The 72,089-nt window shown below is 36.3% G+C and overlaps 2 protein-coding genes, 1 long non-coding RNA gene and 3 pseudogenes across 3 annotated transcripts in view; 1 reads left to right on the top strand and 5 right to left on the bottom strand.

The window, feature by feature from the left end:
- Positions 1 to 20,936: 20,936 nt before the first annotated feature.
- On the bottom strand, positions 20,937 to 25,970 carry LOC145113832 (dehydrodolichyl diphosphate synthase 2-like; annotated as a pseudogene).
- Positions 25,971 to 34,695: 8,725 nt separating this feature from the next.
- LOC145113826 (uncharacterized) lies at positions 34,696 to 35,765 on the bottom strand (annotated as a pseudogene).
- Positions 35,766 to 36,298: 533 nt separating this feature from the next.
- LOC145113818 (cytochrome P450 736A117 pseudogene) lies at positions 36,299 to 37,534 on the top strand (annotated as a pseudogene).
- Positions 37,535 to 38,722: 1,188 nt separating this feature from the next.
- LOC145104672 (uncharacterized) lies at positions 38,723 to 40,010 on the bottom strand. Its single transcript, XR_013707142.1, has 2 exons — positions 39,198 to 40,010; positions 38,723 to 39,082 (listed from the first exon to the last, which is right to left on the bottom strand). It is a non-coding gene; the product is annotated as an uncharacterized LOC145104672 (long non-coding RNA).
- A 4,202-nt stretch (positions 40,011 to 44,212) lies between these two features.
- On the bottom strand, positions 44,213 to 47,635 carry LOC145126805 (cytochrome P450 Tp4149-like). Its single transcript, XM_079062116.1, has 2 exons — positions 46,681 to 47,635; positions 44,213 to 45,000 (listed from the first exon to the last, which is right to left on the bottom strand). The coding sequence occupies exons 1-2, from the start codon at positions 47,578 to 47,580 to the stop codon at positions 44,392 to 44,394; spliced, it is 1,509 nt and encodes a 502-aa protein (XP_078918242.1). The 5' UTR covers positions 47,581 to 47,635; the 3' UTR covers positions 44,213 to 44,391.
- Positions 47,636 to 70,938: 23,303 nt separating this feature from the next.
- Positions 70,939 to 72,089, bottom strand: part of LOC145113812 (uncharacterized) — a 2,403-nt gene continuing 1,252 nt past the window's right edge. The window contains exons 3-8 of the mRNA XM_079049865.1: positions 71,931 to 72,089; positions 71,650 to 71,849; positions 71,451 to 71,599; positions 71,304 to 71,354; positions 71,114 to 71,192; positions 70,939 to 71,027 (exon numbers count right to left, since the gene is read on the bottom strand). The exon at positions 71,931 to 72,089 is cut by the window's right edge and continues 222 nt beyond it. Of these exons, the coding sequence (XP_078905991.1) occupies positions 70,939 to 71,027; positions 71,114 to 71,192; positions 71,304 to 71,354; positions 71,451 to 71,599; positions 71,650 to 71,849; positions 71,931 to 72,089 (727 nt within the window). The remainder of the gene's footprint in view (positions 71,028 to 71,113; positions 71,193 to 71,303; positions 71,355 to 71,450; positions 71,600 to 71,649; positions 71,850 to 71,930) is intronic.

Genomic DNA, 72,089 nt, shown 5'->3' with positions numbered 1-72,089 from the left:
CGCTCTGCCCGTCTGTCTGTGGGTGGTAGGCGGTACTGAAATGCAACCTCGTACCCAACTGGAGATCGACTCAACCCCGACCTCTATCATCTGATACTCATCGTTGGACCCTTCGGTCTGGTCTATATCGTTGGACCCTTCGGTCCGGTCTGTACAACACATCACCAGGACTCAACTCAACTCAAGAGTTTGGTCCGCCCGTAGTTGGAATCGCTCGTTCCAATGACTCATTCAACTCATAGCTTGGGGACCCGCAACCCATGCGTACTTTACTTATCCAATCCCTTCGGATTGGATGTCCACACTTACTCAGAATGTAATGATTCCCAATCATTGAGGAGACCCCGGTCTCACCCCTGGTTCGACCACCAGGTTCCCAAAACTCATGCGTAGGGCTTTTCAAGCCTAAAACCCTCCTGTGTCATGCTCAGATCAAGAAGGCTTCCTCATAACAACCTCTCGCTAATTAGTGCGTATTACGGCTCCCCATAACATCACCACAACCTCCTACTGACTAGTGAGTACTACGGCTCCCCATAGTATCACAACAACCTCTCTCTGACTAGTGAGTACTACGGCTCCCCATAGTATTACAACAACCTCTCTCTGACTAGTGAGTACTACGGCTCCCCATAGTATCACAACAACCTCTCTCTGACTAGTGAGTACTACGGCTCCCCATAGTATCATAACAACCTCTCTCTGACTAGTGAGTACTACGGCTCCCCGTAGTATCACAACAACCTCTCTCTGACTAGTGAGTACTACGGCTCCCCATAGTATCACAACAACCTCTCTCTGACTAGTGAGTACTACAGCTCCCCATAGTATCACAACAACCTCTCTCTGACTAGTGAGTACTACGGCTCCCCATAGTATCACAAAAACCTCTCTCTGACTAGTGAGTACTACGGCTTCCCATAACATCACAACACCCTTCCCTAGTAGCTCCTGAAGCTGCGAGGATAACTACTGCGTCTCTGGCGGCGCAAGGCGATAAGGCGCCTTGGCGATAGGCGCTGCCCCCGGAACCAACTCGATGCGAAACTCTACTTGCCTCTCGGGAGGCACACCCGGCAACTCCTCGGGAAAAACATCCGGGGACTCTCGCACTATCGGAACGTCATCCATCGAACTTGGCCTCCCAGCGGCCTCTCGTGTGTCCATCACATAGGACACATACCCGCTGCAGCCTTGCTGAAAACTCTGTCTCGCTCTGGCGGTTGAACAAAACGCCGACCCACATCGGTTACCCTCGTTGTACACCGTAAGTACTCCCCCACTGGGGTCTCGTATCGTCACCAACTGTCGCTCGCAGTCTATGACAGCCCCAAATCGGCTTAACCCAACCATGCCCACTATGACACTCACGTCCCCCATCGATATCGGGACCAGATCTATCGGGGACTCAACACCGAAGATCTCGAGTACACATCCTCGACTCACATTCATAACATACTCCGCTCGCTCGTCCGCTATGGAACCTCGTAGAGGTCGACTCACGCCTCTCGTCGGCTACTGAGGTGCCGACCAAACGTTATTGACACAAATGATCGACTCGCTCCCGAGTCAATTATCACCAAAACAGGTACGGAACCCACAAAAAGTACCAGCCACAACATCGGGCGATGCGCGGAACTCCTTCGCTGTCAACTGTAAAACTCTCCCGCGAGCCTTCGGTGCCTCGACCTTCGCTGGCCGAACCTCGGTAACTCTAGCAGCAGGTGCGGATTCCTCAATTCAAATACTCGGTTCTTCCCCGCTTAGGGTTCGAACCACCACCAATTGGTGCACCAACACTCTATCCCTCATGCTGTCTCCACCAGTAACATCGCACCTAATTCCGCAAGGTGTTATGCAACGCTTGATGATTTCTCTGACAAGGATCAAACAACTCCAGATACCAAGGTCTCGTATGCAACCTTCAGAACTTACCATCGTGACTACCTCTAGTCATTCAGGACCTCACACTATACTCTCACCGGACCTCCCAACTGTCCCGTGTTAACACTAACTCTGGATCTGGAAATAATGAACCATCATACTCCTCATCCTTGACTCCTTGCCCAACGTTCCAACATGCTCCTTATCACAAGAGCCGAAACCACATTTCCACCCCTTATACCTCTCAGAAATAATAGGAGTCACTGCCCTGATATACCCTTCTTGATCGCCCAATACCGCACCTATCACCTGCCCTATTATACTCAATTAGGGTGCATCCTGATCCTTGACCATTTCAGTCTCCACTGTCAACCTGCTCAAACTATATCACTCCCTCACGGAAGACCTACTGTCGGATACTCTGATTGAAAAGTCACCATCAGTGCGATCCCACAGGGTTCACTCCAACTCAGAAACCGAAATCTCAACACCTCTTACGCCCCCCACAAGAAACGGAAATAGCACCACTCGGGTCACGGGAAGTGACATATCTACTATCGGCCGGCTCTCCAGCTCAGACTGTATCCCTCCATAACGCACCGTCCCTACTCTACTCTGATTCTTGCGACTCGAATGGCATATCACCAACAATCCCTTGGAGCTAACTCGGTTTCCCTATCATGGGATGCTCCACTAAAACTCGTTCTTCCTGGCCTTCTGGGCCCATACTCCTTCACATCCGACCTTGGTCTAGATAATCGCTGCGGAATAACCGGCAAAACCAGAAGCACTCACCGCCACATTTCATGGTACTCGAACCATGTCCTCTCTTCTCAACCCGCCTCAATTCATGGTACTCGAACCACAAAATCACCCCTCGATCTGTCACCAATCATAGTACTCGAACCATGACGTCACCTCTTGATCTGCTACCAATCATGGTACCCGAACCATGACATCACTTCTCGACCTGTCACCAATCATGGTACTCGAACCATGACAACACCTCTCGATCTGCTACTAATCATGGTACTCCAACCATGACATCACCTCTCGATCTGTCACCAATCATGGTACTCGAACCATGACATCACCTCTCGATCTGCTACTAATCATGGTACTCGAACCATGACATCACCTCTGATTTTGCCACCAATCATGGTACTCGAACCATGACATCACCTCTCAATCTGCTACTAATCATGGTACTCGAACCATGACATCACCCCTCGATCCGCTACTCACAATCCTCCGGATCGCCACGGTCATTTCGTCAAAATCATACTGTGAATCTCTTCATCGCTAATACCGCTGCCCTCCGGCGTGTGCGGTGTTCCAACCATGATGTCTCTGAAACACAATATGAAGATACCAGAGACTCGATCGAGTATACTCGCACTCGATAACTCAACCCTACTTGTTCCTGAGTACCCAATGGATTCTTACTTAGGGTGCGCGCTGCTCCGGTGTCTTCAGTAGTACGGGCCCTATACTACCGTCCACTCCGCATCAGTATTCACTCTAAGTCCTCCTCCTTGGATCCCAAGTCCCAAGTACTCTACTCTCTTTAACCATATGCTACTCACTAGCAGTTCTCTCATAACTCCTCGCTGCTATCTAAACACTCTCAAGTATCCCTAGCAGCAAAACTCCTAGACTAAGGCATCACATATCAGGCCACTCTAGTCCTAATAAGAATACCTAGTCTACTCTAGCATGCATAGCATAACTCATCGCATATCATAACATAATATATCTCATAACACTAATTGCAAGGGTATTTTGGGAATTCACCGTTCGGGCGCTGGCTGATCGTACACACGGCTCTGCTCTGTTTGTCTCAAAACTCTTTTTACTCTTTTTAAAAAAAATTTAGTCATCAAAATTTCTCTCAAATCCTCAGTTTGAGTTCAGATACGCCCGAAGATGAATCCGAATCCCTCAAACCTGGGCTCTGATACCAACTTCTAACACCCAAATTTTCATAACAATTTTTCACTTTTTAAAACCATATAAATTCATCCACAATTGCTTTCAAAAACAATGTATCAATTTTATCTCACTACAAATCCCAAGATCAAATCATAATAAGCTCTGCGGGTGTGTGTACAGATCATGCCGGCGCCTTCCCGCGATCACCACTGGTACCTGAAACACATAACACATAACACCGTAAGCATAAAGCTTAGTGATTTCCCCAAAATACCACTCTAACACATATTAGCCACTCGAGGCTATGACTCTGCTGACCCTCTGGTCAGTGTGTCTCAGTGGGACCCTCCAGTCCCAACTCTCTGTGGGCTCTCTAGCCCTAACTCTATGGACCCAAAGGTCCTAACTCTGATAACTCTGGATCATGCATATCACTTATCACAATAAATCTCAACACATAAATAGCATACAAATACACTGGCACATAACTATAAAACATAACACACATTAGCCACTCGAGGCTATAACTCTATGGGCCCTTGGGCCCTAACTCTGTGGACCCTCTGGTCCTAGCTCTTTGGACCTTCCGGTCCTAACTCTGGTATACACATAACATAAATCGCATAGAAATAATGCCGTGCCACAAATCACATAGATAGCATACAATAACTCTGTCACATAACTCTGTTACCACTCTAGGTAAAGTATAGTGAGAAGACTCACCTCGGGTAACTCGGTAAAGCTCGAACTCTGTAAAATCAGGTCTAGCCTCCGCCTAATCATGTAAAATAAATACTCTCAATCAATACATCTCTCAAGGCTAGACTATTCCTCCTCTTAGTACTCTCAGAAGGGTAAAAGACCATTTTACCCCTCCCATGGCTCAAAGGCCCTAAAGTTGACCAAACCCTAAAAGTCAACAAAAGTCAACCCTCCGGGTTACGCTGCGCGTACCAAACACGTACGCTGGGCGTACCCGGCGTCCTCACAGAAACGGGGTGCGCGACCCCTTACGCTGCGCGTACTGAGATTACGCCCCGCGTAACTCTCAGTTTCAGTCCCTTAGCTCTTGAGGTCTTAATCAGTTAAGACTCTCGTCCAACTTTTAGATCTGACCGTTTCTAAGCCTCTTAATCCATAAAGTCGATAACTTTAAGCCTTTGCATGGCTGAACAAGTCACTAACACCCAAAATATACCACTTCTAGCCCTAGAAAGCTCAAAACTCTAGCATGTCCTCATATCAACGACCAAGATAGAAACTTTATGGATCTAAAACATAAATATCACTGAAAGGGGACAGATCTTGGACCATGGAGCACCTTACACTCATAAAGTCTCCACCTTTGGGACTTTTAACCCTAGAAATGGCCCATGCAACAACAAACCAAAAGAAGAGGAAAGCTTTGAACTTTATACCTCTAAAAGCAGCTCCTTCCTCTGTAGATCTCAGATCCAAACTTGCACTTCAAGCTCTAGCCTCCACAAGCTCCTCTCCTTCTTCTTCACTAACACCCCAAGGCACTTTTAGCTCCAAAATCACACATACTCACTAAGGACGATGGGAAGTTCTCTCTTAGGGTTTTACTCACTGCTAGGGAGGCTGAGAAATGAGCCTTAGCATCCAATATATAGGGCACAAGTCTGAAATTAGGGTTTGCACCTGGACATATTACGCCCAGCGTAATCCTGAGTACGCCCAGCGTACTCAGGCGAGTCCGCGTCCAAAATAAGCGCATGAGTACGCGCATCGTACTCTTGAGTACGCCCAGCGTACTCATTTGCTACCAATTCCTCTTAAGGGCTTAACTTGACACTTTGAATAAAAGAAGGCCTAAATAGTTGTACCTGAATTTCGGGATGTTACAACATAGCAGCAAAATCATTCCTAGGCTAAGGCATCACAAATCAGGCCACTCTAGTCCTAATATGATTACCTAGCCTACTCTAGCATGTATATCATATCACATCATATCTCATAACACATAATGTAAGGGTATTTTGGGAAATCGCCGTTCGGGCGCTGGCTGATCGTACACACTGCTTCCTTCTGCCTTTCTCAAAATCTTTTATTCTTTTAGAAAAATTGTTTATTTTATGAAAACTTTCTCATCTCCTCAGTTTAAGTTCGGATTCATCCGAAGATGCACCCGAATCCCTCAAACCAAGGCTCTGATACCAACTTGTAACACCCAATTTTTCAAAACAATTTTTCATTTCAAAACATACTTTTCACCACATAAAAATCACAAAATCATAATAAATCTCTGTATCATCACAAAACATGTCGCAAGATCTCGTATAAATAAATCCTCTGTGTGTGTGTACGAATCATGTCGGCGCCTTCCCGCGATCCTCACTAGTACCTGAAACACATCACACAACAACTGTAAGCATAAAAGCTTAGTGAGTTCCCAAATGTACCACATACAACACATACGCCACTCGAGGTTACAATACGACCCTCCGGTCCGATGTGTCTCCGCGGGACCCTCCAGTCCCGTAGCTCGTTGGACCCTCTGGTCCGGTCATAGCTCGTTGGACCCTTCGGTCCGGTCTGTATCGTTGGACCCTTCGGTCCGGTCTGTATCGTTGGACCCTTCGGTCCGGTCTATATCGTTGGACCCTTCGGTCCGGTCTGTATCGTTGGACCCTTCGGTCCGATGTGTCTCCGCGGGACCCTCCAGTCCCGTAGCTCGTTGGACCCTCTGGTCCGGTCATAGCTCGTTGGACCCTTCGGTCCGGTCTGTATCGTTGGACCCTTCGGTCCGGTCTATACAATGCACATAATCTCATACATACACATAGCATACAAGACCCTCTGGTCTACACATAAATACCACTCTAGGTAATGTATAGTGAGAAGACTCACCTCGGGTATCTCGGATGATCTCGCACACGAATCTACTAATATAGCCCCCACCTAATCACATACGAAATATCCTCAATAAGTAATGGCTCTCAAAGGCTAGATTAAACCCCCTTCTACGATCTCTCAAAAGGGTAAAAGACCATTTTACCCCTCCTTGACTCAAAAGTCCAACTGTTGACCGAAACCCTAAAAGTCAACGGAAGTCAATGGTCACAGTTGACCCTACTCGCCGAGTGCACTAAGGTGACTCGGCGAGTACACGCATGCCCTCTTCGCCCCTGGTCCTCTCTTGACTCACTGAGTCAACCCTATACTCCACGGGTCGTCACAGATCGCGAGTCGCGGGGCAACCCGACTCAACTCGTCGAGTCCTCTCATGGACTCGGCGAGTACATTCCATGCTCACACTCAAACGACTTTCTGAGGTCAGATCTGTTCCTCTAATCCATAGATCTGGCCTTTCCAACCACTATAATCACGTAAAGTCTCAATCTTGATGCACATACAACATCCATATGACCATATATGATGATTTGGCCCCAAATACCTTAACCCAAGGTCATGACCTCCATTGTTCTTCATAAAGCTTGATGAGTAAGGCTCTCTGGACCTCTATGGATCCAGATCCAAAGCCTCATCACCAGAAGGGACTATTTGGACATTAAATCAACCTAGCAAAGGGCACAAGAAACCCTAAATCCATATATTCTTCATAAACCAGAAGAAGAGCCGAAGTAATACCTCAAATGCAATGATCTAAGCTTCAAATCCTCAGAATAGCAACCTCCTTTGCTTTCTCTTGGCTAGGACCTCCTTCTTCTTGCTAAACAACACCACAAAGGTCAAGAATGGCTTCCCTTCTCTCTCAAAACGCTCAAGCACTCTAGGGTTTCTCTCTATGGACTGATAGCCGCAATTGGATGCCATAAGGGCCTTTAAATAGGTCACAAACCCGAGAAATTAGGGTTTCATTAAACAGCGTGGACTCGCCGAGTCCACGTATGGACTCGCCGAGTCCCTCCTTAGTCAGGGCACTCGTATCGCGATCCAACTCGGCGAGTCGGGGTTCCTACTCGCCGAGTCCCTCTCTAAAATTCAATATAATGAATAATATCATATACCTGGGAATCCGGATGTTACAACTTTTTTGGTTTAAAATATTCAAATACCACTTTCACAACAAAAAAGCTTTATATTATAGTTTTAACCTATAAAAATAGAAAAAAAAACATAGAATAGTAGAAATTAAGTTTTTAAAAGTCTTAAATCTGATCTGTAAAAATTCAAAAAGAAAAACAAATTTTGAATGTTTCTTGTTAAAAATCTTCAAAGAACAATTAGAGCATCTCAAATGGTAAAACTATACTGCCACTTAGGGCCTGTTTGGTTGGTAGGAATAGAATGGAATTCGAGGGAAAATGATTTCAATTCCCTCGAATTCCTGCATTTGGTTCAACTTTAAAGAGGGAAAAGGATTCCAATTCCCTCGAATTCATGCGTTTGGTTCAACTTTAAAGAGGGAAAAGGAATCCTAAATGGGAAAACATTCCTTCAAAGGAGGGAAAATACTTTCCTTCAACTAAACGATGAAATGGATTCCTTACTGTCAAGGAAACTTTACAATTACCATTATACACACGTATACAACCCTATCTCACATATACAACCTGTTCGTCAAAATCAGTCGACAAACCTCGTTTCGTCAAAATCAGCCTCTTCTCTGATTCTTCCGCCAGGTAAGTGAATTGTTGTTGCCTCGATCTCCATCTCGCCATCTCTCACGCTTGTAATTTACTGTCAAAATCGATGGTTTATTAAAACTGATTTATCTTCCTGTTTATCGATTTTTTTCCTGTTTATCTCAACCTCATCTCCTGAAAATCGATTTCTCTTCCTGTTTGTCAATCTCTATTAGTTGAATGCTTGTTAAAATCTTTGTTGCTGTATACATTCTGTTAAAATCGATGAAAATCTCAACTTCCTTTTTGTTATAAGTTAACTATTGAATTTAGAAAGATTGGTAACAAAATTATGCTCTTGTTTATTGACATGAAAAGATGAAAGAAATAGCCTGTAGAAGAATCTTGAACATCAAATGGAAGTTGCTAAAGATTTTGTTTCATATTATGGTTTCAATTGTTGAAGAAATATGAAAAATAAGTTTAATGGTATAGTAAAGTAGAGTTTTTTTTATTACTATTTTTATAATTTATATAATATATATTTACATATAACTTAGAAAACAAAGCAAATTAAAGCAAAATAGACAAAAGGGCAATTCTGTCATTTTACATGAACTCCAATTCCATTTCCTACGAACCAAACAAAATTAGAAATTGATTCCAGTTCAATTTCTTGCTAACCAAACAACACATGGAATTAGATTCAAATTCATAACAGATTCATTTTCCAATTCCAATTCAAATTCCTTAGCAACATTCTGCAAACCAAACAACACCTTAATATTTTTTCCATCTTATTATTCTAATAAATTCGACCTCTAATTAAATGATCTTTCTAATGGTTAAGCATTTTTAATAGTTTTTTTTTTCTTCATAAATTTAACTTATTGATCATTATCTATCTAAAATGTTCCATAAAACCTTCTCATTTAGTTAGTTGTTTTTAAACATATTATACTTTAATATGAATTATTTTAAACTAGATGAAGGCCACCCGAATTTGAATGGTTAGGAGTTTAAAAAAAAGTTTTCTTACAGCAAAAATTGGAGAAACTCCATGCAATACCAGTAGAAAGTTACAAAAAAATATAGTTATTACAGCAGAATTTGAAGAAAATCTAGCTAATAGCACAACAAACTTAGCAAGTTGAATGAATCTTAATCCAAACATACACATAGGTTTTCCTTTAGATGAAGGATCCTGATTTTCTTTCACATCAGCTAACCTCCATACACACCTCTCACATTCCTCTTCAATGGCTTCCAAAAAGAACACCCTTCCTTTCCCTTACACCTATGATCATCATGTTCTACATACTTCACTCTCATAGCCATGTCTTTAAATCTTTCAAAATCATCCGATATCCTCAGTAGCATATATGAACTTGGAGATGACACCTTTCAACAAAAAAAACACATAAATATGACTATATGACTATCATATCAAAGATAGAAAATAATACAAGGGTTGGTTAATGGTTACCTCAAGAGCTAAATCATTGTGTATATCTCCAATTTCTCCTGCTTTGTCTACTCTTTTCTTATATTCATGGCTGTAACTTTTAATATCCTGTATGCAAGGGCACCCATATCTGATTCACAAATCAAGATGAAATTGAGAAAAGTATTGTAACATCCCGAGAATTCAGGTATTTCTAAATTCGTCCATTGGTTTTTAATGTATGTTATTTTGGCCCTTGGTTTGGATGGAAGTAGTCATGGGAAGCCCTAGTGGCAAGTTTGTAATTTTGGGGCCAGGAGGAGTACGCTAAGCGTACATGTGGGTACGCTAGGTGTACACGTATGTACGGTGGGCGTACTCATGTCTGAAGGAAACCCTAAGTTTTAGGGTTTGTGGGGTATTTAAGCATCCTTAAGGATCATATATCCCCACCTTTTCAGCCTCTAAAGTCTTAGAGTCGTTCTTGCAAAACCCTAGCCTCCTAGAGTGAGATTGAGAGCCCTAAAGTGTGTTCTTGGTGTTTTAGAGGAAGGAGAAGTGCATCACGAAGCTTGGAAGCTTGAAGCAAGGATTGGATCTGGAAGTTTAGCTCTCTTCTCCACTATCTAAAGGTATAAAGTTCATACATTTATGGTTTATTTGATAGATCTCATGTTTGGGTCTTTTTATGTTTCTTTTTGGTCCCAAATGCTCCATCTTGAGCATGACATGCCCTAGATGTTTTGAGTCGTACTTTCAGACCCTTGGAGGGGTCCTTAGTCATAAAAATGAGGTCCCAATGGCTAGAAGTGTCCCATGCATTTGGAGAAGGGGTCTTAATTGATTAAGACTTTGTACTAAGAACTTTTGGACGTGTAAAGTCATAAAGTTGGAGACTTTATGACTCTGGGGTGTATTTGGACCACAGATCTGTAGTTTGGGTTTAAGTGCTTACGCCATTAAGCACATAATGAGACTTTTGGATCTGTGAGGGTACACCTTGCGTAAGGGGGAGTACACCCAGCGTACTCGGTCAGCCACCCCGATGTGGGTCAATGCGAGGCTCGGTGTACGCCTCGCGTACGACCGTTTGTTGGATTTTGGAATTTGGGCTTCAAGTTTTGGGCTGCCTTTTGGGCTTGAATGCTTGGGCCTTTTGTAACATCCCGTTTAAAATAGAATAAATAAATAATAAACCCGGAACCCCGAGAAGTAATTTTTATTATTATTTTATATTATTATAGTCCAAAAATCAAATAATAATTAGCGGGGTGTTGGTTTCGGGAAGCCAAATGGCGATATTTGAATCTCCGGGGGTTAAAGTATAAATTCAGGATTTATTTTTAAAAGGATTTCAGGAGTTGGGGTGTGTTTGGTATCTTTCAGACTTATATTGAATAGACTGTTGGGGGCGGGGGCTGAAAGGTAAATTTTGGACCTAAATTGAAAAGGGTTTTGTATAGCAAGGGCTGTTTGGTAACAATTGGATTAAATTTGAAAGAAAAGAAGAGGGAGGGACTGATATTGTTATTATGGCTTAATGTCTTGAGGGACCGGGTATTTAGTCGTTACCCATCCGGTAACCTAACCCTAGTCACGACAATTGCAGCCGACACCTTCACTTCCTCCATCGCCCAGCCGCCACCCTCACCTCACCCACTTCCGGCGCCGCACCACCACTCCGTCCCTCTCCTGTTTCTGACTAGCTGGAGACGAAGAGACACCGGAGCCAACTACCTCGTGCCAGAAGACGACCTTGCGGGTGCTACCATCTTGCTGTCGGACGTCGTGAACGGCCGAGACAGAATCACCGAAGACTGGTTTGGAGCTGCGAACGCCGACGCCGGACGCCACGGCTGCCATTTCCAACCGACGTCTTGGTTTCCATAGTGAGCCATCAACCAATCGCCGACGTAGATTGTTCCTTTACCGTCAACGAGACCGAACGACCCTTTTCCGTCGTGGTTGCTCTTCCGGTGGGAGTCGCCCACCTTTTTTCTTCTGTTTCGTTGTGGTCTGCCGCACGCCGTCATTGATGCAGTCAGGGGAGGCTTCTGTTGCTTGCGTGGGAGCACGACTTTTCTCCACCCTCACAGTTTCAGCGCCGCCTTTAAGCACCGCTGCTGCCGTCGCCGCCCACCACAGGTGGGTGTTGGGTTTATTCTTCCGAGCAAAAGGATGTGTGTGTGATGTAGTGTGTGTAATGTAGGATATGTATGTGGGCAACCCTTGGCCGAAATCTGATATGAAACCACCACCACCACCGTGAGGTGGTGGCTAGCACCTCCGACCACCACCTGCCGCCAGAGTGCGGCTGTGTATGTGTGTGTTTTTATTAGATTAGTGTGTGCGTGTGTTATTCGGATTGGGCTGTAAATTGTAATCGATATAAGAATAATAATAGAAAAATCCATAACCACCACCGTGAGGTGGTGGCTGTCGCCTCCTGCCGCCACCAACCGCTGTGTTGGGTGGCGGTGTGCCTCGTTTGCGTTTTGACTCGTTTGGGATGCTTGGACAAAGTGGGCCCAATGAAACCCTAATGGGCCCAATGAAACCCTAATGGGCCCAATGAAGCCCTAATTGACCTAAAAGTCCAACCATTTGATTAATGGGCTAGTATTTGGGTTGGAAACTCTAATTAGGGTTTGGAAAACCCTAATGGCATAAAACCTTAATTTTAGGAAATTATCGGGACCCGCACTTGAATTAATTACTAAACTGAAAATGTTAATTAATAATCATTGTCAAATTAACCTAAGACAATTTTGGACTTAATGGATTAAGTCCTTAATGGGTTAAGTAGGAACACTTAACCCTAATCGTCATTTCATGTGAAAACCCTAATTTCACTTGGGCCTTGAGTTGGGCCTTCCTATTGGGCTTTGGTGATTGGACTATTGATGGGCTATCCAAGAACAAGTAAATGGACCAAAATAATTAGATGGGCTTTAGGATAAGGCCCATGTGAAGGACTTGGGCCCAATTTGGAAAATTAGGCCATAGGTGGGCCATAACTGGGCCTTGATTATTACGTGATATTGGACCATGGGAATACCAAGAGTTTGGACTAGAATAATTGGATGGGCCTTAAGGAAAGACCATGTAGAGGTCTGGGCCCAATTTGGAAAATTGGGCCATATATTGGGCTTTGGCCCATTACTTGACTTTTGGGTCTTTGGAGTGTGAGTTGGAGTTTGGGCTTGGAACCTAACTATTAATTGGGTATTGTTTGATGTTGACAGTTCGGGAATCTGTCAACCAGCAGCTGGAGTTTTATCTGCGGGACTTCAGCAGTGCTAGGTGAGTTCTCCTCACTATATCAACAGGGTCTACGGCACCAAGGCCGACCCTTTATGATTTACATCCTGGTTTAGGATGGTTGCTATGTTAGATTACATCCTGGTTTAGGATGGTTGCTATGTTAGATTTCATCCTGGTTTTAGGATGGTTTCTATGTTAGATTACATCCTGGTTTAGGATGGTTGCTATGAGAGTAATCTGTTAGATTGATATCCTGGTTGTAGGATGGTTGCTATGTTAGAGATCAGTTAGATCTGTATGACTATCTGTTATTGTATGCTAGTGTATGATATTTATGTGCACATGTTTATTGGTTTGGGGAAAGGGTTGAGGCAGGTCCTGTTGTGTGCAGTAGGCCAAGACACCCTGGGCGGACCGGGTAGACTGCAGGCCCGGGCCGGGCAAATCTAGTCAGGCCGAAGGCCCAGCGAGCGGTCCGGATAGGCTGAAGGCCCCGAGGAGGGCGGTCCAGACGTGCTGAGGGCTCAAAGAGCGGTCCAGATAGACTGAGTACCGGGATTCGGTCCAGTCAGACTGATGGCTCATTATGCATGTTGTTTGCTTATACGTTTATAGGATATGGTTATATCTGTATGGCGTTGGTATTTTGGGGGTAACCCACTAAGCCTTCGAGCTTACATTTATCGATTATTGTTTCAGGTATTCTGATGATTGCGGGAAGGCGAAGGTATGATCGTGCACCTCCTTACATTTTCATGAATGATTCTGGGGATACTCTGATGTTTAAATTGTTTTGAAAATAAACTGTAATAACTAAATGGTTTTAAATGTTTTAAAAAGTTTTAAATTGGCTTAAATTTTATGGGTGTTACACCCTTATTGGACTATCTGAGTATGAGTGTTTTGAGGCCAAGTGAAGGGTTGTACCTTAGGATAAGGCCCAAAAAGGAGTTGGGCCTAATTTGTAAAATTGGGCCAATTATGGTCATGAATAATTTTGGGCTTGTTGGATCAAGAATTGGGCCTGGGTCTTGGTCCAATTAGGGAAAGGGTAAACTGGCCATTTACCCTAAGTATGGGTTATTAGTCAAGGATGGTAATCCAATTATTAACTGGATGTTTACTTGTTGTGATAGTTCGGGGATTTTAGTAAGCCTGCAGCCGGAGGTTCTTAGTGCGATTCATTAGTGTGAGGTGAGTCGTTCTCACTATACTCTCGGGTCGAAGGCATCAATGCCGACCCTTTGGATTGTTATCCTGGTTGGGGGCAGTGGTTTTTGCCCTCAAGATTTGGACGCATTATCTTTATGGGGCCCGTTGTACTATCTGCACGGATCATAAGAGTTAGAAGCACATTATGGATCAGCCGAACCTGAACATGAAGCAACGCAGGTGGCTGGACGTAGTCAAGGATTGTTGACCTGTTGTGGTCGGGTATGGGTTCCTATGTCTGGTGGGGTCAGACAGATTGTGTTGGAGGAGGCTCATAAGTCTTGCTTTTCTATCAATCCAGGGGCCACCAAGATGTATCTAGATCTTAGATTGAGCTATTGGTGGCCGTGTATGAAGAGGGAGATCGCCCGGTACGTGGAGAGGTGCATGACCTGCAGGATGGTCAAGGATGAGCATCAGAGGCCGCATGGCAAGCTGTAGCCTCTAGAGGTTCCAATGTGGAAATGGGAGCAGATTTCGATGGATTTCATCACCAAGTTGCCGAAGACGACAAAGGGTTTCGATGCTATTTGGGTCATTGTGGATCAATTGACCTAGAGTGCCCACTTCCTGGCGATTCGGGAGAGTTCTTTGGCCGAGAAGTTGGCCGATGTGTATATTCACAAGATCGTTGCTCGCCATAGGGTTCCGGTCTCTATTTTTTCAAACCGTGATGTTCAGTTCACCTCCCGTTTTTGGCAGAAGTTCCATGAGGAACTGGGCACGAGGTTGCACTTTAGTACAACTTATCATCCGCAGAACGAAGGCCAGAGTGAGCAGACGATACAGACCCTTGAGGTTATGTTGCGGGCGTGTGTCATTGATTTTGGTGGGAGCTGGGACTCCTACCTACCTCTTGCGGAGTTCTCCTACAACAACCATTATCACTCTAGCATTGGTGCTCCGCCTTTTGAGCTATTGTATGGGCGGAGATGTCGTACCCCGGTTTGCTAGGGAGAGGTTGGTCACAGGGTTATGGGACAGACCGAGGTAGTCCTTTAGACGACGAAGATGATTCAGCAGATCAGGTAGAGATTACAGACTGCTTAGAGTCGGCAGAAGAGCGATGCCGACCGACGCCGGTCTGAGTTGGAGTTTGAGGTTGGCGACATGGTATTGCTGAAGGTCTCACCTTGTAAAGGTGTGATTTGCTTCAGTAAGAGAGGGAAATTGGGTCCCCGATATATTGTTCCCTTTCGGGTTATTTCCAGGGTTGGCAAGGTTGCTTACAGATTGGATCTTCCTGAGGAGCTCAGTCAGATTCATAACACTTTTCATGTTTCGCAGCTGCGAAAGTGTGTATTAGATGAGGATGCGGTAGTCTCCTTCGTTGATATTCAGGTTGATGAGCGTCTGAAGCAAGGAAGTAGTCTTTGGTAAAGGTGAAGGTTTTGCGTAGCAAGGAAGTATCTTTGGTAAAGGTATGATGACAGCATCGGAGGGGCTCCGAGTGGACCTAGGAGCTAGAGGCTGAGATGTGGGAACATTATCCGAAGTTTTTCACTGCATCAGACTTCGAGGACGAAGTCTAGTTCAAGTGGGGGAGAGTTGTAACATCCTGAGAATTCAGGTATTTCTAAATTCGTCCCTGGGTATTTAATGTATGTTATTTTGGCCCTTGGTTTGGACGGAAGTAGTCATGGGAAGCCCTAATGGTAGGTTTGTAATTTTGGGGCCAGGAGGAGTATGCTAAGTGTGTTGGATTAGGTGTCTAAGCCTATAACTGTAATTGGTATGTACTTGACCCGATACACGCATGATCCATTTGGGTTGTAACACTCTGGAACAATTTGATTGGATGGATATTTGAGAAAGAGGTTAATGTGCTTTATTAATATATTATAAGTATAATATATTAATTGAGAAATCATATTATTTAATTAATATTGGTCAAGAATTAATTTGGAATTAGTTTAGTGATCAAAAGAGAATAATTAAATTAACGGGGACTAATTGTGTAAATCAGTGATATATATAGTTTGGGCTAATGATCCATATTGATTAGTAATGGACTAAGTTCATGATGAGTTAGTCCAAAGGACTTATCATATGGATTATTGGATTAAGGCCCAAGGAAGTGGATTAGGGTTTAACTCTTGGATTCTATACTATATAAATGTAACCCCTAAGCCAAAAATCGTGCACTAGTGATTCTAAGAAGCTCTAGACGATTTTTATGTCTCCAAACCTCTCTCTCAAGTTCCTCCTCTTATTCTTGGTTTGTTATAAGACATTTGAGGCATCACACTTAAGGTGCTAGGCTCTTGAAAGGCCAATTCCTACAAGCTACAATTAAGAGGTATTCTTCTAACTTACTTTTATGTTTCAATTGCCAATATTGTATGCTAGTTGTAGGTTTCAAGCTTTGGAAATTTTATTGCATGTATAACTAGAGAAAACTTAGATCCAAAGCTATTAGGGTTGTATGTGCACCATAGGAGTATTATAGTACACAAAACCCAACAGTGGTATCAGAGCCATGGGTAGTTTTCTGTTATATTCATGCATAGCTAATTGTTCAAAGTTGAAGGAAAATAAAAAAAATGAAAAAACTGTTTCTGTCAGCATGAACTCGACGAGTCCACTATTGGACTCGACGAGTTGGATGATTTTGGTCATGAAATCGACGATTCCACAAACTGTTTTGGTTCATAAAATTTGATTTTGTTGATATGGTAAAGATTATCCCCATCCAATAACATGATGATTGCAAAATTTTAATATAATCACTTGATTTTATGAAAAACTAATTATTTGTAAAATTTGAATCATTTTGTTACAATAGTTGAATTTGATCAATTTAGTAAAAGATAAAATGATATGATTGTTTTATTAGTTTAAAGTTTGATCTAAATGTTTTAAGGAGTTACAAATTTTGTCATTAAATTTGGAACTCAAAAGTTTTTTAAGGAGTTACAAATAAATATTAGTTAAATTGATCTTAATGTTTTTGAAGAGTTCCATAAGTTATGGAACATGAAAAGTCTCATCTTCATAAAACAAATTAACTCCTTAAGTTATGGAGTTCAAAAGTTTTTCCAAGAATTACAAAACTTGCCCTCAAGTTTTAAAAGTTGAAAAGTCTTAATTAAGAAACATTGAATTCATAAAAATCATAGTAATTTGAAAAGTTTTCAAAAATGTAACTCATGGGTTCATAACTTAAAATTAATTAAATAGTTTTAATTTGATTTAGCATCTTGATGTTTTTGTTGAATAGCTCAAATTAACTCTTATGGACTTATTAATAGTTAATTAAATGTTCAATTAAAAGAGTATTATTAAATTTATAATCATATGGTTTAAGTTTAATTAAATTAAGAGTATAATTTATTAATAGATTAAACTTTCAAGTATTTTAAATGTTTAAAATACACCCTTATACTATATAAAATTAAAAGTCTAATATATTATATATGTATAAGTTAAAAGTCAGTCTTACCGTTAGTAGGCCTCATTCACGAAGCTGGTCTATAAGGGGTATTTAAGGAAGCGACCTATAAAATGACCACCATTGGGTATACACTCTTACCCACCGCACTCTTGACCATTGGAGGGTCGTTAGCCGAACGGGTTTGACATGACATTTAATTCCTCATTAAAAGTATAATGAAATACTAAGTAACTAAATACTTTACAAATTCTCAATCTTAGTTACTTAGGAAAAATGTGAAAATGGTGCTATTCCATGAAATTGCACTTTGCACCTTGTTAAGTAGTTAGTGGAGCGTGTGTGGTTAACCGGCACACTAATTTGGGACTGACAATGTGTGACAAAGGGTAGCTTGATGTTAATCATGGATCAATGGAGCGTGTGTGGTTAACCGACACATTGATTAGGTGATTTGTAACATTAAGTGTACCAAGCTAATTTGCATGGTTATTCACACATTGTTTGTGATCCTCGGCATCCCAGTCACAAACTTGATGGGCATAATCGAGATTAAACATGCCATTGAAAAGTTCAATGAATCTAAAAGAATCTAGGAATTTCTATTCATTTAAAACCAAAAAATTCATTTTCGTTTTTCATGATGGAAATTGGTAAATCGTCATTTACCTACCTTCAAATATTTTACAATTGGATTACGGCATCCCTCTTCCAAATTGTAAATTATTGTGTTGGGTCCTAGCCTTAATATTTCATTTTGGGTGTTATATTAAGGACATAAATCAACTCCCTATAGATGTCTAGTTCTGACAACTATGGTCTTCCCGAATCTTTTGGAAAAAGCTTTCCACATGAAGATGATATTCCTCAATATCATACTTCACTTCCTCTACCTCCATGTATTATTCTCCCCGACCCACAATTTCGTCGACTTGAAAAGTTCAAGGTCACTCAAACCCTATTGTCTAGCAAACACGAAGATGGAAAGTCTGTGTGTGCACACGTCCTGGAGATGAAGTCACACATTGACAAGCTGAGAATGTTAGGTGTCGTTGTCTCAAGGAAGTTGGCTGTTGATTTGGTTCTTCAATCACTTCCTAAGTCGTATAGTGAGATCGTTAGAGATTACTATATGATAGACCGCGACGTGACCCTTATTGATCTTACCTATTTGCTAACTTCTACTGAATCAGAAATGATTTGGTGCACTGGTAAAGCAAATTTGATTGGAAGATCAATTTCTCAAATTTCCATGGACATTGACAATGGATTCATTGGAAGTCCAGAAAAGCTTTCTCTTCCCAATGGAAAGGCCAATGTCAAACCGTTTGACCAAGAGAAAGGCTAAGTCTGTGATTGTCCCGTGTACCATTCCGAGAGAGTCTATTTGTTTCTATTGCCAAGAGAAGGGGCATTGGTTGCGAAACTGTTCTATTTACCTGAAAGACTACAAGGATGGTAAAGTCAAAATGTTTGACTCTGCTTCAGGTAAGTCCACTATCTAACTCTATTTAGTTCCTATTTGAAGATTCTTAATACATGATGTGATGAAATCACATTTTGATATTTTGTAGGATCGAAGAAAAGAAAGGAAGCTTAAAGGAAAAGCATGTTGAGTCTGATCGTGAAGAGATGGATTTCGATCGCATGATTCGATGATCAGAATTGTGAGCTACTACTTAGGAGTTATGATAGATTGCTTAGAAATATGTTGTAACATAGTTTTCATTTGTAATTGCATTGTAAGGACAAATTTTTCCGCAATTTTATAAATAAAGAAAAATTTGATTTTATCTTCTTTTATATTTCCTTACAATGACATTTGTGAAAATTGATGTTTTTATGTATCTATTTTTAGCAATATGGATTTGATTCTTTCGTTTGTGGTAGTGTTTAAATTTACCAAATAAGGAAAGATTCTCATCACCAAGTTTCAATTGGATAGAAACTTGGAATCATGCAACTTGTATTGTGTGATGAATGAGAACCTTCGTCTTTGGGAAATTAAGACTAATTCATTGTTCACATGTGTATGTGAGTCAAGTGAAGGACTAGGGGATCGAATACACTTGGTTGTGCACTGGTCAAGTCCACCACAAAGAACAATAAGATTATTCGTCATGATTTACTAAAAGATTAGTGAATATGATTATGCTTACAAGATTGAGTATAATTCTGAATCATTGGAAAAGTTTCAATGTATAGCAGAACGAATAAGAAGAATCAAATAGAAGCAAGGAAGAAGGAGCGCACAGAGAGACAAGACATAGAGGATATGATGTTCTTGATGGAAAACACCGACCATCTCTCGGGACCGGCTCTCGAGCTCGTGATGAAGAAGAGAGAAAAAAATTAAGAAAAAATATTTTCCATAGGTTGTTGTTGGTTTGTTTGATTTTTTGTTTGTGTTTTTTTTTTAATTTTCTATTTTTTTAAATCTTAGGTTTATTGTAATTTTTTATTTTAATTAATGAAATGCATTTTCTTTTTAATTAATTTTTTTTGTTGTTATTAATTTAAAAATTATAAATCATAAAAATCAATTAATTTTATTAAAAAAAAAAGTAGTGAGAGAAGCTTCCCACCCATTCCTTGAGTTTAGGTGAGGGAAAGAAAAGTGAGGGAAAAGATGATGTGACGCACAAAAAGTGAGGAAAATTTCCCACCCACACCCTCCTGTCTAAAAAGGAACTTCTATATTAATGTTTTACTTAGGGTATCACTACTAGAAAATTGGAAAGGGTATCAAGTTTAAAAGAAAAACAATTCTAGTCCTTAGCTGTCTTAGAGCCTGCAACCAAGTTATTTAAAGACAAAACTTCAAAAATGGTCCATGTGGTTTTCGAAAATATCAAGTTTAGTCCCTAAGTTCAAAAAACCTCACAGATGGTCCCTGTGGTTTCAAAACTTTTAACAAATGGTCATTTTCGTTAACTCCATTAGCTTTTAGCCGTTAAGTGAAGAGCAATTCTTTCATTTCACTGCCACAGGGACCATTTATGAAGATTTGCCTTATTTTTGTTAAAAAAAAGAAAAAAAAATAATTATTTAATATTAAAAGGTCCCACCCCCTCTCACACACACACACACACACACACACACACTCTACATCGTTGTGATGGAAAAGCGAGAGAAGAAGCTCACCAACTGCCATCTCCGGCCACCAAACGCCACCGTCAATCCACCCTTCGGCCACAGAACACCACCACAAATACCCACCAACCTTTATCCTTTACCCTTGGATCGTGACTAGCAGCCATCAAGAACCACCCATCGCGACTCGTAAGTTACCAAGAATAGGGTTCTCACAATGTGTAATGTAATTTCGTAATGATTGTGGAAGTGTAGATACGTCTCCAATGACAGAAACTCAGATTTCGTCCCTGTCATCGGAATTCCATTTTGAAAGTGGATTGAAATTGAACGAAAACTTATTCAAAGCGGTGGAAATTAGTCAATTACCTCGACATAGAAGCAACTTCATCTTTTAATGTGTTTTCAAGCAGTCTCATTAAGAAATCGACTTCGACCTACATAAACACAACCAATCAATCGACTGAACCCACAAAGTTCTGATGAAATTGGAATCCAATTTCGATATTACACATACTTTGGGTCTTAACCAGTTGTCAGATGAGAAGGCGAAGACTGTAAGAACTTGGATTCCCCACTTACGACACATATCTACCACGACCTTCAATGTTCTGGCACCGGTCAAGTAGCCCACCTGAGGCATCAATCGTCTTGACCGATCCCATCTTCTGTTTCCGCCAATGATGACTGCAACATGCTTCGACATTAACTCGCGATGGAGTCCCACCGGAGTAACAATCGGTTCCTCCGGCGAAGTGATTCTAGCTCCGGCATATTGGTCGTTGGTGATTACATGATGACGGGGGGTGTTGGTTGATAGAGAAAAGGGGTTTGAAAGGCAAGAGCGAGGAAAGGGAAATAGATAGAATTATGAAAGAGGGTTTTCAGTTTCAGGGATGCAGATTGGGGAGAGAGAGAGAGAGAGAGAGAGAGAGAGAGAGAGAGAGAGAGTGAGTGTGTATGAAAGATGGGGTGGGACCCATATTAAATTTTATTTATTTATTTATTTATTTTTAAAAAAGTAATAGAAAACCTCATAAATGGTCCCTGGGTAGTGAAATAACAAAATTGCCCCTTACTTAACGGCTAGATGGTAACGGAGTGAGACGGAAGGACCAAATGTAAAAAGTTTTGAAACCACAGGGACCATCTGTGAGGTTTTTTGAACTTAGGGACTAAACTTGATATTTTCAAAAACCACAGGGACCATTTTTGAAGTTTTGTCTTATTTAAATTTTTTAGAAGCTTGAATTATTAGCTTTTAAAATAAAATAAAGTCAAATCTATTAAAAAGTTTTGTTTGTGAATACGTGGTTAAAGTTTTTAATTTAAAATAAAACTCTCACAATCCTCACCTATTATAACAAAATTATAAACTGCTTTTAAAAAATCACGTATAAAGCTATCATTTATGTTTTTCAAAAGTTTAGAACTATACGACTTAATCTATATCTATATGGAATAAAACCTACTCTTCAAACTACCAATTATATATATATATATATATATATATATATATATATATATATATATATATATATATATATATAAATTGGTAGTTTGAAGAGTAGGTTTTATTCCATATAGATATACATTAAGTCGTGTGTATATATATATATATATATATATATATATATATATATATATATATATATATATATATATATATATATATATATATATATATATATATATATATATATATATATATATATATATAGAGGAGAGTTCAATTGAGAAATAAAAGGTTGAGAATGGGGGAATCATTCTCAGCCAATCATTTAATTACCATCTTAACATAAAATACACGGTGACAAAATTGTAAATATGATATGATATCCTTCAATCACAGATACATAATTGTGGATAATTTGATAAGAATTCAAATTAATTACTACTCGATCGTTCATCATCCAAATTTCTTCTCCAACCTTCAACGATCATCCAAATTTCTTCAATTAAATCCTCGATCAACATCATCCAGTGTTAATCAATCATCCATCTTCGTCAAAAAACACGTTCATCAACATCATTCAACAGTAGACAAAAAAAAAAATCGTTTTTGGTTCTTTCAATCCAACCTTCAATTATGCTTGAATTCGAGCATATCTTCAACATCTACGATTAATTATACTCCCAGTTTCATTAGATCAACATCATCGATAATCAACAACAATTTCACTTCATATCATTCATTCAACATCGATCATCAAACAAAACTTCTAAATTAAGGTTAGAAAAACGTCAAATCAATTTTTTTTTTGAAAAATTTCATATAATTCTCTATCAATCTACTATTTTGTAAGTTTTAAATAGTCAAAGTATCATGTTTTTAGCATTTTTAAAAAAACTTACTTGTATGCGCTCCAACTGTTTGATGAAATGCATAAACTAAATTACCACGTTATATTCACATATGAATATGTTTTCGCACCTTAATCAGTATATGATTATTAAAACACAAAACAAATATACAATTTTATATGTTATTCATATGTGAATAACATATAAAAATTATATATATTTGTGAATATACCTTGTAATATTCATATGTTAATATCCTGTGTAATATTCATATGTGAATAAACTGTGTAATATTCATATGTTCACATGCGGATATAATTCTTATATGTTATTCACATATGAATTACAAACTTGCTTAGGACCGCAAAACAATGTTTTTTTTTTCCGAAAAAAATACATTATCACTTATGAATAAAAAGTATGATTAATTTTTTTATAATTTAAATATCATTCATATATGAATATAGCATATAATAAACATAGTATATTCATATTTAAATATTAGACGATACATTCAATTGTGAATATTACATAGTATATTCACTTATGAATATTAGATGTTATATTCACTTATGAATATTATATGATATTTTCATATGTGAATATTACATAATATTACATGGTATATCACATGTGAATTTTACATACTATATTCACTTGTGAATATAATATGATATATTCACTTATGAATATTACACAATATATTCACATATGAATATTACACAATATATTCACATATGAATATTACAATGTGTTTTCACAAATATATATAATTTTTATACGTTATTCACATATGAATAACATACAGACTTGCATATTTTTTTTTTTTTTAATAATCATATACTGATTCAGGTCGGAAAACATATTCATATGTGAATATAACGTGGTAATTTAGTTTATGCATTTCATCAAACAGTTGGAGTGCATACAAGTTAACTTTTTTAAAAATGTTAAAAACATGATACTTCCAATTCAAGTTATCAATTCCAAATCATCATATACTTCCGATTTCGACTTTGAAGCGTGCAATTCCGATTTTCATTTCATTCCAAAAAAAATCTGATTTCAATTTTGAAACCTTGAAATCCCGATTCCAGATTTCTTTGTAATATTAATAATCAAGACGCGAACTGTTCCGATTAGAATATATGTTCCAATTTCAAAAGCTTCCGACTTCAGATGCGACATCCTATGTTTGATCGATTTCACATTTTGATTTTGATTTCCGAAAATCCGATTAGGAACCTGTGAGTACCGATTCCGAGTCCTTCAATGTCGACTGTGACTGCGAGTCCAGAACTCCAATTCCAATTTCATGAACAACAAATAAATTCCAATTCCAACTGAGTTCGTTTGCGAATCTGAGAAATTCAAATTCGGAGTATTCATATTTACAAGTTTGCCACCGTGTCTTTTATGCTTAGATTAAATGAGTAGCTGAGAATGATTCCCCAATTCTCAACCTTTTTTATTTTCTCAATTGAACTTACCTCTCTCTCTCTCTCTATATATATATATATATATATATATATATATATATATATATATATATATATATATATATATATATATATATATATATATATATATATGGAAAAGTTCAATAGAGAACCATAATTATTGGTTCTTCAAGGAACCAAATCTTTTTTTCAATTTCTAGAGCTTATTCTTTACCGAAAAAAAATTCTAAAAATATCTAAATTCATATATTAACATTGTGAATGTGAAAAATATTTTTCGGATTCACCGTGTGAATCCGGATTCACGTTGTGAATTTTCAAAGATTCACATTGTGAATTTGACGTAAAAAAAAATTTGAATTTGATATCATTGGAAAAAGGATAAAAAGTTATGAATTTCTGTATTTTTAGTTTTTTTTTTGATAAAAAATAAGTTGTAAAAGTTGAAAAAAAGATTGGTTCCTTGGTTCCTTGGTTAATTATGGTTCTCTATTGAACCTCACCCTATATATATATATATATATATATATATATATATATATATATATATATATATATATATATATATATATATATATATTAAAAAGGGACCAAAGTAAGGAATAGTAAACTAATTGGTCTTTTGGCATAAATGGTCCTCTGTCTATATGTGTAGTTATAGTTTTGGATCGTTTCTTTTAACGGGTCATATTTTGCCATTTTGCCATTTTCTGTGTATACGTGTTGTTCATTTTCACTGGTCAAAGTTGGATACGTGTGCATGCCTTGCCTTGGACACACGTTATTTTCCTGTGTTTATCCTCACATGTTTGTCTCTCCCTGTTCCACCTTCTTCCCACCGCCAACACCTCTACCGATCTACCTCATTTTTCCGAGTACATGTGACACTCCTGTGCTTTTCCGGTCATTCAGCTATGATTCCACCGCGCCGACCTTGCTCCAAGTCATTGTCGATATTCTCCGATTCATGTCTTCCAATCGACTCACCGCTTGGTCTTCCGGTTACAGTATCCACCGCCTTTGAACATTTTTGTTTCTTCTACATCCAACGAAATAGAAGTGATATCAGATACCTTTCTCTACGACTTCTCAAATTCTTTCGGTCATCACCATCATCTTCAGCCGACACCAACACCATCGACCCAACCCCAGCGCACCACCATCGATCGTTCACCGCCCCCAACGCAGCACCATTGACCTCCTTCACCGCCACGGACCACCGTCGTGGTCCACCATAATCAGCAAATCGCTTTTTAAACACGTAGTGGAGATGGACGCCAGCAAAAGGAACGAAGGTTACTGATTTAATCCATTCTCTTTAGTTATGTCAAATTATTTCTTCTTCATTTTTCCACCATCGTCTAAATCATTTTTTTATCAATTGTTGTTTGATTTGAAGGCTTTCTTTCACATCTCGGATTAACTATGGTCTCCATCTTCCAACATCAAAGTCACTTTAAAGTCACCATTTTGAAGAAGTTCTTGAATTGGGAGTTCTGTGTTTTAATCTTCTTCATGCTATAATTCTGGATTTGTGGTATTTTGAATTTTTTCATCTGTAACCAAGCTTCACAAACCTTCTTAGTGAAAACAGAAACTAATTTGGGCTTATTTGATTGTTTTTGTTGTTCATAATGGGCAGATTTGAAGATGCACATCAACTGCTTGATGAAATGCTTCAAAGAATCGGTAAGCTTAGTTCTACTCCATCATCGATTACATACACTTCTTATTTACACATTTTTGTTAATGGTGTAAATATATTTTTTTTATAATCTAAAAAGAGGTTTTGATCGCCAATTTTATAGACTTTGCTTATCTAACCATTGGGTGTAGAGGCGATGGACCAGAAGGAGATATATCCTGATGCTAACATCATAAGGATACCGCAGACCGCATTCATGATATTATAACCTCAAACATGGCTGGGGTAACATGAATCATTCATTCCTTTTAGACAAAACTTCAAAAATCGTCCTTGTGGTTTTCGAAAATATCAAGTTTAGTCCCTAAGTTCAAAAAACCTCACGGATCGTCCCTGTGGTTTCAAAACTTTTAACATTTGGTCCTTCCGGCTAACTCCGTTACCATTTAGCCGTTAAGTCAGGGGCATTTTTGTCATTTCACTACACAGGGACCATTTATGAGGTTTTTAATTACTTTTTTTTAAAAAATAAATAAATATATAATATTTAATATGCAAGGGGTCCCACCCCGTCTCTCTCTCTCTCTCTCTCTCTCTCCCGTTAAGACGCATCACCCCAAACACCCTCTATTATTGTTTTGATCGACCCTTGCTTTCCACGAAGCCACAACTCCGGTGAGATAAGCGAACAGTCTTATGGTGAGTTTGGTGATGATCGTAGAGTTTCATCTCCTTGGATTTCGGAATATGATCAACCATCTAGGGCAGACGAGGTCGATAATTGGGCAGTGACGAAGAAACCTATGATGCCTACTTATGACGATATTTCTAGAGCTGACGAAATTGATAATTGGACGGCGAGCAAGGAGCCCATGCCACTCACCAGGTCTTCTAATTTCGGTCCTGGTTTTCGGGATTCCGGTGGTTCTGAAGACGATCGTTGGAAAAGGGGAGTCGTGCCTCGTGATGGTGATCAGGAACGACGACGTTTGGTGTTAGATCCACCAAAGGGTGAAAGTTGTCCAGTTGAGCCATCGGCGCACACCAATAAACCGAGTCCTTTTGGGGCAGCTAGTCCCAGGGGCTGAGAAAGGTTTGGTTCACAAGAAGGTGGATTTTGAAATTGATGCTAAGAAAAGTAGCAGTCGGCCCACGAGTTCACATTCCGGCAGTTCAGTAGAGGGCCGGACTGCATTGCAACCATAGGAATTAGAGAAGACAAGGCCTAAGGTGAACCCTTTTGGCGATGCTAAACCCAAAGAAGTTTTGCTTCAAGAGAAAAAGGTATTGATTACAGAAAGATTAATGTAGAGTTGGAGCGTCGTCGGCTTGGCAGGTTAGTATTCCTATCTATTATCTTCTATTCTTCTCTTGACACTTGATGAACATCTCTGATCTCTGGCTGTGTGAAATTGGGTATTCCATTCAAGCATCATCATCATCATCATCGAGAAACTGTAGAAATATTGCATGTTAATCTTCATACTTGGTCTTTTAGTAACCTTTGGTGTTTGTATTGTGAATACCCATCATCATAATAAATTGTTGAGCCTTTTAATTTTTTGTCAGGTCTAACACAGAAGAAGCGATAAAGAATTTGAAGGAAGAGATAGATTATCTGAAGAGAGAATATAATTCTGGTTCAGATGCAAAAAACGAATCTAATAGAAATGGAAACCAAAGCAGTAGTAGTTTAAGTGACAGAATACTTGAAAAAGAAAGGAAACTGGAACAACTAAACCATGATCTAGATTACAAAATCCGGTTCGGTCAAAAACCAGTTGAAGGAACTGGTTTGGGGTTGATTGATGATTCCAGAAGTGTTGACTCATCAGATACACGTGGCAGTAATAGAGATCATTCATGGGTAGGGAAGGGTGATGACAGAGAGACAAAGATGATAGGGGAAAGCCATGAAGAAGATGAAGAAGAGAATGAGGTTGAGGAGGATCAGTGCACATGGAGAGAGAGAGAGAGAGAGAGAGAGAGAGAGAGAGAGAGAGAGAGAGAGAGAAGTGTGGGACCCCTTGTAGAGAGAGAGAAGTGTGGGACCCCTTGCATATTAAATTTATTTATTTATTTAAAAAAAAAGTAATAGAAAACCTCATAAATGGTCCCTGTGTAGTGAAATGACAAAAATGCCCCTGACTTAACGGCTAAATGGTAACCGAGTTAGCCGGAAGGACCAAATGTTAAAAGTTTTGAAACCACAGGGACGATCCGTGAGGTTTTTTGAACTTAGGGACTAAACTTGATATTTTCGAAAACCACAGGGACCATTTTTGAAGTTTTGTCTTCCTTTTATTTATTTTTCCAATGTTTTTTACTGGATTTTCTTTCTTACTGATTACTCCATATGCAACTACAGGAAGGAGTAACCTAAGTTGAGCCTGAAACAACAAACTGAGAGGCGGAGAAAAAATAGGTAAAACGTTAGCAAACCTGAAACAATGATGATCTTCTGTGGCTGCAAACCTTTTGGTATGTATTGCCCCTAACTACAGATCAGATCCAACAAATGAGAAAAGAAAATTCTGCCCTGTAGCTTCACATTTATACAGTAAATCATCGTCCAACAAGAACAAATTACTGAAATCGTCCCTGTGGTTTGCCAAAAATTACATGTTTGGTCCTATCTTTTTTTTTTGCACTCGGACCGTCCTTACATTTTTATTTTGTTGCGTTTTTGGTCCCTTGTAGATATAAAAAGACTATATTGCCCTTTTGTTTTATTTTTTTCAGACTTTTTATAACTTCTATTATATATATAATAAAAAAAGGAAAAGGGCCCACCCTTTAAACTTTGTCTCACCTTTCAAATTTCGTCAGCCCTAAGTTGTTGTTCATCATCTTTTTCACGTCTTCCAGCCACCACCTATCTCCGCCTCTATTCCTTTCGTCGCCTAAAACTGAGTTTAACCCACAAATATTCCTGAATCATGGACCCAGTGCACCACCATCAAAACCATACTTCTATATCACCTTTCTCTCCCCATATATGTCATCGATCCATCACAACCTCTTCGTATCTAGAAAAATGTTAGCCACGATGTCGACGTCATCAGAAAACGTGAACCTGGAAAAATCAGCACCGCCTCTCTCATTCTTTCTCCTTAGTCTTCATCGACTCCATCTCCATCTTATACCTGATGAACCATGAACCAGGAAGTCAATGCTTAGGGACTTAGAGTTTGTTGAACCGATCTTGCATAAGGTGTATCTGGTCTGTTTATCGATCTTGTATTGGTGTATTGCATCTAGGTTCACGATTCTAGGGCACTTCTGGGATAAAAATCAAATTTGAGAATATGTTCTGGGTAAATCTAACACCGGTGGGAGGTGGTTAAGCCGGTGGTGGTTAGTGACAGTGGGAGGTGATTAAGGGCGATAATTTCTTCCCAATCGCTCATCTTCCAGTAAACCTAACCCCACCGCTGCCATCTTTCAACTCCGACGAAAACCACCACCATCTAGCGATAAGTATAACACCATTGCTAACATCCCTTTTTCCTTCTTCCCTTTCAACATCCAAACTCTGACTCTCGACTTTTTAGGTGGGTTTCATGGCGGTAACTGAGTTTGGGGGTTTGATTTGGTTAAGGATTTTTGTTTTTTAAGATTTGATTTTGGTTTGATTTTTAGAAGGGTTAGTTGATTTTCAGGTTTGAGGTTAGATTATGGTTTAAGGTTTGATTCGGGTGGTGTTACAGGTTGTGGATCAATTTTTCCGGTGGCAGGTGTCGGTTGTCGGTGGCTGATGGCAGCCGGTGGTCGGAGTGGTTAGAGTGGAGGTGGACTGGGAGTGCAAGTGGTCCCACCTATCAATAAATCAATTAATTTGTTTTCCTTAAATATAAAATTTTTAAAAAAAGCTGAAAAAAAAAATAACAAGGGTATTATAGTCATTTCTTATAGGGCAGGGACTTACACCGTAACAAAATCAAAATCTGAGGACGGTCCGAGTGCAAAAAAAAAGATAGGGACCAAACACGTGATTTTTGACAAACCATAGGGACGATTTCAGTAATTTGTTCTTTTTATAATTACAAAATGACTACAATAATTACATCCTAACAGGTACCCCTCCCTAAAAAGTTTACAGCTTCTATTCTTTAACATTTGTATTAAATACGTTGCTTTTCATATTACATTGCAAAAATTAACAGTGTATCAGACACTTAAAAGCTGAAGGAGTCCACTGCTATAAAAGTAGAACTTAAAGATTGATCCGAGGTAACATATTATTTCCAAATTTTTTTTCACTTTCTTAGATCAATTTCCTAACATATTTTCTAACTGTCTAACATCCACGTTAAATTGACTTCTAAATGCAGGAATACTTCAAATCGGCTCCACTGTTGGAACTTACATCTATTTGAATCCTGTTATTGACAAAACAAAATCTTTAATATCTAGGTAAGAGTTACCCGGCCTGTGGATGGAGGTATACATAATTTTATGAAAATATATTAATTTAACCGATTGGTTTGAAATTATAATATTATATTAATTTATATTTTATTACAGTTGATGAAAACTCAAAAGAAGAAAAAGCAAAACCACCTGAACAACGGTAATGCATTGGGTCCCACAATGGTTCGTGTTTTTTTAATCAGACACATTTCTTGAAACATCCATCCATTTTCTTTATTTTCCGTAAACTGACTTTTTAAATGGAATTAAAATAAAAAATTGTTGTATCCACTCTTGATAAAGTGGGAGATGAAACTCCATTGACAAAGAAGAAAGTCAATGAAAGCCGTGTTCTGAGGACAATATCTGGTGTGATCATAAAGTGGTGCCTTATGATGTTATGTGTTGTTGATGTTGAAGCCGAAAATAAAGCTTCTTTTGGATTCATTTTATGGGTTCAAGAAGGGGGTATTCGACACATCTTAAGTTAATTCACTTCCCAGGTAATGACATCACTATTTTTTTTTCCTTTTTTGCTTTCTTTATAACAATAACCCGAATGATGCTTACAATATTGGTCTCATGTATCAAGTTCTTATGATTTAAGCATGAGAATGATAAGATATGAAGTTTCTAGCATTCTATTACTTAATAGCTCTATCATTCTTTTTCATATATTTTCTCTTCAGGTTGTTATACGTAATGAGATGTGATTGCATGGTGCAGTGGACATCAGCTATACTAAGTCTAGATTATGACAATAATCAAGATAAAAGTTTTGGGGGTGAACTAGTGGCCAGATGGTTAATATAGAAAATTTTGTTGCATCATGGTTTTAATAAAAAAATTATTTCTATCAATGCAGTTATTACAAACTGGAAAAGATTCCTCATTGTTCAAACATAAGCTCAAACACATTAGAGGAGGAAGGGGCCATACATTCCAAGAATTTTCATGGCATCCACATGTTCTATCTCATGAACCTTATCACACCTGATGATCTGGCCCGCTTTTGGAAGACATACAATCAATGTAAGTTTTATCTACTTTTCTAGGAACCCAGAGTATTGATGAGTGGTTCCAAAAAAACTACTCGGATAAATAATCTAATGCTCTATTTTTTAGGAACCCATAGTATCTGAGATACTGCACACTAATGCTCTATTCACATAAAACAAGAACAACCAAACTTTTGGAAGCAGCATCCGACATTAGTAAAGGTGAAGTCTTCGAATTCCGTATTGAATTCCTTCCATTAGTGCAGTAAGAGATTTATTGGTTCATAAAATGAGATCACCTACATGTTTTGTGATTATTTTGCAGGCTTTATTGACTGTTTGCAACTTTTTGTGGGAACCAATACATTATCATAGGGGCGTTTTGAAATGATTATTGCTATATTCCAAATAATCAAAAACAGATAACTACGTCTATACCACTAGTGGTGGTTTGGTAATTCTATTTTTATTTCAATAATTACTTTTTCTCAAGGAAAATTCAGTTAACTTGGAACTATGGTAACTGTTATTTATAGTTAATAGAGGCCTATTTGTTTTATTTTTACTTTTTATCTAATGTGATTGATGTTTAGCTTTCAAAATTATCAGTGGAGGACTGTGAAACATCTATTAAATTACTTGAATCACTCTTTATGGATCATGCTCACACGTTTTTTTAAATATCTGCAACATTTACTCATGCTGATTATTTTTTTGAGACTCTTAATGTGAGATCACTCCCAATTCCAAACTTGAGGTCTGCAACATGATCTATTTTACCACCTAATGCCTACATTTATTCATGGATGCTTAAGATATGTTTCATTGTAACAGTAAGAATTGGCTTTTTTTTTCATCTTAAGTCGTTGATAAACTGCATTCTATAGTTTACTCTTTGCTAGAAAATTAATATTTTGCACAAAATCAATAGTGAAGCCATCACATTCCGCAAACAAATTGTCCATAAATTACTATGTAATCCTTTCTATCGATAACAAGCACGAAGTGGCCAAAATCATCTAGTTGAAAATTAACATTGTTTGTATATATACCTTCGGTTTTATTTATTTATTTGTTTGTTTAAAATAATACATCTTAGTTTTTTTTTTTTTTTTTTTTTTTTTTTTTAAACGACAAATCTAACTTACTCCTAAACTACACCTTAAATTCACCTATGTCCACGACGAGACCTGAACCATCAACCTCAAGGAGGGAGGGCAACACCGGATACCGCTGGGCTAGAAGCCCTTTGGTTAATACATCTTAGTTATTATCATACAACGTACATCCATAGATATAACTCTTTGAGAGCTTAAATAGCAATTTTTATTTATATAGATATAACTGATAGACAAAAATAGTTCTAAAATTTTCAAAAAATATAAATTACACAAAACACAATCATTACTTGATTTTTAAAAAACAACCTATGATTTTGTTATAGCAAGCGTTTGGATTTTTCTTTAAATGATCTATTAAATACACTACAAGAAATATGAGCATTACCGGTGACGCGTTTGGCGGCGACAACCACTATTAGCGGCAACAACCAACATTCGCGTTGGTTGTCGCCGCTAACAGTGGATGTCAACGCTAAAGGCGTCGCCGTTAATACTCTATGACCACGATTTGCGTAAAAGTCTGAGATTACACCCTATCCGTCGATCTTGTTGCAAAGCATTAACAGCGACAGGTAGGTATTAGCGGTGACATAGTATTAGTGGAGACAGATTGTGCATTTGCGACGAAGCAACAATGACGACCTTTTTTGCGGCGACAGGTCGCCGCTAATAGCTTTAGCAGCAACAACCGCACTCTTTAGCGACCACCCTTGTCGCCACTAATGATCACATTTCTTGTAGTGATATCTTTTGTATTATAAGATTTTTATTCTAAATTAAAAAATTTAAACACATTTGCAAACAAAACCTCTTATAATTTAACTTTTATATAAAAAAAGAAATGACATAAATGTCCTACGAAGTTTCTAGGATTGATCTATTTAGTCCTTAACAACTGTTTGGTTCGTAGAATGTTTATAAAGAGAATGGAATTGGAATTGGAAAAGGAATCTGTCGATAATTTGAATCCAATTTCATATCATATATGTTTGGTTGGCAGGAAATATAAATAGAATTATTTTCAGATTCTGTTTAGTTAGCGGGAAATAGAATTGAAATCCATATATAAAATGACAAAATTACATTTTTTGTCTGTTTCACTTAATTTTACTTTATTTTCTAACTTATATGTAAAAATACATTATATAAATTATAAAATAGTTAAATCTCGACAATGGCAGCGGTGGTGGTGGCGGTGATGGAGGCAGTGGTGGTGACAATGACTGTGGTGTTGGTGGCGGTGGTGGTAGTGGTGGGTGATGGTGGAGGCGACGCAGATAGTGGTGGTTGTAGCGGCGGTAGCGGTGGTGGCGGTGGAGGTGTTGGTGGTGGATACAATGGTAATGGTGGTGGGTGATGGTAGTGATGGTGGCGACGATGGTACCGGTGGTGGTGGCTGTTGGTGGCGGGTGATGGTAGTGTTGGTGGTGGCGACGACTATTGGTGGCAATGGTGATAGTGGCTGGTGGTAGTGTTGGTGGCGGTTGGTGGTCGATTGTAGTAGTGGTGAGTGTTGGTTTTCTGATAAGTAAAGAGGATATTTTTATAATCTGCCACTTTCCTTGATGAGAAAGGAAAGATTTACATTCAACTTTGGAAGGAATCCAATTTCCTCCATACGGTGGAAAGTTTATTTTATTTAGGAATCCATTTTCCCCTCTAAGTACAACTAAACACATGAATTCGAGGGAATTGAAATCATTTTCCCTCGAATTCCATTCCCTTCCTTCCAACCAAACACGCCCAAGCATTTTCGTTGCTTTATGAGGGCATAAACTCGTTTTTGCCAGGTCTATTGGGTCCCTTTGGAAGAATTAAAGCGATAAATCGGTTACCCCTTGCCACATACGCATTTCTTAAGACCCCACTTCCCTTGACCCAAGTATGAAATAAATAATCTTCCATTTGATCTTTAAATACCCAAAAATTGGAGCTTACAATTGAATTTGTTGACTTTGAGTTTGGTAATAAATCTACATCAAGTTCAATCATCACCATACATGGTGTCCCAGATCTCCGAGAAAGCTTCCACAATCACACCATGGTGAAATCTTGAATTCAACAACAAGAAACATTGTAAAAGTTGCTCGAGATCAGTCTCCTCAAACATCTTCTTCTCCATTATCATCTCTATCATCGATCTCTTGAAATCTTTGAATGGATCCTCCGATCTCTTCACTAATGGGAAGCTCTCCTTCATCTTCCCCTCCATTTTACAAGGTATAAGCTTTTTAAAAACCGGAAACCTTGTCGGGGATCCCCATTCAGGCGCCCGGAACTGCCTTTACACATCATCATCATTCCTCCTCTGCCATTGTTTCCATGGCCTCGACTGTTGTGTTTCGATGATGTAGTTCGCTTTTTGCTGAATTTGTAGCGATGCAATAGTGAAATTGGTGCGCACTCACGTATGGTTTCTAGTTGACGGTTGAAATTTGTTGACAAATCCGTTCAGAAGAGGAAATTAGGGTTTCAGTTTCATCTTCCACTTCATTGTCGTCTCCGCCGTGAAGAGCTTTGTCTTCGCATCCTTCATGGACGCTATACTCGCTGCTAAAAAGGCCACTATCACCAGAGGATGTGCTAATGTTTCTTAATCTATTTACCTTCGCTCTTCTACCTTGACGCCTTTTCTTTTTGTCTACCGGAGGAACGACAGCGGGAAACAGTCATCGTTTATATCACCACTGGAGACAGAGGAGTTGTATATTTTCCGACGAGGAGACTCCACATCGTATATTTTAGCGACAACAAGCCATTGTTCGTCCTCTTGTCACTGGAAGTATTTAGAGTCGTATTGGTCTCCGGATTTGGAGCCACATCCGAAAGTGGATGAGGTGCTTTTAATGTTTTTCTGGTAACAAAGAAATTTTCAAAATATTATGTTGACTTTCCAATGGCTGATGTGGTAAAAATTGTTGACGTGATAATGAAACCAGCTAAAATAAGTTATGATGACTAAAAAGGCATATTGGTTTCTACCTTATAACCCCTTATAACAACAAAAATATTTGAAGTACTAAATGGACCAACCATAAAAATTTCGTAGGACATTTATGTCATTCCCTATAAAAAGCTAATAATTCAAGCTACTAAAAACTCTAAATAATTTGGTTGCCAAACATATAAGACATCAAGGACTAGAATTGTTAAAAAAAAAAACAACGAAGGACATGCAACAAAGCAAATCATGGACCGAAACCATAACGTTTGAATAATTACACGGTTGTTTTTGTAATTTAGTATTAATATTTTAAATGGTTGACCTTAAATACATCAAACTACATATATATATGCTTCAATAATTTGGAGTTTAGAATAATTTCGATAAGATTAAGTAAGTCATAACGTGCTTTCAATTATTTGTTTACTTCTTAATTATGTTTAAGTATAAACTTTGAATTATAAAATTAGGGTTTCTTGTTTTTGTTTTATCGGTTATACACACCACAACACTTTTCTATTACAGCTGGTACATGCACTTGTTTGTCATCTCCTTCCAAAGTTTGGCTTATATATACATCTTCTATGAACCTTCTGCTAGCATGCATGCTATATCATATCTGAACAATTAACAATAATGTTGTTGTTCATCTTTGATCAGCTCTCAGTCTTCCTTAATTCTTCTTCCATTGTTCATTTTGGTGGTCTCCATTCTTTCAAAATGGTATTTCTTTCCGTCAAAACCCCTAAAAAACTTACCACCTTCTCCATCGAAGCTTCCAATCATCGGAAACCTCCACCAACTAGGTTCAAGCCCCCATCGTTCCCTCCAAGCTTTAGCCAAGAAACATGGCCCTCTCATGTTGCTACATTTTGGTCGTGTGCCGGTGGTTGTGGCCTCCTCTGCTGACGCATCTCGAGAAATCATGAAAACCCATGATTTAATCTTCGCTAATCGAGCCAAATCAAGCGTGCCAAGAATACTTTCATACAATGCTAGGGACATTGCTTTTGCAGATTACGGACAGTATTGGAGACAGATCAAAAGCATTGCTGTGCTTCAGCTTCTAAGTCAAAAAAGAGTTCAATCATTCCGTCGGATGAGGGAAGAAGATACGGATCTGCTCGTTGAGAAAATCAGAGGGATCAGTTGTTCTTCTTCTCCGGTGGTTGATATGAGTAAGTTATTGATTTCACTTACGAATGGAGTGATTTGTAGATCAGCATTGGGGCGGAGGCACGGTGGAGAGAAGTTCAAAGAGCTATTTGCTCAGTTTGTAGAGTTATTGGGTGTTTTCAGTGTTGGAGATTACATCCCATGGTTGTCATGGGTGGATCGTTTGAATGAATATGCTGCTAAAGCAGCGAAAATTGCTGCCGAATTTGATGAGTTTCTAGAAAGTGTGATCGAGGAGCATGTTGACCGGAAGAGACAAACATCTGATGTTGGTGGCGATGACGAGAACAAAGATTTTGTGGACATTTTACTTGAAATTCAGAATGAAAAGGACGCCAGTTTCGTTCTTGATCGAGATACTGTTAAAGCTCTTATTTTGGCGCTGGTAGGAGGAAATGCCCTGGGATCCAGTTTGCGATGAGTGTTAATGAGCTGGTGTTAGCTAGTTTGGTGTATAGTTTTGACTTCCAATTGCCTGGTGTACAAAAAGAGGAGGATTTGGACATGAGTGAGACTGTTGGGATCACAATTCATAAGAAATTGCCTTTACTGGTGGTAGCAACTCCATATGTCACAGTAGTTCACGGTTAGCATGAGGATTGCATCTGTACGAGCGTTATCCTTCTTTTGTGTTCCTCCGTCCACTTGTGTTACAATAACACAAGGAGAAAATGGGCTATATGGTGAAAAATTCCCATGAAGAAATCCCTAATTAATCCGTTGAATAAGTTTGTGTATATTTTAGTGATATAAGTACTTAATTCCGTCTTATCTAAGGCTAGCCGTGATATTTTTTTCTAGTATTGTAATCATTTCAATTCATTGTACATCTAAATGGTTTCATATGGTTATCACTGCTAGAAAAACATCATTTTCCCATGGAAATTTCCGCCATGAATTTGGACATTAGGGTACGATCATAGTCAATTAATAGTCAAAATAAAGTTTATAAAAGGTTTTTTAATAGTTAAAATATCTTAAAAACAAAATATAAACAAAAATTTATATATGGTATGAATATGTGAAGAAGTTCAACATCATAAACTAGTTCATTTTTGGTCAATTTGTTTAACAACAAAACTTTATTTAAAAAGAATAGGAAAAGCTGGAATTACAAGCTACATTACATTGGGTTATCAACCCATGAGTCCCATAATGAAGCCCTCTCCTACCTATTGTTGAGCCATAAAAAAATCCCAAATCTTTGACATCAAAATCATGAAGAGATAAGTTTTTCACACACACACGTCGTATTTGAATGTCTAATACCACGAACCTGCAACAACGTTATGTCATCTCTAAAAGGGTATCTATTGCGACAAAGTTGCATCAACGAAGCCTATGGTGATGACTTGTCGTTGCGGACACGTACATGGCGACATTTAATTTGAACATATATATATATATATATATATATATATATATATATATATATATATATATATATATATATATATATATATATATATATATATATATATATATATATATAGGCTTAGGTTATTCTATTCAAACTAATTATTGTGTTATTGTATGCATAAATGTGGGCCAATCAAATTTACTTATTTTAAGAAAATGATTAATATATATTATTGAATTAAATATAATTGAAAATATCATCTTAATTAATTACAAGGGTAATTTAGTCAATTAATATAGATTTAATAAAGGAAAATTGCATTTTTTAAGGGATCATAGATTCTATTAATTTTAAAAATCCGATTTTACGAATTATAATTCTTTTAATTCGGACATATTGACAGAATATGTTTATGAGTATATTCAAAAATAAAAATATTGTTGAACCATAAATAATAAAAATATTCTTGAACCTATTTCTTGATCATGAATTTAAAAACTTCTAGTAGAAAACAAATTATTGAACAATCAATTGAAGAATAAAAGCAAAAAATACATTATTTCTTATAGAATACGGGTAACAATTGTTAAGAATTACATTTATTGTTAAAGAATAAAACTAAAAAACAATCAAAACGGGAAAGAAAACATTAAAATCTAACAACGACTAATACATTCTAAAAGAATAATGTGGTCCGTTTCAATTTTATGGTCTGTTCTTCAAGCATCAACTTCTGTGATTCCAACAGAATTGGAATTCGTCATTCCATTCCAATAGAATTGGAATTCGTGATTCCATTCCAATATAATTGGAATCTCACCAATATCATCCATTGAAATCATCTACATAAACATACTTGATACCTTTTCAGAATTCAACCTTGTCAAGATCCTGCATTGTCCACATAAATGAAGTGTTAAATCAGGAAAAAAATCGAATGAAAAGCAAATTAATCATTTCCTGTCAAAAGAATCAGAAAAAAGACAAGCTATGTAGATGATCAAACCTTTGCAAATTAAGGGTCCATACGATAGGAAGAAGCTAAATCAGATAGGAAGAAGCTAAATCAGAATTTTATAAGGGAATCCATGGTTGTTATTGATGACAAAAACTTTGTTCTTAAGCAATTAAGTAAACGCAGAACAATCAAAAAAAAATCTTGGTTCTAAAAGTTTGGATTCTGCTACTGTGAAATCAGTACTTCAAGATTCTTCTTCAACTTTTGGGGATGAAATAAAAAAGGGAAAGTTTAGGGGTTTGGTTCCAATCAAGTTAGAGGAGAAATTCAGAGAAACTATTTCTGATTCCAATTCAGATTCTGATTCCAACTCTCAAATTCCATTGAATTGGCGTTCAAAATCAATGAGATCGGAGAAAATACCAGATGAAACTTCACATTTTACAAAACCTTCTGTTGGGATTCTTGACTTAAGATCACAATCAATGAGAGTTTCCACGCCAACCCAGATGACGAATTCTGCAGATAACAAAGAATCGAAAGGAGAAACATCATTCACGGAATATAAACCTCGAGAATTTAGCTTTGATTCTTCTTCTGAGATGAAATCATAAAAACACAAATTTCTCATGATTTTATCAGAATATCACCATCAAAATCAAAAATTCTAAATTATGCAACACCCGATTTGTGAATGGAAGCAGAGAATGGCCACAATGATCGGAAGTATCAGGGAGGGAAGGCTAGCTCAATTGTGAATGGAGGGATGAAGACGATTTGTGGAAGACGATGAAGACGATGACCTGCTGTATATAAAAAAAAAATTAGGTTACAAGTGAATGTTAGCGTGATTACAGGGACTATTTGTGGAAGCTATTTATCAAATTACTAAAATACCCTTGTTTATTTATTTAATTATTTAAATTTTTATTTAATTATGATTGGCCCACATTTATGCATACAATAACACAATAATTACTTTAAACATTTGAACCTACCTATATATATATATATATATATATATATATATATATATATATAGGCTTAGGTTATTCAATTTAAAGTAATTATTGTGTTATTGTATGCACAAATGTGGGCCAATCAATTTTACTTATTTTAAGAAAGTGATTAATATATATTATTGAATTAAATATAATTGAAAAATACCAACTAATTTAATTACAATGATATTTTAGTCAATTAATATAGATTTAATATAGGGAAATTGCATATTTTAAGGGATCATAGATTCTATTAATTTTAAAAATCCAATTTTACGAATTATAATTCTTTTAATTCGGACATTCTGACAGAATATGTTTATAAGTATATTAAAAAATAAAAATATTCTTGAACCATGGAGTAAAAATATTCTTGAACCTATTTCTTGATCATGACTTTAAAAACTTCTTGTTGAATAACAAATTCTTGAACAATCAATTGAAGAATAAAAACAAAAAATACATTATTTCTTCTAGAATACGGGTAACAATTGTTAAGAATTACATTTATTGTTAAAGAATAAAACTAAAAAAAGTTTCAAAACGGGAAAGAAAACATGAAAATCTAACAACGACACTAATACATTCTAAATGAATAATGTTGCTTAGAATCACTTTCAATTTTGTGGTCCGTTTTTCAAGCATCAACTTCTGTGAAAACAAAACTAAATTGTAGTTTAGATTCCAATAATGCATTAGCAAATGAAAACTAAAAAACTAAATTCCTTTGGAAAAATATGTGGACTTGTGAATTGCACCAAAACCAATAACCAAGAATTGTAGAACATGCATAAATCAGTGAGAAAATATCCATACTGCATTCCAACAGAATTAGAATTCATGATTTCATTTCAACATAATTGGAATTCGTGATTCCATTCCAATCGAATTTTGAAAATATGGTTGAATTTTGAACTTTAAATCTCCAAATAGACGATATCCTCCAATAGCCACAAGCCAAAAACTCCATAAACAGTTTAGAATTGGCATATAGATTACAATAAAAGCTTCTAGATCTAATGAAAGTAAATAAAATGTCAAGAAAAAGGAGGCGTAATTTTTTGGTTATTGCTCATTATTATGAATAATGAAAAAAAGGATTTTTTTCCTGTGAAGGAATCGAAATTAGCATGGTAAAAGGAAAAATTAAAATTGTTATGCTTCCTGTTTGATTCCAAGTAAAACACACCAAAAAAAAGTTTTTCGGTTTAACTTTTGGACGTACAAACAAGGAGCAAAGAAAAAATATAAACTAAAAGGAGGAATGCAAAAGAAATTGTGATGATTCTAGCCTTACATATAAGAATAACGCCTATGCTTTGTCGAGCCCGAGACCACATTCCAAACTTTGCAACAATTACACATTTACACCGCCAATGTCAAGACGAGTTAAGATCTTTGACTTTGAAGGTGCCGATGAAATATTTGTAGGGAAAGAATTAGGCCAAATAGGGTTTTTTAGAGTGATGAATGAATAAGAAACGGCTGTAAATAAAAAGGGGAAGAAATTAGGTTAAAAGTCAATGTAACTACCAAGATTAGGGAGTATTTGTGGAAGTTATTAATCAAATTACTAAATTACCCTTATTTTTTATTTAATTATTTAATTTTTTATTTAATTTTGATTGACCCACATTTATGCATACAATCACACAATAATTACATTGAACACCTGAACCTATCTCTCTCTCTCAATATATATATATATATATATATATATATATATATATATATATATATATATATATATATATATATATATAGAGAGAGAGAGAGAGAGAGAGAGAGAGCTAGGTTCAAATGTGGATTGACATCTATTGTGTGGACGTGTGGATAATACTATGCTGTGAGAATTACAAAGAAAATATGTTGATTGATAATATGAATACGTTCAATCTTATATAGTTATTTTAATTATTAATCATTTTCACTAATTCAATCGTCTATAAGGTTGTTATACACTTTTTTTTAATTATCCTCATTCTGTCAGAATGTTATCAGGATGTTTATTGAGTCGTATTCTGTAAGAATTAAAATAAATAAAAAACGATGAACGAGAACAAAAATGAATTAGAATTGGTGAGAATCCATTAAAATAACAATAGTTCTGTGAGATTGAACGTATTCACATTACTAAACAACATATTCTCTTAGTAATTTTCATAAAATAACATTATCCACACGTCCACACAATAGTTGTCTATCCACATTATAACCTAGCCCTATATATATATATATATATATATATATATATATATATATATATATATATATATATATATATATATATAGAGAGAGAGAGAGAGAGAGAGAGAGAGAGAGGTTCAGGTGTTCAAAGTAATTATTGTGTGATTGTATGCATAAATGTGGGCCAATCAAAATTAAATAAAAAAATTAAATAATTAAATAAAAAAATAAGGGTAATTTAGTAATTTGATTAATAACTTCCACAAATACTCCCTATAATCTTGGTAGTTACATTGACTTTTAACATAATTTCTTCCCCTTTTTATTTACAACTGTTTCTTATTCATTCATCACTCTAAAAAACCCTATTCGGCCTAATTCTTTCTCTACAAATATTTCATCGGCACATTCACAGTCAAAGATCTTAACTCGTCTTGACATTGGCGGTGTAAATGTGTAATTGTTGCAAAGTTTGTAATGTGGTCTCAGGCTCGACAAAGCATAGGCGTTATTCTTATATGTAAGGCCAGAATCATCACAATTTCTTTTGCATTCCTCCTTTTAGTTTATATTTTTTCTTTGCTCCTTGTTTGTACGTCCAAAAGTTAAACCGAAAAACTTTTTTTTGGTGTGTTTTACTTGGAATCAAACAGGAAGCATAACAATTTTAATTTTTGCTTCTACCATGCTACTTTCGATTCCTTCACAGAAAAAAAACATTTTTTTCATTATTCATAATAATGAGCAATAACCAAAAAATACGCCTCCTTTTTTCTTGACATTTTATTTACTTTCATTAGATCTAGAAGCTTTTATTGTAATCTATATGCCAATTCTAAACTGTTTATGGAGTTTTTGGCTTGTGGCTATTGGAGGATATCGTCTATTTTGAGATTTAAAGTTCAAAATTCAACCATATTTTCAAAATTCGATTGGAATGGAATCACGAATTCCAATTCTGTTGAAATGGAATCATGAATTCTAATTCTGTTGGAATGAAGTATGAATATTTTCTCACCGATTTATGCATGTTCTACAATTCTTGGTTATTGGTTTTGGTGCAATTCACAAGTCCACATATTTTTCCAAAGGAATTTAGTTTTTTATTTTTCATTTGCTAATGCATTATTGGAATCTAAACTACAATTTGGTTTTGTTTTCACAGAAGTTGATGCTTGAAGAACGGACTACAAAATTGAAAGTGATTCTAAGCAACATTATTCATTTAGAATGTATTAGTGTCGTTGTTAGATTTTCATGTTTCCTTTCCCGTTTTGAAAGTTTTTTTAGTTTTATTCTTTAACAATAAATGTAATTCTTAACATTTGTTACCCGTATTCTATAAGAAATAATGTATTTTTTGTTTTTATTCTTCAATTGATTGTTCAAGAATTTGTTATTCAACAAGAAGTTTTTAAAGTCATGATCAAGAAATAGGTTCAAGAATATTTTTACTCCATGGTTCAAGAATATTTTTATTTTTGAATATACTTATAAATATATTCTGTCAGAATGTCCGAATTAAAAGAATTATAATTCGTAAAATTGGATTTTTAAAATTAATAGAATCTATGATCTCTTAAAATATGCAATTTCCCTATATCAAATCTATATTAATTGACTAAAATACCATTGTAATTAATTTAGATGATATTTTTCAATTATATTTAAATCAATAATATATATTAATCATTTTCTTAAAATAAGTAAAAATGATTGCCCCACATTTATGCATACAATAACACAATAGTTACTTTGAATAGAATAACCTATATATATATATATATATATATATATATATATATATATATATATATATATATATATATAGAGAGAGAGAGAGAGAGAGAGAGAGAGAGAAGACAAAGAAACATATAGAAAAATAATTTCTCCAAAACTTATGAGTGATATGTGATTTTCTTATGTTCTATATGATCATCAAAAGAACTAGTGACATAATGTATAGGAATATCTTGTGAAACATGTGTTATTGCCATTGAAACAATTGCTATATATTTTGTGATATATTCCATTGAAATATATATAAGCAACTACTAGAAACTAGGAGTTGCCATAATAAGTAAATGAGCTTCCTTATGGAGCGTAATGCCGAATTTCTCTCTCATGTCCAAATCCGTATTTTTAACTCCATTTGGTAATGCCAAATCGAACTTGTATATCACATTTGCTAATGCGAGCTCAAATATGACTGTAGCAAATGGAATTCCAGGGCACCCTCTTCGCCCACCACCAAATGGAAGCAGCTCAAAGTGAAGCCCCTTGTAATTAGTGGAACTATTCAAGAACCTCTCAGGCTTAAACTCTTCTGGTTCTTCCCATGCTGTAGAATCTCTTCCTATTGCCCAAGCATTGACCAATGTTTGTGTGCCTGCTGGAATGTCATATCCCAGTAGTTTGACATCTTCTGTTGATTCATGAGGAATAAGTAGAGGGATTGGAGGATACATTCGTAGTGTCTCTTTGATGACGGCTTTAAGATATTGCATGTTCTCCAAATCCTTTTCGAGAATCATGGATCTTCCCTGTGCTATTTTTGTTACTTCTTGTTTTAGCTTTTCCATTACTCTTGGATGTCTAAGTAGCTCACTTATTGACCATACCAAACTTGTGAATGTCGTATCTGTTCCAGCTGCAAATACATCCTACAAGAGTTTCAAATTTACAAGTGCTTTTATGAATTTTTAATGATATATTTAACCACTTTTGCGTACCTTTTAGCGATTAGTACGATTATATTAAGAGGATATTAAAGTGTAATAGAAATTAATTAGAGTTGTGCGAGTTGGAGTGTTAACATGACATATTTTAATTGAATTTCGAAGTAATGATCTTTTATTTTATTGTAATATTTTTAAGTAGAATATCTATCGATATTTTGATGAATTCAGTTTTTACCATTTCAATTTTTAAGGCTTAAAGGTGTATCCATCTTTCACCTTTTATTTTTTCTATGCCACATTATTATTATCTTTTTTTTGGAAATTAAAAACCAAAAATTTATATATATATATATATATATATATATATATATATATATATATATATATATATATATATATATATATAATTTTTAATTTTTTAGTATATATACAATTTAATAAAAATAAAAAAAGAAAAAAAGGTTGCCCAATTAGAGGATAAGAGAGTGAGAGAGAGGGGAATCTACCCCGTGTGGGGAAATCCGTCACCTAAACCGCACACAAGATGTGGTGTTTTTGGTACGGTTTCCTATCTTAATCAGCAAACCACAGAGTGAAAGACATACATATCGCAACACATAATATTCTCTTAACCACAAAGTGAAAGACATGCATATCGTAACACCTAATATCAAGGTTCTAAAAAGCTCGCCATGGCGCGCCATGACTCCAAGGCTTGTATGTGCCGCCAAACTTTACCAAAACGCCGCTTTGACTCATATATGTGTATAAAAATGAATAATAGTAGAAAATACATATAAAAATATGAACTATACACAAAATTGTCGCTTTAAGTCACGACTTACAAACGACGTGACTCGCCAAGGCTCGGAAAAGCTTGAGGCTTGACATTGCCGCCAAGTCACGCCTTACGTTATTTAGAACCTTGCCTAATATTCTCTTTTATTCCATCTCTTTAATTGCAATTGTTTGATTTTCTTTTATTTCCGTCTATTTCAAGTTTTGTTTGTATTTTATTTTTTTTGCTTATGAGGTTAATTGCAAAAATTAATTGTCATTTTTTATTTTTTGTAGTCTAAAGTCAAATGCTACATTTAAATAGTCAAAAATTTTAAATTGACTTCGATGGAATAACAATAAACTCAATGACAATTTAGTAATAATTAATGTCTTATATCTTTAAAGCCATAATAAAATTTAAAGGGGTTGGCTAAAAAGACATCCTATTTTATCATTTAGATATCCTATATAGTTTTTAAGTTATTTTTATTGGTTGAAATTTTATTGTTTTATGAAAAAGATGATTATAAATATATAACTATTGGTTGACTTTTGATAAAGATGTTTATGGCTAAAAAGACACCATTTTTTTTTTCATAAAGACACCCTATTTGGTTTTCAAGATACTTTTATTGGTTGAATTTACATTGTTTTTCGAAAAAGTAAATTTTAAATAGTTTATTATAGGTTGACTTTTAATAAAAGTGTTAATAGGATGTCTAAGGGGTGTCAATTTAGCAACATCCAATTTAAAATATAAAAAAAGTTCAAATTCTTAACAAATGTTTAAACCCGTTTAACAAAAGATTTTGGTCACTATTAGTTCAATAGGTCGATAGGTTTAATCATAACTCGTTAATTAGAAAAAAGAAGAAATCTTACCAAGATGAGAGCTTTAACGGTATTTCTATGAAAAGTAAATCCGGTTGTATTATCTCCTTTTACATCCAACAAGATGTCAACTAGATCTTGATCTTCACCACTTTGAGCATCCACATCCATCCCTCTTCTTTTATCTACATGTTCCGCAACAACACCTTCAAGAAAATCATCAAAGTCTTTGGCAACTTTATGTGCTTTCTCATCTAAACCACTCAATTTGTCTACCCATGACAACCATGGGATATAGGACCCAAGGCTAACAGCACCCAAAACCCACACAAACCTTTCCAACAAGTCCGCGAACTTCGACCCAGGGTATGTCCTCCCTAGAGCTGCCTTACATACAATGTTATTCACAAGCCTAAAAAGTAACTCACTTAGATCCACTACAGAACCAGAACTTTTTTCGATCATGTCAATCATAAGACCCACCTCTTCTTCCCTCGTTTTTCTGAATGACTGAACGCGTGTAGTATTTAGAAGATGGACTACCGCGATGCTCTTCACTTGCCTCCAATACTCTCCGTAAGGAGAAAATGTAATGTCGTTGGAGCCATACACAACTATGTCGACAATTCTTAACTTGGGTCGGTTACAGAATTTTAAATCATGGGTTTTCATGATCTCTTTAGCTGCTTCAGGTGAGGAGGCTACAAGCACAGGCACACTGCCAAAGTGCATCAACATGAGTGGACCATGTTTTCTGGACAAGGCCCGGAGAGACCTGTAGGGGCTCAACCCTAATTGGTGGAGGTTTCCGATGATCGGAAGTTTTGGTGGAGATGGTGGCAAATTTTTCTTAGTTTTTAAACGAGTTGAAATCCATTTGACACTGAGAAAAATTATTAAAACAATGAATGAGAAGTAGAAAAGGAAATAGTTCTTGGAGAAAGAGAACATTTCGTTTGTGATTGGTAGTTGGAAGATTGCCAAGACATAAATAGAAAGCTGCAATCTCAGCACACGATTATATTTAATTCATCAATTTTTTATGTCACTTAAACTGTTAGTTTATGACTTTGTGTGGTATATATCTATTATCTATTATAATACAATAAACGTGGATAAGAAAATATGGCAACCTCTAGAAACCATATCTTGACGGGTCATCTTCTTGTGACACGTCTGGTTTACTGCATCAAAAATAATGCCTAAATGTATTATTGTAAAGTCAACCTGTTGTAGGCCCTCCGATGAGCTATATTCACCATCTTGCCTTATTTTAATGATAAACCATATTATTAAAAATGTATTTTGTCATTAGTCAAACCACGAAACGAGATAAATCACCTGGGCCAACTTCAAGCTTATATCTGATATAAGGACATCTCCAACCCCACCCCCATACTCCATTTCTTCCTTCGTTCTTCTCCAACCCTACCCCATTTTCACCTCCATTTTTGGAGATATGTATAGTATTCCCCAATATATGGGGGAATACTATTCATATCTCCAAAAATGGAGGTGAAGTTTGGTTGCCAATTTTAGTCCCACTCATTTTTATTTTATATATTTCTAGTTTATTTTATCTACTAATTATAATTTAAATGCAATATTTAATATTTATAATATCATGTTATATACTAATTTATATTAATTAATCATAAATATAGAGTTTAATTAGTAGAGGGGTGTATTTGACAATATATATAAGTTATAAAAAATAGAATATTCTAGGAATATACTTTTTGGGGTAAAAAATGGGGTAGAAAATGAAGTAGGGTTGGAGATGAATCACTATTTCTCCATTTTCTACTCCATTTATGGGGGAAAAAATGGAGATGAGTTGGAGATGGTTTAAGCGTGTGTGTGTGTATATATATATATATATATATATATATATATATATATATATATATATATATATATATATATATATATATGGAAAAGTTCAATAGAGAACCATAATTATTGATTCTTTAAGGAACCAAATTTTTTTTTCAATTTCTAGAGGTTATTCTTTCGAAAAAAAAATCTAAAAATATCTAAATTAATATATTAACATTGTGAATGTGAAAAATATTTTTCGGATTCACCGTGTGAATCCGGATTCACATTGTGAATTTTCAAATATTCACATTGTGAATTTGACGTAAAAAAATCGAATTTGATATCATTGGAAAAAGGATAAAAAGTTATGAATTTCTATATTTTTAGTTTTTTTTTTTGATAAAGAATAAGTTCTAAAAGTTGAAAAAAAAATTGGTTCTTTGGTTAATTATGGTTATCTATTGAACCTCACCATATATATATATATATATATATATATATATATATATATATATATATATATATATATATATATATATATATATATATATATATATATATATATATATATATATATATATAGGGAGGGGTTCAATAGAGAATCAATATGAGTGGAGGAACCAAAGAACCTATTAAGATGGTTGGATCAAAAAATTAACAGCCATTGGATTTGAGATGTAAAAGTATGAAAAACAATAGTGTGCAGCTGATTATAACCAAACACGTAACTTAAGGGGGCATTTTTGTCAACCTAAAACTTATTAACTCTCACTGTTAATTAACGACGTTAGTTCATCAGTTTCACATATCAGTGAAATCGATTTTACCCTCTCATTGAAAGCGATCTTTTACTTCACCGACGAACATCGATTTCAAACGGATCTCTGGCGACGATTCAGTCAATATCCACAGTGAATCATCCCGAAAAGTTCGTCAAAATGAATCTAGAAGGTATATTTGACTGCTATTCATTTCCGATTATCTCATTTAATGCATTTTCAACATTATATTTTTTCGATTGATAAATTTCAAAACGACAAATCTAAACTATCTAATACATTATGTATTCGATGAATCTGTGAATAAACTATTTTATTAACAAAATCGTTTTAGACTGATTTGAAACCCTCGGATGATGAACTTTTAATAATTTGTATACATAACGAAAACCTAATGATTTAAATTTCTTGAAATTAATACAGAAATCATGAATATCTATATTACAAACTGAAATTTCCTAAAACTTTGTGAATCTAACTCGAATATGAGTTTATTAAGTAAATCGAAACCCTAATTTCATGAACTTTTGAGAATTTGTATAATTACCAAGAACCTAATGATATAAATTTCTTCAAATCGATACAGAAATCATGAATATCTAAATTACAAACCGTAATTTCCTAAAAATTTGTAAATCTAAGTGGTTTATGAGTTTATTCATTAAACTGAAAAACTAATTTCACATTTTGAATTCACCGTGTGCTTTGTGATTTGCATTTGATTATTTTGAAAGGATTCAGTGTTTCTGAGAATTACATTATTTGACAATTCACAAAGTGAATCATGGTTATATATCAATTTAACATATCATTTATTCAAATTGTGAATTCACAGGGTGATTTATCATTTACATTTAATTTTTTCATCTTGTGAAATTCACATTGTACATCTATGTTTAATTGATATTGTATCTCTTATTGTGCTTCTCATTGTAAATTTATAAAGAGTTGCATTGGTAATGTTTTGATTCAAACTGAATTCACAATGTGAATAAATATTATGTTAAATTCATTTGTAATCCAGATTCACATTGTGAAATATATGAATAAATCATAACTTTCATACCATGAAATTGATGTTTGAATTAATTTGTTAATCAAAAACAGGAAATGAAGAAAATATCAATGAAAAAAAGGATAATAAGAAAAGAATGAAATTGACAAGAAATCTAAAAGATGTTCTACCTTCAACTACAAGTGAAAAAATTGAAGATATTCAAGATAAAAAAAAGGTTAGAACATTCGCATTCAGATTAAAATAACTAATTATCTAATCATATACTACACACTTATTAAAAAAAAGTAATTCACAATGTAATCTTGGATGTATGTCTCACATTGTGAATCTGTTAAATTTTTTTTTTTTTGCAAGTTGATCAACACTTTTGTTTGTATTCACTATGTACAAAATAATTTTAAAAATTCACCATGTGTATGTGTACATCACTTGGTGAACCTCAAACTCTTTTGCTGTTAAATGCATAAATTCACAATGTGAATCTTGGATGTATGTCTCACATTCACAATGTGAATCTCTTAAAAATTTTTTTTTTGCAAGTTGGTCAACACTTTTGTTTGTATTCACTATGCACAAAATAATTTTAAAAATTCACCATGTGTATGTGTACATCACTTGGTGAACCTCAAACTCTTTTGCTGTTAAATGCATAAATTCACAATGTGAATCTTGGATGTATGTCTCACATTCACACAGATTCACAATGTGAATCTCTTAAATTTTTTTATTTTTTTATTTTTTTTTTTGCAAGTGGGTCAACACTTTTGTTTGTATTCACTATGCACAAAATAATTTTAAAAATTCATCATGTGTATGTGTACATCACTTGGTGAAACTTAAACTCTTTTGCTGTTAAATGCATAAATTCACAATGTGAATCTTGGATGTATGTCTCACATTCACACAGATTCACAATGTGAATCTCTTAATTTTTTTTTTGCAGACAAAACTGCAAAAATGGTCCCCGTGGTATGCATTTTTTATGAGGTTTAGTCCAAACCTCGACTTTTTTGGCTTCATGGTCCTTTTGGCCTAGTTTGTATGCGGTTTTGGTCCCTCCAAAAATTAAAATGACTATTATACCCTTTTATTTTTATTTTTACATTTTTAATATCTGTTTTAATAATTTAATAACTAAAAATATAAAAGAGGGCCCACATACTCTCTCTCTCTCTCTCTCTCTCTCTTTCTCTCTCTTTCTCTCTCTCTCTCTCTCTCTCTCTCTCTCTCTCTCTCTCGTCTTCTTCGTTGGAACAAAAACTCAGATCGATACAAATTTTCCAAAATGTATTCATCTTTTTCCTAACCAAATTTCCACAAAATCAATTAAATCCAGTGAAATTAACATCGACATGACTATTTTGTACTTCTAACATATACCAAATTTTGTTCCTTCTTCAATTCGCTTCAAAACCCTTTATGTGATTGAAGAAGCAGCGAGACAAGAATGTCAACAAGAAGTACGATGGTGAAATGGCACATAACACCAGCATCACCTAGCCCCAAAATCATTAACTTACCTAGAAGGCATAGTACTCACTGAAAAAAACCCATAGCCGTCAATAAACAACCCATCTCGGCCACCACCGGTGCCGGGATGATACAGATGCATAATTACAAAGGGAAGCTTGAGAGTTTGTTGGAAAGAAGTGAGAGAGGGTGGAAGCAGAGCCAGAGGTGGACATCTACTGTATAGATACACCGATTTTACAAAATGTTACTTATATAAGTCTTTTTTCCTCAATTATTAACAACATTGTTTAGATACATCGATCTTGTTTTGCCTTTGAATTTAAGTTTGATCCAATGTTTTTTAGGGAAAAAAGAACTTTTTTGAAGGGAAGAACATGGAAGTGGTGTTGGAGGAAAAACCCTAAATCTTCAGATCTTGGTTCGTCTCTAGTAACGATGACGAGATCAAGATGACATCGGCTTTCAGATCTGAGGGTTTTCAAACAGGTTCAACACTAGTGGCGATTTGACCGGTGGTTGTGGGCATATCTTTTGGGTGTGGTGGTTGTATTGATCAGTGGTAGTGGCGGCGTTCAAGATGGAGCTGAAGATCTTGAAACCCTTCTTGCCGGAAAGTTGAGGATTACTGATGAAGATGGCTGGCGGCTCCGACGGCTCACAAAGGGTTGTGTCGATCTTTGGTCTGTTACACCTGGTCTTGTTTATCTTGTTCTTGAGCAGGCTTGCAGAAAATTCAAAGGTTCATGTTTAAGTTCTTCACAAACGTGGAAAAATCTGAGTGTGTTTTGTTATTGATAGAAAATGAGAGAGAGAGAGAGAGAGAGTGAGTGGGCCCACTTTTATATTTAATAATAATAATAATATTAAAAGGTGAAAGAAAAATGAAAAATAAATTCATTAAGGGTATAATAGTCTTTTTCGTTTGGACAGGGACCAAAACTACAAGCAAAGTAGCTCAAAAGGACCACCAACCCAAAAAAGCCGAGGTTTGGACTAAAACCCCAGAAAAATGCATACTACATGGACCATTTTTGCAATTTTGTCTTTTTTGCAAGTTGGTCAACACTTTTGTTTGTATTCACTATGCACAAAATAATTTTAAAAATTCACCATGTGTATGTGTACATCACTTGGTGAAACTCAAACTCTTTTGCTGTTGAATGCATAAATTAACAATGTGAATCTTGGATGTATGTCTCACATTCACACAGATTAACAATGTGAATCTCTTAAATTTTTTTTTCAAGTTGATCAACACTTTTGTTTGTATTCACTATGCACAAAATAATTTTAAAAATTCACCATGTGTATGTGTACATCACTTGGTGAACCTCAAACTATGTTGCTGTTAAATGCATAAATTCACAATGTGAATCTTGGATGTATGTCTCACATTCACACAGATTCACAATGTGAATATGTTAATTTTTTTTTTGCAAGTGGGTCAACACTTTTGTTTGTATTCACTATGCACAAAATAATTTTAAAAATTCACCATGTGTATGTGTACATCACTTGGTGAACCTCAAATTCTTTTGCTGTTAAATGCATAAATTCGCAATGTGAATCTTGGATATAGCTTATAGCCTAACAGATTCGCAATGTGAATTTCTAAAAAGTTTTTTCAATTTGATCATCACATGTTCATTTTTCTATTGTTTGACATGTATTTCATAATACTACTTATATTTTTGACATTGATATTAAAAATTTCACATTGTGTAGTTGAAGGTTCAAAAAAATATACAAAAAACACAGCAAGGAGAACCGTGGTGGAAATAGTTAATAAATTAAGAAAAATTAAAGATGAAAAGACTATTGATGAAAATGCTGAAAAAGAAAAAAGTTTAGAAGGTGATGAGATTTAAAAAAAGCAAACAAAAAAAATTGATGAAGCAAGATGAATCTGTTTTGAAGACACTTGAAAAGAAAACAACACAAGGTTAGTATTTATAAAATTATAATTTACTTTAATATATAAAATCAGTTATCTTTAATTTTTTTTAAAATGAACAGAAATCAGACAGAGTCCAAGATTACAAAAAACAAAAACGAAAAAGTCGATGAAGCAAGACAAATCTATTTTCAAGACACCTGAAAAGAAAACAACTCAAGGTTAGTATTTATAAAATTATAATTGAATTTGATATTATAAAATTAATTCTTATTAATTTTGTTAAAACATGAACAGAAATCAGACAGAGTCCAAGACTTAAAATGATTAAATACAAAAAATTTGTGGCTCCTATTAAAGTTGATGATAGCCTTGTAAAGAAAGAATTTGATGAAAAAGTAACAGGTTTGTTTATTACTATTCACATGTTTAATTTACAAAGTTATAAATAAATTCACATGTTTATTTTATGTATTATATTATATTTTTCAAAACAAATTCACATGTGAATTTCTTGTATTGTTAGTTATTTTATAGTATATATGTTATATTATAAGAAGCTTATGAAAATTATTGACTAACAGGAAAAAGAAAAAGAAAAACAAAGACTCTGGAAGTAGTCAAAGAAAAAAGGCAAAAGTGCAAATAAATCCAAATGACAGAGTATCTTTGAGAACAAGAAAGAGCCCAAAGAAGTTTTATGATATTGTTAAATCTTTAAACAAAGAACAGAAAAAAGTTGTTAGATAAATGGGATTGGGATCTTTGCTGAGAATTGCAACCAATGGAATTTCTGGGAAATTGGCACGTTTTGTTGTGAATTCATTTAATCCATCAGATATGAAAATCCATCTACCTAATGCAAAGATAGACATAACACCAGAACTTGTTCATGATTTGCTTGGAATTCCTCTAGGTGGAAAAGATATATATAACACTGATCAATGTGAAGGAAAAGAATTAATGGATTGGAAGCAACAGTACAATTTCAAGGCTATGAGACCATCAGATGTTGAAGAGAGAATTAAAGAATCATTAGATTCAGGGATTATTTTCAGAACAAATTTTTTATTACTGTTTGTTAATACCATATGTGAACAAAATAAGCCTGGAACTTGTATGACAACAGTATTGCCACATTTGTTAGGCAAAACACCTATGAGAGAAATTGATTGGTGTGGTTTTATAACCAATTGCTTGAAAATGTCAAAGATGACGTGGGATGAAACCGATAGAGGAAACTACTATTGTGGGCCACTTCTTGTATTCTTGGTAAGGAAAATTCTTATAATTAACACTTTTATTTATATTATTATAAGAAAACTAATTAATCATAAGTTTGTTTACATAAACAGCTAGCTTATTTGGAGTTTTTGAGAAATGATAAGAATGAAAAAAGACAAATACATGCACTACATTTTTGGGATTATGAAATGATGGTGAAACGGAAAAAGTTGAGTTAAAGAGTGGTGACTTTGGAACTTTGGAATGGAATGATGATGTTATAGAGAATGATGAAGAATCCGACACCGATGAAAATGAAGATATGAAACTCGATGTAAGTTAATAATCTATATAACTAAAAAAAATTGAAGTTATATTACAGATATATGTTATAAAATTGTAGTTAAGATGAAATTCATAAAGTGATTCACATTGTGAATATAAAAGTGTATTTTATTACTTTCTCTATAATAAATTCACAATATTAAAATGCATTAAAAAATATGATACCTCATCAATGCATTCATATTCTGAAACTATAATTTATTATAGAAAACAGTTAAAAAAATTAATTTTTATTGACATTTTTGTCTCATTTCGCAGGAATTGGTATTCAAAGCGAAAAATAATTACAAAAAACTAGTGAATGATAAAATGAAGTTTGAAAAGTTAATTGAGTTTTCAACAACAAAATTCACAGAAAGCGATGAGTTGAAAGATATGAAGAAAGTCTTTGAACAAGAATTCATTTATAAAACTCAAAATGAAGATGATGCAAAAAGTGACAGGAATGAAGATGAAGAAAAAAGCGATGAGAATTTGAATGAACATGAAATAAAGAATCAACCAATCATGGTAACACCAGGAAATTTGTACAATGATCCAATAGTGCATGAGATTGCTGATTCTATTCAATGTATTTTAAATTTTGATGATTATGATGATTTTGAAAATGTAAAAAGTTTTAGAGAACAAAAAAATAAAAAAACAATAATAAATGATAAAAAAAGGAAAAAAAATACTAGAAAATCATCAATGCCTAGTTTTTCACTTGGACTTGATCTTGGTCTAACACAAGAGTTTCAGGAAGGAGATGAAAGCAGTGAAGATGAACACATGAAGAAAGAAATAAAAGATGAAAAACTTGATGAAGGAGAAAGTTATGATTCAGAAGAAACAGAATGTGACAATAATATCTTGGGAATTGAAGATGATGAAGACAAAAAAAGAGAAGTAGGAAAAAGATTAAAAAAACCATCACTAAAGCTATCTTCTCCTTATAATAAAAAAGAGGTTTGTGCATCAAAATTTGTAGATCCAGATGAAGTAAAAGTATCAGATATAATTTTTTCCAGAATTGGTAATAGCAGGTAATAATTCATGTTATCTTTTATTTAAATACAATAGTATATAAATACAAATACAAATTAATTTACTATTAACTGCTTTTTTGTTTTATTTGATTACAAATTAAGTGAGAAGGTATTTCAGACTAAGAGAGGTTATGTGCTTGGAAGAGGAATGATTGAAACAATACAGCCAGGATTATGGGTACACACACATGTCATTGATGCTTGGACTAATATTTTGAACTACGAAGAAAAGCTAAAATCAAATTCTACAGTGAATCGGTATTTCTTTGATACATCAATGGTGGTAAGTTAATTAAAAAATATATATCATGATAATGTTTATAATATAATAAATAAAATTTTCAATAGTTCTGAATAATTAAGAAAATTCACACAGTGAATCCCATTATAATTCACAGTGTGAATAATTTTAAATTTTAAATTTACTTTATTGTGAATTTAACAATTTACTCTTTAAAGTTTGATGTATATTTAAATTTTTTTGCAGAGACAGTTCATATTTGACAAAAATATCCCTTTCAATGAAAGATCTGATAAATTTGAGTCAAATATCAAAGATGCACTGAAAAAGGACAAAGAACTTCTGTAACATCCTGAGTTCGGGTATGTTAATTTAATTATTTATTTATTATTTTATTAAGGAACTCGACGAGTTGATGCCTCAACTCGTCGAGTAGAGTCTGATCTATTGGCGCATTTTCGCGCACGGACTCAACGAGTCGGGACCTGACTCGCCGAGTCGGTGCTGATTAGGAAAACCCTAATCCCCGGGTTTGGGAGCCTATTTAAAGACCTTTATGGCCTTCATTTGCGGCCACCTTGTTCCAGAGAAACCCTAGAGAGCTGAGATAGTGAGTTTGAGGGCAAGAGGAGGCTATTTCTCCATCTTTTTGTGTGGTTTTGCTTGAAGGAAGATAGGAGCACAAATCTAGAGTGTGAAGGGGACTGGATCTGAGCTAATCATCTCGTGATATCATCTTTGGAGGTATAAACCTTTCCATTTCGTGTTATATTGATGGACTTCTTGATTTTAGGGTTTTTACCCTCATTTTATGAAAGATCTAGTGAGTATGAGGTCCTCTTTGGGGTTATGACATCAGATCTGGACCATGAGAGGTCCCTAGAGTCATTACCTTCTAGCTTTTTGCAAGCAAATAAGCAATTGGAGACTAGGTTGCCATTTCTAGTGTTATTTCTCCATTTGAGGCTTGAATTGGGTTGCATGCACGTAAAGGTTGCACCTTTACGTGACTTTTGAGTGTTTAAGGGTTAGATCTATGATTTGGCTAAGCAGATCTGACCTCAGGAGGTTGTATGAGCAAGTCCATGGAGGAAACTCGCCGAGTCCATATGTAGACTCGACGAGTTGGACCGGGTTGCCCCGGGGTCTGACTCTAGTGGTGATCCGGTGAGTTGAGGGGTGACTCAGTGAGTCGAGTGAGGCTTAGAAAGGGAAGAGTCTGTGGGGACGATGGGACTCGCCGAGTCGTCGTATGCACTCGGCGAGTCTGGTCAAAATGGACAGTTGACTTTTGGGTTGACTTTTAGGGTTTGTCAACAAATGGGCCTTGGGCCTGTAGAGGGGTAGAATGGTCTTTTACCCTTCTAGGGATTTGCATGAGAGAATATCCAAATTGTGAAGAGACATTTATTTAGTGAAATTTATTATTGTGACTAGGTGGAGGCTAGGGCAGTATTCTGATATCGAGATTTTACCGAGATTCCCGAGGTGAGTCTTCTCACTATACTTTACCTAGAGTGGTAATCAGAGCTATGTGACAGTGTATCTTGTATGTTATTTATGTGTTGTGATTCTATGTGATATGTGATATGCATGATTCAGAGTTTACAGAGTTAGGACCAGTGGGTCCACAGAGTTATGGGACCAAGAGGGTCCCACAGAGATATTCGATCAGAGGGTCATCAGAGTTACAACCTTGAGTGGCTGATATGTGTTTATGTGGTATTTTGGGGAACTCACTAAGCATTTATGCTTACAAAGTTTTGTGTATGTGTTTCAGGTACCAGTGATGACCGCGGGAAGGTGCGACATGATCTGTACACACTCATGGAGCTTTTGTTTATATGATTCTGGGATATGTTTTTCTATGATGACAGTGGATACATTATGTTTATTATTATCTTATGAATGAAAGTATGTTTTAAAATTGTGAAAAATTATTCGAAAATTTGGGTGTTACAAGTTGGTATCAGAGCCTTGGTTTGAGGGATTCGGGTGCACCTTCGGGCGTATCTGAACTCAAACTGAGGATTTGAGGGATTTTCAAAATAAAATTCACAAAATTTTTCTCAAGAGTAAAAAGTTTTTGAAAGAGCAGAGCAGAGCAGTGTGTACGATCAGCCAACGCCCGAACGGTGATTTCCCAAAATACCCTTACATTATGAGTTATGAGATATGTTATGATATAATATGCATGCTAGAGTAGGCTAGGTATTCTTATTAGGACTAGAGTGGCCTGATTTGTGATGCCTTAGCCTAGGGATTTTGCTGCTAGGAGATGCTTGAGAGTGAATAGATAGCAGCGAGGAGCTTATGAGAGATCTGCTAGAGAGTAGACTATGTATAGAGAGAGTAGAGTACTTGGGACTTGGGATCCTAGGAGGAGGACTTGGGGTGAATATTGATGCGGTGTGGACGGTAGTATTGGGCCCGTACTACCGAAGGCACCAGATCAGTGCGCAGCCCAAGTAAGAATCCTTAGGGTACCAGGGATCAAGTAGAAATGGGATATCGAGTGTGTGTACACTCGAGCGAGTCTCTGATATCTTGTGTTGTATTTCAGAGAGACATCATGGTTGGGACACGCCACAGGCCAGGGACTAGCGAGGGGGGTGTGAGCGATGAGGAGCTCCGCCAGATGATTCATGATGAAGTGGCTGCGGCCATCCGCGCTGAGATTCCAGAGATGTTCGGGTCTATCAAGACCACATTGATTGAGACTTTTGATGAGCGGTATGCTGCTCTTACTGATGCTGCTGTTGCTGCAGCCGTTGCTGCTGCCAGGCCGTAGGGGGGTGACTCGTTGCTGTACCGGGAGTTCAGCAACACGAAGCCACCAGAGTTTGATGGGACTCAGGATCCGATAGCCGCGATGAGGTGGATCTCTGATATTGAGGGGTGCTTCTACACATGTTCATGTCCGGAGCATCTGAGGGTACGGTTCGCTTTGAACCAGCTTCGCTTGGGAGCGAAGGACTGGTGGAAGTTTGTGACAGCACACTTCACTTCTGCAGAGCTCGCTGCAGTGACCTGGGAGAGGTTCACCACTATGTTTCGAGATGAGTACGTTCCCCCGGTGGAAAGGAAACGTTTGGCCCAGGAGTTTTTGACCCTCAAGCAGGGTACCGAGTTTGTTACAGTGATCACCAGGATGTTTCATGAGAGGGCGATGTTCTGCCCTGAGCACGTGTCTTCCGAGCAGGCACGCATGAGCAGATATTTGAGTATTTTGAGGAGAGATATCCGCGAGTTCGTGGCGAACTCGACATACCGGACATTTGCCGAGCTTCAGGCAAATGCCCGGAAGAGAGAGATTGAGCTAGAGAATCAGGTCAGGGAGGGGGCGGAGTCTCAGGGGAGGGATCGGCGACCGGCACAGTCCCAGCCGGCTGCCAAGCGGGCTAAGCCCGAGTATTCGAGATCAGGGAACCAGAAGGGCCGCACTTGTGGCAAGTGCGGCAAGAGTCATGAGGGGTATGCAGAGCAGGGTCTTGCTACAAGTGTGGCAAGGAGGGGCACATGGCCAAGGATTGCCCCAAGGGGTTTGCAGTTTGTTTTCACTGCAACCAGACCGGACACCGGAAGGCCGAGTGTCCGTAGTTATGAGGGTCAGCGCAGGGAGCTTCTCAGGGATCTGTCCCTGCTGCTGTTCGAGCTACGGAGAGTCGGCCGGTGAAGGCCGAGGCGCCGAAGGCTCGCGGGAGAGCCTTCCAGTTGACAGCGGAGGAGGTCCGCGCATCACCCGATGTTGTGGCTGGTATGTATTATGTCATCTGTTTATTTTGAGTTTGTGGTGTTATGCTTATATTGTGATATGCGTAGGTACATTTCTTGTGTGTTCTGTACCTGCTTTGGTGTTATTTGACTCGAGTGCGAGTCGGTCTTTTGTGTCGTTAGCCTTTAGTCAGCACATCAGTATTCGTCGAGAGGCGTTAAGTCGACCTTTGCGGGTGCGTGATGAGGATATCCAGAAGACAACGTTCAGAACTTGTTACGGGCATTACGAGTTCGTGGTGATGCCTTTCGGGCTCACCAATGCACCGGCAGCGTTCATGGATCTCATGAACAGGGTGTGCATGCCGATGTTGGATCGTTCAGTGATCGTGTTCATTGATGATATATTGGTGTATTCGAGATCCAGAGAGCAGCATGAGGAGAATTTGAGGGAGATCCTCGGAGTTCTGAGATCGGAGAGGCTTTACGCCAAATTCTCCAAGTGCGATTTCTGGTTACGAGAGGTCCAGTTTTTAGGACACCTCGTCAACCAGAATGGGATATTGGTCGATTCGGCCAAGATTGAGGCGGTGATGAGTTGGGAGGTTCCGAGATCCCCTTCGGAGATCAGGAGTTTCCTGGGGTTGGCTGGTTATTATCGGAGATTCATCCAGGATTTCTCCAGGATTGCTGTTCCTCTCACCAGACTAACCCGGAAGGGCATGACTTTCAGTTGGGGGCCGGAGCAGCAGGCCTCATTCGAGACACTTCGCCAGAGATTGTGCGAAGCCCCAATGTTGGCCCTTCCGGAGGGAATGGAGGAATTTGTGGTATATTGTGATGCGTCGATATCGGGACTGGGTGCGGTGCTGATACAGAGAGGGCATGTGGTAGCATACGCATCGAGGCAGCTGAAGCCTCATGAGACGAGGTATCCTACTCACGATCTGGAGTTGGGGGTTGTGGTCTACGCCCTCAAGATCTGGCGTCACTATTTGTATGGGGTTCGGTGTACCATATACACGGACCACAAGAGCTTGAAGTATCTGATGGATCAGCCCAACCTGAACATGCGTCAGAGGAGATGGTTGGACGTGGTAAAGGATTATGAGTGTGAGATCCGATACCACCCGGGCAAGGCTAACGTGGTAGCCGATGCCTTGAGTCGCAGGGCAGATAGTGCCCCTTTGCGAGATGTTTGTCTGAGGTTGACAGTGATGACTCCGGTGTTGGACACCATTCGGGAAGCCCAGGTAGAGGCCATGAGACCGGAGAATCGCAAGCGAGAGCGGGTGATTGGACAGATATCTGAGTTCATTGCCGATAGTCGGGGGTTATGACCTTCCAGGGCCGGATTTGGGTGCCATTTGAGGGCGGAGCACGTGCCATTTTGATGGAGGAGGCGCACAGGTCGAGGTTTTCGATCCATCCCGGGACCACCAAGATGTATTTGGACCTGAAAAGAGACTATTGGTGGCCCTGTATGAAGACGGATGTGGCGTGGTTTGTAGAGAGGCTCTTGACCTGTCGCAGGGTTAAGGCCGAGCACCAGTGTCCACATGGCAAGTTGCAGCCGCTTGAGGTTCCCCAGTGGAAGTGGGAACAGATTTCCATGGATTTTATCACCAAATTGCCGAGGACTGCGAGAGGCGTCGATGCAATTTGGGTGATCGTCGACCGGCTAACAAAGAGCGCTCATTTTCTTGCTTTCAGCAAGAGCTCTTCCGCGGAGAGGCTGGCAGAGGTGTATGTGAGGGAGGTGGTATCGCGGCATGGTGTACCGATCTCGATTGTGTCAGATCGAGATCTGCGTTTCACTTCCAGATTCTGGAAGAAGTACCATGAGGAGTTGGGTACTAGGCTGCATTTCAGTACCGCTTACCACCCACAGACGGACGGACAGAGTGAGCGGACGATTCAGACGCTCGAGGACATGCTTCGGGCATGTGTGTTGGACTTCGGAGGGAGTTGGGACACGTATCTGCCTTTGGCTGAGTTTTCCTATAACAACAGCCACCATTCGAGCATTGGTATGCCTCCCTTCGAGTTGTTGTATGGGAGGAAGTGTCGAACTCCCATCTGTTGGGGAGAGGTAGGACATCGAGTGATGGGTAGCACGGAGATAGTGCTTCAGACGACTGAGCAGATACAGCAGGTCAGGCAGAGGTTGCTGACGGCTCAGAGTCGTCAGAAGAGCTACGCGGATAGGCGTCGCTCAGAGCTCGAGTTCCAGGTTAGTGATTTCGTTCTCCTGAAGGTGTCACCTTGGAAAGGTGTGATCCGGTTCAGGAAGAGAGGCAAGTTGGGGCCTCGGTATATTGGTCCATTCAGGGTGATCGCGAGAGTAGGCAGGGTAGCGTATCGTTTGGAGTTACCTGCGGAGTTGAGTCACATTCATGATACCTTCCACGTGTCTCAGTTGAGGAAGTGTATTGCCGATGAATCGGCGGTGGTACCGTTAGAGGATATTCAGGTGGATGCGAGCCTGAATTATGTTGAAAGGCCAATTGCGATTCGGGATCGGAGAATCAAGGTTTTGAGAAACAAGGAGGTGTCCTTGGTGCAGGTTCAGTGACAGCATCGGAAGGGGTCCGAGCTGACATGGGAACCAGAGATTGAGATGCGTGAGCAGTATCCAGAGTTATTTGCAGAGCGAGACTTCGAGGACGAAGTCTGATTCTAGTGGGGGAGAATTGTAACATCCTGAGTTCGGGTATGTTAATTTAATTAATTATTTATTGTTTTATTGAGGAACTCGACGAGTTGATGCCTCAACTCGTCGAGTAGAGTCTGATCTATTGGCGCATTTTCGCACACGGACTCGACGAGTCGGGACCTGACTTGCCGAGTCGGTGCTGATTAGGAAAACCCTAATCCCCGGGTTTGGGAGCCTATTTAAAGACCTTTATGGCCTTCATTTGCGGCCACCTTGTTTTAGAGAAACCCTAGAGAGTTGAGATAGTGAGTTTGAGGGCAAGAGGAGGCTATTTCTTCATCTTTTTGTGTGGTTTTGCTTGAAGGAAGATAGGAGCACAAATCTAGAGTGTGAAGGGGACTGGATCTGAGCTAATCATCTCGTGATATCATCTTTGGAGGTATAAACCTTTCCATTTCGTGTTATATTGATGGACTTCTTGATTTAGGGTTTTTACCCTCATTTTATGAAAGATCTAGTGAGTATGAGGTCCTCTTTGGGGTTATGACATCAGATCTGGACCATGAGAGGTCCCTAGAGTCATTACCTTCTAGCTTTTTGCAAGCAAATAAGCAATTGGAGACTAGGTTGCCATTTCTAGTGTTATTTCTCCATTTGAGGCTTGAATTGGGTTGCATGCACGTAAAGGTTGCACCTTTACGTGACTTTTGAGTGTTTAAGGGTTAGATCTATGATTTGGCTAAGCAGATCTGACCTCAGGAGGTTGTATGAGCAAGTCCATGGAGGAAACTCGCCGAGTCCATATGTAGACTCGACGAGTCGGACCGGGTTGCCCCGGGGTCTGACTCTAGTGGTGATCCGGTGAGTTGAGGGGTGACTCAGTGAGTCGAGTGAGGCTTAGAAAGGGAAGAGTCTGTGGGGACGATGGGACTCGCCGAGTCGTCGTATGCACTCGGCGAGTCTGGTCAAAATGGACAGTTGACTTTTGGGTTGACTTTTAGGGTTTGTCAACAAATGGGCCTTGGGCCTGTAGAGGGGTAGAATGGTCTTTTACCCTTCTAGGGATTTGCATGAGAGAATATCCAAATTGTGAAGGGACATTTATTTAGTGAAATTTATTATTGTGACTAGGTGGAGGCTAGGGCAGTATTCTGATATCGAGATTTTACCGAGATTCCCGAGGTGAGTCTTCTCACTATACTTTACCTAGAGTGGTAATCAGAGCTATGTGACAGTGTATCTTGTATGTTATTTATGTGTTGTGATTCTATGTGATATGTGATATGCATGATTCAGAGTTTACAGAGTTAGGACCAGTGGGTCCACAGAGTTATGGGACCAAGAGGGTCCCATAGAGATATTCGACTAGAGGGTCATCAGAGTTACAGCCTTGAGTGGCTGATATGTGTTTATGTGGTATTTTGGGGAACTCACTAAGCATTTATGCTTACAGAGTTTTGTGTATGTGTTTCAGGTACCCGTGATGATCGCAGGAAGGCGCCGGCATGATCTGTACACACTCATGGAGCTTTTGTTTATATGATTCTGGGATATGTTTTTCTATGATGACAGTGGATACATTATGTTTATTATTATCTTATGAATGAAAGTATGTTTTAAAATTGTGAAAAGTTATTCGAAAATTTGGGTGTTACAACTTCTGACATTTGAAAAAGTTCACTTGGTAATAAACTGTTCTTTTTGTTGAATATATTACATATTTTAAACAAAGTTTAACAATTTAAATTATTAAACAGGTGTTTTTACCAGTTCATCAAAAAAATCATTTTTACATCATCTGCATAAACTTAGAGGAACCAGCGGTTGATGTCATTGACAATATGAATTCAGTTGCAAAGTTTTCTAGAGGTTATCGTGATGCACCTAATGAATTGGTAAGATTAGTAAATTTACATTATAAATATAAGTATTAATAGACTGATAATCTAAATAAAATAATAATTATAGAAAATGACAATTTCTTTTTTGCAGAAAATACTTTTTAGTAGGTACTTGATGAGGGTCAATCACAAATCAGCTTCAACTTTGGAGGGTGTTGAACCAGAAAGGGTGAACATGAATTGGCGCACGAGGGATAATCATGTTGACTGTGGAGTTTTTTGCATGCGTCATATGGAGACATATATGGGAGATAAAACAGTAAATTGGACATGTGGGTTGCCAAAAGAATCAAAACAACAACAAAGTGTGTTAAACGATTTACGCATTAAGTATTTGACAAAGATACTATTGAGTGACGCAAACACATACAAGTCAAAAATCATTGCACAAACAGCTAAGTTCGCAAAAAAGACTAATGAAGAAATAAAAGATTTGCTCAACAAGGGATGGGAAAAAAGGGGAGAAATGATATAGTACTTCAAAGATTGGAAAAAGAAGTGTAAAACTTAAAACTTAGTTTTCTATTCATAATTAGTATAAGTTTAGATGCACTTTAATTTCTTTAAGAACATATACATGCTTGTTATGTTACAATTTGATGTTAGTTTCTATATCAAATATAATGAACTCTACTAAATACTTAAAAGATGTTTATATTTTCATGTGAATGTCTACATGTATGTTATACAATTACATGTTTTATTGAAAATATGCTATTGGTGTGTGGGTGGGTGGGTGGGTGGGGGGGGGGGAGTGATTATATTTCTACTTTGAATAAAGAATTGAAAGTAAATTGTCATTTCATACATTTACTTCATTTATTTTGGTCTAAATGATTAAATGTTAATGTAATAACAATACAATATATGTAGAAAATTTACATTGTTTATATGTTAACATTGTGAAAATTTTATATGTCAGATTCACAATGTGAATTACAGTACATATTATAACATGTATATTTTATATGTGAGGTTCACAATGTGAATTATGGTACATATAGATCATTAGAACAATTGATAGTTGAGATTCACAATGTGAATTAAATTACATTAAGACAATCTTTAACATGAAAATTTTATATATGAGATTAACAGTAATATACATAAATTAAATCATTAGCATGAAATTTTTATTAGAAAAGATTCAAAAAACTAACAATAAAAAAATATCTTTAACCAAAAACAATAAATTCGAAAAAAAATATATTCTATTATTAGAAATAAAGTCTAAAACAGTGAATATCAAAATTAACATCAATATTTCAACATTTCTATCCATTGAATAATCATTACAAAAATAAAATCTTATTTTAGTAGTCTTAAAAAGAAAAAATTAGAAACAATCAGCCTTCTGTAACTTCAGATTCTAAATCAGACTTCTTTAACCTCAAAATGCAACTCCTAGCATTGTGATTTGGTTTATGACATAAATTGCACAACCTAGAACCCTTTTTAGATTTCTCAATCACTTTCTCTCTAGTGCTATTGATTCTTTTACCACTGGCCCACCCCTTGTTTCTGATCCCCTCTGGATTATGAATGTTGATAACATCAGGTACTGCAGCTCCAATAATTTTTCAATGTGAACTGATCTACTCGAAGATGCCCTTGATGAGGTACATAAAGGAATACCACTATCAACCTCCTGAAGTTGCTTTATATATTTAGCCAACTCATCCTCATTATTTGCTATCTTGTTAATGGACAAACGAAGAATAGCATACACATCTTGAATCAAACATTCATTTTTACTGCCTTTATGAGGATATGAGTACTTTTTTCTCAACAATCCATCAGCTATGATATCTTTTCCCCATCTCCTCAAAATGAAATTTGATGGAATTTCATCATACTCTTTCATATTTAATATGAAAAACATATGACGACATAACAATCCTTCCTGGACAAAAAGCATGCAGCTACAACTGATGCTGATGCTATCACCCCTTCTACTAAATACAACCTACAAAATTATCATTAATAAACAAATTAATATGTGAATAAGAAATTCTATATCATACCATTCGATAAAAATTATACAAATTAACATCGATTCACATTATTAATCAACAGGACATTAGAAATCATAATGCTATAATATAAATATGTACTTAAAATCAAATTCACAAAAAATACATATTCCATACTAATCTAATGAAAAGTACAAACTAATTTATAACTCTATAAAAATTCACACTGTGAATTAGCAAAACATCCTACATTCACAGTGTGAATTTTTAAACTACATTTTATATTTAATAAACTGTATTAGGACAAAGAGACATACCTTGTAACGAGCATTAGGACAATGAGAAGGAAGACTATTTCGATAAAAATCATCAGAATCTTCATCCTCATTCACATTTTTATCAATCAACTTTTTTTTCTTCTTATCTCTCAAAACATAAACTTCACTTTCATCTTCAATAACTACAGATTCTTGAACACAATAAAACACAGATTTGTATAACTCTTTCTGAATGTCCAAGAAAATATTATGTGTATAAATTTTCGATGCATGCTTTTCAATAGCCAAAGGAGTCCTTAGCTTGGGGGTAGTAGTTGTGGACTGATAATCTAATAAAGATTGTTGATGCCTTGGCTTCTCTATTGCACTATCAAACGACATCATGAACTTCACCAAATTTGATTTATGATGCAAAAAATGTGAGAAAGCATAATTCAGACTCTCTGATCTTGAAGTAGTTCGCATCAAACCAGAAAGTTCAAGATCTCTCATAAAAGCCGGAATCCATAAATCCCTTATTTTAAAAACAGACCTTAACCAGTCATTTTCTTTTAGATGAAACTTATCTAACATTGTTGACCACGAACTTTCAAAATCTTGTGGAGAACATTGAAGATTCCATATAATATCAAAAAATGTCTTCTCGAAGTCCGGATGGTTATAAACATCGATAGGAATCTAAAAAAAAGAAACACATAAGAATCATTACATATGTTGAATATTTGATGTAATTCATAGTAACATAACATTTGGTTAACATTATGAATTCACAGTGTGATTTATGATTTAGATTTGTTCCTTTCATCATATGCAAATTTACATTGTGAATTCACAATATGCTTTATGATCTATATGGCTATAAACATATATAGGAATCAAGAAACAAAGAATATACATTTTCCTCAAGTTTTTGAGTGATGTGCCACATGCATAGTCGATGCTTCGATTCAGGAAAAACAAAATTAACAGCTTTCTTCATTGATGAATCCTGATCTGTTACAATCATCATGGGTGGCTTGACAAATGCTTTACGAAACACTTCAAGCAACCACACATATGCATATGCTGTCTCACGAGCTAGTAAACCAACAGCAAAAGTAACACAACGCTTGTGGTAGTCAACTCCAGTAAAAAAAACAAATACCATAGAATACCTGAATTTTTTTTGATAAGTATTATTAAAAAGAACAAATACCATAAAAAGAACAAATAAGGATTAGGAATTACTTGTTTGTTTGATAAGTAGCATCAAAAGATAGTACATCTCCAAATTCCTTATAGTTGGCTTTCGAAGTATCATCAGCCCAAAAAAGTCCAGTAAGATGATCATCAACATCTTTTTGGACCTCAAATGAAAAATTAGAGAAACACAATTTTCTGTTTGTCCATATATCCACAACCATTTGGGAATCTTTGACACCAAATTTAGAATTTAAATCTCTATGAAAAATTTTAAAGTCAACCGCAGTCCCTCCCCTAGAATCAAAGCCACCCTTCATACTACTCACCAAGTTATAAGCTTTTGAAGCACCAATGTTACAACTACCAACCTTATGTATAAAGGATTTATCAAGAAAATCCATTGTCCTATTAATCCTTAATAAGTGCAATTGATCTTGAGGAACAAGTTCATATTAACGAACATCGGAGATTCTTGAACTTTGAAACAGCAGGGCATCCGTTCTTCTTAGAAGAATTTCTCATTCTCTTAACATCTGAAAATTTCACATTAATATTTTCATTCTTGAATGACTCCGTGAAACCAGATCTACTACATGTCGAATATCTAATACGAATTGTGCCATCATTGTATCTTTTTTGACTTGACATATTCACATCAAAATCAGATTCTTGACCATAAGTCTTGTAAAAGTCAAGACCAATGTCCAACGAATCAAACAACAATCCTTTGAAAGGCTTCTTATGTATCAACTTATCATAAGGAACAAGCTTAAAAGTTTCAGTATTGTAGAGCTCAAAATCAAAACTATAACGGGAATTACTGCTATTTGAATGATCAATATTCATACATGAAGATGATTGATCATGAACTGCAAAACCAAACAAAACATATATTTTATTACATTATATATAAAATGTGAAATTTATATTAAGAAAAAAAACTTACGTGATTGTTCATTAATAGTTGAATGCAAATCTGAACAAGAATTACTGCTATTTGAATGATCAATATTCATATTTGAAGATGATTGATCATGAACTGCAAAACCAAAAAAAACATCTATTTTATTACATTATATAGAAAATGTGAAATTTATATTAAGAAAAAAAAACTTACGTGATTGTTCATTAATAGTTGAATGCAAATCTGAACAAGAATTCAGAGAACTCATAATGAATCGTCGGTAACCTGGAGTTTATATACAGATTAGAAATTTAGAATTGATAATTATACAAAAAAGGAAACAAATAAACAAGATAATCACAAAACTTTAAATTATATGCACAAGATAAGATAAGATTCTCAAAATCACTAAAAGTTTGGAAAAAACTTAAATGTCAGAAGATGCACTAGATATAATTGATTATCTAAATGTCGAATATGCATTACAGACGAATGATTACAGAAACGATCGAATGAAAAACAGTAACATGAAACGGATATTCAACATACGACATAAAATTAGCAAATTAACAATACAAACATAACAATCTGAAGATTAAACGGTAAAATCAAGAGAATTTGACAATCAGACGATTGCAATAACAATAAAAATAAGATTGATAAACAATGCATCGAAAAAAAAACGGTAAAATCAGGAAAAAAAAACGATAAACAATGGATCGATCAGTGTTAGAAGATGAAGGACAGTAACAGAAGACGCTAACGGAGACAAACATGAATATTAAATGAGACGCTGAACTTACCAAAATGCCCCTCCGTGTTTTATTTGGTTAATTAAGGATTAATGGCCAAGATTAAAAGAAAATAGATGGTTAAGACGGGTTCCTTGGTTCTTTGATCCATATTGGTTCTCTATTGAATTTTTTTTTTCTCTGTCTCTCTCTCTCTCTCTCTATATATATATATATATATATATATATATATATATATATATATATATATATATATATATATATATATATATATATATAAACATAAGTTCAATTGAGAAAATAAAAAATGTTGAGAATGGGGAATCATTCTCAGCCACTCATTTATTTTTGCCGCAAAAGCCTCCGTCGTAGCAGAGGAAATTGGAAAGGAATACACATGTTTTCCAACAAAACATGTTTCCTTAAACTATGCTAATCATTATCTTAATATATACAAAAACATAGTTTTTTCGTTTTTTTTAATTTTTAAGAAGCTATTTTTATCGAAAAATGATTTTAAATATACCAAAATTCATGATTTTTTATTCTCTACAAATAGACATCCATATTGATATAGTTTTAAGATAAAATAAAAAATTTATTTATTTTTATATTTTCAGCTATCATTATTCATAAGTGAATAAAAATGCATCAAATTTTTGCTATAGTACATTCGTTATTCACTTATAAATAAAAATATATAATTAATTTTTTTTACAGTTTAACTATCATTTATACTACTTATTCATATATGAATAACAAATTAACTGTAACAAAAATCTGATAAATATTTTATTAATATATGAATATAAAATATGACGACAACTAATATATGTTTTATTCATATATAAATAGCAAGGTTGTCAGGATCGGGATCCTACGTAGGATCGTTTTTGGGTTTGCAAGATCGGGATCGGGATCCTAAGATCCCACAAAAAAACATAATTTTAAATGAAAAATATCTCCAACATCAAGTTTTCCGTTTTAAAGCTATAAAAAGTTCAAAACATTAGTCACAACACACAAGTACCATTTAATCTAGTCTAAGATAACAAAAAGTACTACATCCATATCACCGGCCTCTTTTAAATTCAAAATATTAGTCACAACACAAATACCATTTAATCTAGTCTAACATAACAAATTGTGCATCCAAATTATCTTCCTCTTCTAAATCCAAAATATCTTCTCCTAAATCTCTTCCATCATCCGCACCTGCAGTTAAATGTAAACATGACATTAAACTAAATGTAAAAAAATCATTTCTAATTTTAAGATAACAGAATAAAAGAATAACTCACGCAATTGATCTCTTATAGCCCTTTCAAGAAAATCATCATCTTCATTTACATCATGATTAGAAGACGGTTCTTCAGTAATCTACTCATCATCAGAACTTACATCATCAAGATTTAATGTCTCGAGTCCATCATTCCCTTTTCCTTTATTTTCATCTCTTCCATTCAGCTTCAAGTTGTACATAACATACACAAGATCATTCATCTTTTGTTGTTGTAGTCGGTTTCTTCTCTTAGAATGTACCTATATACGACATAAAGAAAAACCCAAAATATTAGATAATGATATAATAAAAGTAACATTAAAACATAATGTCGTTACTTGTTACTTATAAGTTACCATCTCAAAGGCACTCCAATTCCTCTCACAACCGGATGAAGAACATGTCAAGCTCAAAATTCTCATTGCAAAATTTTTCAACTCGGGCGTGTCATCTCCATAGGAATCCCACCAATCAACCGGAGATTTTTCTTTTCTTGTTAGCTTAGCTACATTAAGACCAAAGATACCTCTTGCATTCGTGAATTGATAAACTGACAATCAATTGTCTTCGGTAGGTTCTCATCAGCACCACATATTCTTTCTAGGCACATGTACAATCCACTTTTGATCCAACCATTATTCTCAAAATCATCGCTATATTGCATATGTGGGTTCAAGTAATAACCCGCCACATGTTGTGCCCTATTCATCTGATTATACCATCTATCATCAATGATATCATAAATAGGTTCATACCTGAAAATATATGTAAAATATATGAGTTGTTGGTTTAAAATTAATTCTGAAAAATATAAACAAAAGCCAAAAAAAAATTACCTTGTTTGGTTATCTTTGAAGTTTGCTTTAATTTCCTTCTTTGCATTTACCATGGCTTGGTAAATGAAACCCATAGCTGGTTTAGAATCTGAATCAACCAATCGAAGAACCTTCATTAAGGGTTTCGCGGCCCTAAGGCATGTGATAACTGATGACCAA

Source organism: Lactuca virosa, chromosome 1, assembly GCF_052849685.1.
Source record: "Lactuca virosa cultivar CGN04683 chromosome 1, Lactuca_virosa_CGN04683_v6, whole genome shotgun sequence".
Taxonomy (NCBI): domain Eukaryota; kingdom Viridiplantae; phylum Streptophyta; class Magnoliopsida; order Asterales; family Asteraceae; genus Lactuca; species Lactuca virosa.
The sequence above is the reverse complement of the archived record's forward strand: the minus strand, read 5'-3'. Positions and strand labels throughout refer to the sequence as shown.

Coding starts and splice junctions, on each gene's coding strand:
- LOC145126805 (XM_079062116.1), bottom strand. CDS start 47,580: ATGTTCTCTTTCTCCAAGAACTATTTCCTTTTCTACTTCTCATTCATT. Junction 45,001..46,680: donor CCGTTAAAGCTCTCATCTTG/GTAAGATTTCTT, acceptor AAACTCTTGTAG/GATGTATTTGCAGCTGGAAC.